We start from the raw sequence: 72,089 nt of genomic DNA on the forward strand, positions 1-72,089 counted from the left end.
GGCCGGAGACTCCACATATTTTCAGAATCACCTTCTCCTGAAACCAGTGGACAATTAGGGTATATATGGCATGGAGACACATGGCATTGAATCCTAATGCAGAAGTCTAGGGAGGCAAACAAAAGGACTTGGAGATAAAGCTTGGTATGCATAGGACCTGGGTTCTAGAAATGCCTGCAAGAGCAGGGATCAGGATTCATTTATACAACTCCTGTGTTCCTGTGAGGTCAATTATGTGACCTTAGGTTTGGTAGTTGTTAGGAAGAGCTGGGTAACTTTGGGGCACTGACAAGGGATTAAAGGAATATAAAAGGTATTCTATGGCCTGGACTAGCAACCCAGGCATGTGGATAACCACCACAGTTTTATTTACAGAAATTGTGGTCTAACAGGGGATCAAATAGATTTTTAAATCCCTGGATCCTGGTTCTGCTCCTGATTTGAACAATATTGTGCAAGTTGCTTCACTATTCTGTTTTCACCTTGCCCTTACTTTGCCTTATTTAGCTAAAAAATGTCTGGGTAAAGTATGTTTGGATACCACCTGCTATAGCAGCATCATGAACTTCATCAGCACCACCACACACCTTGGTAATAATGATAATTGAATGTGTTTTCTAAAGATCACACTGATTAGTACATTAGAGACAAATGGGAGGGAGACTTACCAGGATGCTAGGAGAGAAACACCTCTAGTAGCATGTGCAAGAAAAACTGGGATTACCAGGTTGGCACAGAGCATTTATGCTTTCCCCACTGAAGGACATTATCATCTTCACATTATGTGCAGAGATTGGATGGGAACAAAACACTATCAAGTGTATCTCCAAAAGGAGACTTCCTACGTGCGACTGTGGTTTGGGACACACTTTCCCAAGTACTTGGCTTCTTTCCTTTCTTATTAACATGAGAAGGAAAGCATGTGGAAGCTGAGCTCTGCATGGGAAACTAGTGTATAGCTTTGGGGCCTGGAAGAATGAAGTTATGTGCTGGAACTGATCTCATACATGGAAGACCTCTGGAGGGAAGGCAGAAACCAGGGAAAACTAAGAACATGCTCAGCACTGCCTCTCCCTGAGGACTGGTGTCTGCGTTTCATCACGAAGTGACCATTTTTTAGCAAATTGCATGCTCTAGTTGTGGATGAGAGGCCAGTAGTGAATATTGTTTTACCTTGAGTACAGGAATGTCTTTGACACAGTCTCCCATAGTATCCCCATAGTCAAACTGGTGAGATTTGGTTTGAATAGGTAGACTATGAAGTAAGTGGAAAACAGGAGGAACCTCCGGGCTCAGAGGGTTGTGCCTGGTGACTAGTGGTCCCTAGGGATCAACACTGGGGACAATACTTTTTAACATCAAGTGTTGTCTGTGTTAATAAACTAGACTATGGGACAGAGTGCACCTCAGCAAGTGCATGGATGGTACCGAATTTGGATGCTAGAGGACAGGGCTGTTATTCAAAGGGACATTGACAGGCTGGAAAAATGCATTGCGAGGAACCTGATGGGGGTTCAAGAAAGACAAATTCAAAGTCCTGCAGCTGGTACAGGATAATCCCACATGAGAGAAGCTGTTTAAGAATCTATATTTCAGTCAATGCCATTTGTCCTGACCACAGCCAGGGAATTCGTTCACCCAGTGGGCAGCAGCTAGATAGAAAGCAACTTTGCAAAAAGAGCCTGGGGATACTAATGGAAGACAAATCTAACATGAGCCAGCAATGTACCTTTGTGTCAAAGGCAGCCAACGACGTACTGAGCTGTATTAGCAAGAGTGGAGCCAGCTAGTTAGGGGTGATTTTTCTCCTCTGTTTGGCATTGGCGAGACTATATTTGGAATACTGTGTCAGTTTTGGGACCCCAGCACAGGAGGGACACTGACATACTGCAGCAAGTCCAACAGAGGCCACATTAATTAAGAGGAGAGCCAGAGCACTTGACACCCAAGAAAGGGTGAGAGAGCTGGGTTTCTTCACCATAACAGAAGAAGGTTAGGGGGAGATACTACTATCTTCAATTATATAATAGGAATCTATAGAGGAAACTGAGCTAGACTTCCCTGAGGTACACAGTGATCAGTCTGAGAGGCAATGGACACAAGTTGCAACACGAGAAATTCCAGCTAGATATCAGGGGAGAAAAATTCAGAAGGGGGGAGTTAAACACTGGAATAGGTTCCCCAGGAAATGGAGGAATCTCCATTCTCAGAGATATTCAAAACTTGAGTCGATACAAAGCCCTGAGTAACCTAATTGAAGTTGACCCTGCTTCGAGTGGAGGGGGCTGGACTGGATGACCTCCAGAGGTCCCTTTTGACCTCAGCTGGTCTATGACTTTTTCCAAAAAACACAGTCTTCATCATCCTGCCTTCAGGCCAGAAGCATACCTGTGTTTTGAGACTAGACTTCCTATAGTACTATCTTCCTCCTAATGGTCCACCAGGAAAGCCACCTCCTGAGAATATGGGAAACCTGGCTTAAGTTTCTTTCCCTGCTTTGTGGACCGGGAGGCTCACTCATCCATGAAGCTTTTATCAGACTCAGGAAGGACAGGTATACCTTTGGTTTGCTTACGGAGTTTTTTCTGCCACAAACTGCAAAAATAAAAAATCAGTGCTGCAGATGAATGCTGACACCTGACGCGGTCAGAACGCATTCTGAGGACTCCTCAGTACTGCAGGCAAGTCTACATGTGGGCCAGCATCCTCAGATGGGGCCAGGCAGTATGAAAGGAGCTGGGCTTATTCCCACCATCAGATGACCACTGAATTTGCCTTTTTGTTTTGAATATGTGGCACAGCAGCCAGGATCCCACCAGTATATCTGTCTGTTCTCAGTCAGCATGGGCCTAGCAGGAGATTTGAGAAACCTTTTCAAAGAATGCCATTTTTCTTGACCACAGCCTGTGGGTTTCTTTCACTAACGTTGCTGGGCAAATAGCATGTCTCTCAGAACAGTAACGCAGCCAGAATGGACACTGAACTAGAGCTGTTATCTCAGAACTGGCAACATACATATTACACATTAGTATCACAAACAGTTGATGTAAGCCAAAGTAGAACCAGGCCCTTAGATATTGAGCTAAATTAACAGAATCACATTACTATTTTGGCAGCAGATGAATCCAAAGGAGTTCCATGTCTTATCACAAGCCTTCCCCACTTCTCTCCCACTTTGCAAGAGGCTAGGCTGTGGGACAGGGTACATACTCCACCCCTGTCTCCTACACAATTGCTACCTCAGCCGTCTTGTACCAGTTGTCAGGAAAAAGATGTGGGTTTTTTTTTAAATCAGTGAAAGCTTGGCTGAGAAAGAATTTAAATTATTTCAGTTTGGATTGGTAGGATCCTAACCCTGTGTGGAAACAGGCATCTTGAATATAACAAACAATTTAGAATTAAATTGCACACTTGGTTCCATATGATTGACTTCCCTGGGATTGTGCTGACAGAAATAAAAACAGAACTTAACTCCTCAGATTTCAATTAAGTAGGTAAGTCATTGTCTATGCCTCCCTCCTGGTTACTTTGAGAAAAAAGTCCATTATTAACTTACAAGATTGTCAGACTTGGAATTCTACAGTTGTCAAATTCTGTAATGTAATATACACCCAGAAAAGATATTGTCAAACCTAAACGTAGACGTGATGTGAATGAGAGGACCGAGAGAGCTCAATGCACCAAGCATAAGCCCCTTTGCTGTTGCCTCAATAACCTACCTCATGGTATTGTTCACAGTTTTATCAGCTTTTACAGTTTTATTCTGTTCCACACAAGTGCTTTAGGCAGGAGTGTGTGATACAGGCTAGTCACTCCCAGCAGCTGACCACAAGAAGCCAGGCCACAGTCATTTGCAAAGGTATGTTGCTGTGAGTGTCTCGGACTGCATGTTACCAAGGCTCTTTTGGCCTATTTACTTCATGTTGTGGTGCATATTTAAATTTAAATGGCAGCTAAAAGCCCAGTGTACTGACCTAATCATCATTCAAGTATTTTTTCCATTGCCTTTCCTCTTCTGTTTCTGCTGCTGTAATAAATTAGCTTGCTCTGTAAAGGATTTAGGGTGTTACTTTTTTTTCCCCAACACCCTCAATACATGTGAGAAGCACCAAAGGGCAGGGAAAGAACACACTACTCAGCAGAAAGGTGCTTTTGTGCTCTTCACTAATAATATAGTAAATAAAGAAGCAGAATAGCACCTATGCTGTATCAGCAATACATTTTACCATCAAACCAAACACTTTAGCCTTCGAAGGAAAAGAAAATATTTTTTTAATCTACTATAGACCAAGCATAAATTTTATAAATTTTCTGTGAAGATCCTTATAGCCCTCACTTTCAGAAAGCATTCATTCCAAGATTCTGAAATGTTGTTCTGAACATGTTTTCACAGTATTTAAGGATATGAGAGGAACTATGACAACTGCTGACATAAAGCTTAATAGAATAATGGCAATACTCTATTACATTTAATCACTAAGGGCACCTGCTACTTAGTACTGATTGAAGCAACTTATCTTAATTTCTAGATCAAGTGTCTTCTGTTAGTGCCTTAATGAAACAGTGTGACATACAAGAAAAATTACTTTGCTTTGCATATTGCCATTTAAAATGATTCAGGGGGGAAAATCAACCCAAACAAACATTTCAGTATATTCCCTGTTTTGTAAACATCTCATTTTCCATGAAAAACCTTTTACAACAAAAGTGTCTCTTGGGCAACTTTAGTCTATGCACAATATGAGCTCATTCCTAAAAAAAAAAAAAAAAGGCTCAGTAAAGGCTAAGCAGGAAGAACACTCTTATTTTATCTTTGGAATGTCCTATTTCAGTGCTGTTCAAGTCATCTCTTGTTGACTTAAGCAGAGTAAGCGTAAGCTCCCCCGCTACTCCTAAGTATGAATATTCTTACTGCCATGCTGCACCAAGTTAAAAATACCTGGTTTAAACAGGGTCACAAACTACATATAGTCAAGGCTTTAAAAACAACGATCTAGCTTGCCAAAAGCAGGGGCGTATTAGTAAGGATATTAGTAAGCATTACTTCAAAAGTACAGGGCAGATGATAGGGGCTGTTGAAGAACCAGGGGAAGGAGGGACGGAGGCACTGGCAGCGAGGAGGGAGGGAGAGCGGCAGTGCAGCAGTGCCAGGAGACCGCTGAAAAGCAAAATCAGAATTATCACGGGCAGCGAATTCAGCTACCAAACCCAACTGGAAGGTCTGCTTGCACAGCCCTACTTACAGGTAAGCCCCACAGAGAGTGCAGTAGCTGAACAACTTTCAAAACCAGGGTATGTATTGCACAGTTTTTTCCATTTCTCTCTTCCTATGTGGCTTCTCTCCCTTCTGAGACAACCCCTGCAAGAGATAGCAGTTGCGTTTTGCCCTCCGCTTCTTTGATTCTAGTCCCATTTCCTACTCTGGTGTCTCCCCTGAGGGCCGTTATTATCCTGCTCTTCCCAACCCCACCCTATTTGTGCCCTTTCCTCTCAAGGCTTAATTTCCCTGACTTTGATCCTTTAATTGGCTATTTCCCACTTTCAGCCATTACGCTGCTTCCCTGTGTGCTGGCCACCATCCCGTGCTTAATCTACATTTTGAAAAAAGGGTAAAAGCGTGGACCAGAAATGGCACCCAGGAGCATGCAAGTGTGCTATAAAGGGACTGAATAAGCCAGAAAAGCAGGAGCACGTATCCATTAATGAGGAGCATTTGCAGTCGCTATTACCTGAGGCGTTCTTATGAGCAGCAAACTTCGTTATCTTAGTCCAGTAGTTCTGCAGCTTTGCAAGATCTTGTAGCACCCAAGACTGTGCCATCCACTGCAATACAGAATGATGAGATCTCCTACAAGAAAGATTTTGTGCATAAAGATTTTAGCCACTGGCAGTGTCACAAACCAAAAAAAAAAACCCAACTCAAATACTTCAGTGTACTGTAGGATAAGGAGCTAAGATCAAAATTAAACCCTTATAAACTAATCACAGATGTGCAACAGCTAGTAAGGAAAACATTTTCTAGTATGTGGACATCTTTGAAATTTCTCATCTTTTGGCGAGGGAGATGCATACAACCTGGAAGAAACTTCCTGAAATGCTGTAAATCCAGCTTTAAGTTCCTCTTCTACCTCTTCCAGGTGACTGTTAGACAGTGCTGGTGTCTTTCTCACTTTCCTGATGTGAGCTGCCATTTTAATAAAACTCGGCACACTCATAAAATATCTCCCCAGAAAACCCCAATATACCAAAAATTCTGAGCCACTTCTCAAAAAAATTCTTAGGACTTGGAATAATTTGCTACATGATTCTGGCATCTTCAATCCATTAAGCTGGTAGGGGGGGAAAGAGATTAAAATGAGAGAGAACTATAGTTCATAAGGTAGCAGCAGGGGAGTAAAAAGGGAAGCTGAGATGAGAAAGGAAAGGGAAAGAAGAAGAAAGAAGCATGGGATGCAGAGCAGCACGGATTGCTAATTCTCTTCCTAGGACAGGCCAACAGCTAGACATTTTTTTTTCCGAGAAGGATCAGCCCACCTCACAGCTGCTCAGAACATGAGCTGGGGGATGGGAGGGCAAGCAGGAAAAATAGCCGTTCACTGCCAAGCAGAAATTGCACTGGAAATAGGCGCCTGGGAACACGCAAGATGGGATTTGCAGGCACAGCTATGCAAGGTGGAGAAAGAAGCCATATTCTGTAGGGCAGGAAAGGCCACTGAAGAGAGCTCAGGTGTCCAGTGTGATCTCCTTTCTTCAGAGTTAATTCCCACAGTTTGGAGGAAAAAACAAAAAAATTGCAATAAAATTAACTGCTATTTTTATAGCAGCATCTCCTCCATCGGTGCCTATCCTCCCAGTTCGAGCCTCCCTGACCATCAGCTGCATGCTGTCCCTTCTCTGCACTTGGGTAGTGACCCACGACGACACCCGCAGCCTACTTGCTGCCAGAAAGCACTTTCCCAGGGCACTTTCTCCCATTGCAACAGATCTTCTGGACATTAGATTTCATGGATCTGCTAACCACGTGGATTTCTAATTGGGGCCATGTAAAAACACACACTATTCATCATTCAAGACTTGCTTGCTGTCATGATATCACAGTCTGGGACTGATATTTCGGGTAATGGAATCAGCCAGAAACAGCAATAACTTGGTTTTCCTCACATTTTGTATATACAGGAAGAACTTACATTATAAACACTGACTGAAGTTCAAAAAGAGAACTATTCGAGTTACTTTAAGAGATATTTCTAAGTGAAAACATGGGGTTTCAAAACTTTAAGAAGAAAAGAAATACTTGTAGGAAATTTAGTAATTACAAATATTTTCAAAAAGCAGGTACAATTCCCAGCTCCCTTTTTTCCCTTTCTAGTAAGAAAAAGTGGAAGCGAGAACAAAAAATCAAAACAAATTTTCAAAAGTGAAAATTCATGTTTAACTTTGAAATTGAATTCTGATTCAAAACCAAAACTATCATAATATTTTAGACAACCATGTGAATGTTTTGTTTACAAAACAACATTTTAATGAAAAAACAGTATGAACAAAACATGCAAAAAGTAAGAACTTTGTAGACAAGCTATGAGTTTTTCAGATAGTGACACTATTACTTATTTTCAATTTCAAAGTCCAGCAGCAAAGATGAAGCAAGCAATTTTCCTCTGAGAAACATGTAACACTGAAGTGCACAAGGTGAGAACTGTTTAAAGACACAGAGATGGACACCAGCTTTGTGATAGTGTTAGAAGACAACTGGTGGCATTCTGTAAAAAGGTTTTAAGTTCTGTTTATCTGAACTGACAGCAGTTAGAAATACATTTCATCCTTATCTATCAAGTGTAAAGCTGATCTAACTGGATAGGAGACCATTTTTATGTAGTGCTGCTGCCCATAGTTATACTTACACAAGTAAATGCTAATGGTCTTCCAGACACTACAGACTTTGTTGCCTGAACAACACGTAGGCATTTGTACTATTGCAAACTGCATGTGGAATGTTTTTCAATCCAGAATGGCAGCAGTTTACATTTTCTCGCACATCTTCAGAAGAAAGGAGTCCACGGGGTCAGGACAACAAAGAATTAAACACAGCATGTCTGAGGCAGGAAGAGTGCAATTATTATGAGTTACAACACTGTCAGGATTAACATGTCTTTCTAACAAAAAGTGCAAAGGAATCTCAAGCCATTAAACTGTCTAGCTCCTAGCTATTATATTTGATCCATAAACAGTACCTTCATCAGTACAGTGCCCTCTAGCACTGTAATAAAGTATTAACCACTGGTTAATACTTACCTTCCAAACTGGTACTTAGAAGCCTCTTTAAGTCCTCCCCTATCCAAATACCTATCAAGAAAGAACATTCAATCTGAAAGGGCTGCAGCCCCATTTAGAATCGATGCTTTACTGTCTTGAAATTGTCAACTCTTCCTCATCCCCAGGGGAAGCAAAATTATCACTCATATTTTACTGGTTTCTAAACGAAAGGTTTTATTAGGCTTCCCCTTGAGTTTTCGACAACTCCTTATGACAATGCAGGTTACTCTCTGAAACAGAAATGGCAGTAGTTGAGAAGTGGGATCAGACTTTAAGAAAACATCTTTTTGAAATGTGGCTAGGAGCAAAGGAACTGGATAAGAAAAGTAGTAGAGCAATTTACACCATGTTGTAGGATTAGCCACTGCTGACAGTAATAGGTGAATATGTAGACCATATTAGAGTACAGTTACATTTCAGTCAGGAGCTGCTGGGCTACCCTCCATGTCCAAATGCAGTTTGACTGAATTAACTAGACTCTGATGAGCATTGACTGAGTGGAGCTAATTTATAGGGGCAGGATGGATCTGAGCTGCTTTGATCCCAGATCACTAGACTTGAAGATGACAAAGCCTGGTGTGATTGTCCTGCAGACGGGGACCAGAACATGGCATGGTAGAATTATTTTAATGATACAAGCTCTCTCTTAAGATATGCGGAATAGTGGCCCACTCTTACGTGGTCCCAACGGCTAAGAGGGAGATTATCAGAAAACAAGTTAGAATATAGCTGTGTACCTACTGCAGGCATTGGGCAAAGTTCAGTGGGTGCCATCTTTTCAAGAGGAACAGGGAAAAAGCAAGGAAATCCCAAAGGCCTTTGATGTGCAAGCCTATATTACAAGGTCAGGGCAAGGAGGCACCAAGTAGGGAACATAAATGTTCATGCTCTGCTGACTTCTACTGCTGCCCAGGGGAACAGCTCAGGGTCTGTAGCAGTGCAGATACAGTAAGACAAGTGGGTTTGGTAAACCAGGAGGTATCTCAAGCGCCTGGATGTCTTGTTATGGCTCTGTGGGCAATGTGACACAAGTGCAATACTTGCTACATAATAAATTTTCTTCTTCAGTGATGCACTTCTAACTGCTTCCTGAGTTGCTAGTCCTACAGCTTCCAAGCTCATGTTCCTGGTATTTAGACCTTCTTGTAGACAGAAGCATGGATCTTCTAGTTGCACTCACCCAGAACAACTCACCCAGTTTCTGCTGCACAGAGGTACTACAGAGACAGAGGAAATCCTGTGCCTTTCCCCAAGTAGTTATTTTAGCAAGATTTATTAGGGCGTGCCTTTGAGATCCCATCAGTACTTTTCCCCAGTCCTGTTTTGACTGTAAAGGACAATCCCCCAATGACCAAAGGGGAATGGATGAGAGTGTGTACAGAAACAGGAGGCCCTTTCCCCCCCTTTATTTCTAATATCTATGATACAGATGTCATACGCAGCAGACTCCATCTATGCCTAAAAGCAACACGGCACTCAAGGGAAATTGCACTAATTAAGTATACAGGCTGATTGCTGTCTCATTTAGTTCCTGTCTGTTCTGCCCTGGAAGAAGACACAAAGAGGGGATTATGGAGACTTCGAGAAGCATGGATGAGGTTTTCCCACAGTTTAGGATACTTACACGTTGGGAAGTCTGTGGTCAGTTTGGTTGGTGTACTCTTCCTTCCTTACTGGTTTCATCTTAGAAGTCAGGACCTGTTACTGTAAGCAAAGTCCATTCAGCCAGTGTGGTGGGAACTCTGCAGTCAAGAGAATCTCTGAGCAATGAGCTGTCAGTCATCCCCAGCCAGCAAGCTGCTCCATTTGCTGACTGGAAAAGGACCCACAGATTGCCCCAGTGGTGCCAGCATCCAAATCTGGGGGATTAGGTGGAATGCGGATTGCGGCAAGGGCTTTGGAAGCAAGAAAGGGAATCACAGCCAGAAAATCCCTCCTCACACAGCCTCCCTGTATCTCCTCCAGTGGCCTGTAAGAGGCTTTTATTCTGGCCTCCGTTTTCAGTCTCTTTGGTCAGATGATAAAGGAGCAGCTGGAAAACACTTTCCTAAAGGCTGTGGTAAAATAAGCTTAGCCCAGCACACATGGAAGATGACTAGAGTAATTCCTATTGCTTGCTGGAAGTGTGGTAAAGGCTTCTCTCAGATGAGCTGCAAGATCTCTGAAACATTGTCAGTGCCATTGATTAGGCTGGAAATAAAAACTATAAAGATGTCCTATTTGAAAACACTCTGTGTGGTGCAGAACCCCGTGATACATGTCCAAAGCGATGTGAGACACTCGCTCACATTGTATGGTTTGGATCTGTATAAATGCACTCTATAGTTCATCAGTCCGCTGAGGCTGGGACTGTGGTTAACTACCTTTCCATAAACCTAATATATTTAAACAACCCCACAAAAGGCACAGATGACCTCTCAAAATATATTAGCACATGGAACTATTTTGGAATAAATCATGTGCTACTAGTGCTAGCTAGTGGACTTTGAAGTTGTGATATTACATGTGAAAACCCTATCTTGTCTTTTAAAAGTCTCCTCACATCCATTATGTAGGCTTTTCCTTCCCCTTGAACCTTGAACAGCTAAACTGATAGTACCAAAAGATCTTGGCTTTATAGAAAGGAGGTGATTAGTATTCCAAATCAAGCATCTAACCTCTCTGACGCATTCAAAAAAACGCATTGTGGCATGTGACATTGTAAAGGTTTTATTAGTACGAGCTAGGGATGCCCTGCATACCTCACTCGTAGCTTTGCCAGATGCAGGGTGTCAGGTCAGCAGGAGAGGGCTGCTCTGCAAGGGGCTGAGGGTGACAGCAGGGCAGGCAGGGCAGTGCTCTCACCCTCAAGAGTGTACGTGAGCAAGGAGGCAGAGCAGGTCCGGTGGTCTAACCAGGGTCAACCTCGCTCCAGCAGTTGCCAGACAAGTCCACAAAGGCAAGTCAGGTCTGAAGTCAAGCTACAAAGTCAAGCCACAGGGTCAGGAACCGTGGGGTACAGGCACAGGCATATCTGCAACGTAGCTCGAGTAAGGACAAAGGGTCTGAGATTAAAAGTGGCTCCCAAGCACTCTCCCAGGTCTCTCCAGGGGGGAGACCCCTGACAAGGCTCCCCACAGATCTCACACAGCTTGTTTCACAGCAGCCTAACCCCAGGTTACAGCTGCACATATCAGAGCTGGCCATGGGCACAGGCAGCCAAAGCCCTTGCCAGGGAGGTGGGGAAAGGTTGCAGGGATTATTGGTGTACTCTGGCTCTGGCATAGAGGAGGCCCCTAGATCTTCTGGATCACCCCAAAGCTATCATGCATGTATTATCATTGATACCACATTCTCTCTTTCTTGTCCAGCTCTCCCTAATCTCAGGAGGTAGTAAATCTCAAATCAGTGGGTGCTACACCTCCATCAAGCAGTGCCCAGTGATCGAGGATAAGCTATTTTATCACGGTCTGGAAAACAATACACAGATCACTATTTACTGGCTCAACAGAAGAACTGAATGAAATGTCCAGAGCAAACAGAAAAAAATTTGTAGCACGTTATGGAGACACGCTCCGAAACAGAGGCACCCACATCCACACCCATTCACACAACACATCACAGGTTATTATAGAATTATATTTGTTTCTGAAAAAGAGAAAGAAAAGATGTCTGAAGTTTCCTTCTCACTGCATGTTTAGAACTCTGATTCAATTTCCTCCCACTCTCCATTTGGTTTGACTTGACTAAGTATACCTTTCTCCTACATCAACCATTTAAGTAGCATAACAGCCTCTGCCCAGCCTACCATGGCACCTAATGGCACCTAATATGTCATCCATGGCACCTAATAGCTACTAAGAAGGCTCCTGTAGCATACCTGAAATTGGATAAGGCTGCCTTGGAAACCTAAGGGACAGCCTCCTGTTCCCAACAGCACAAAAAACAAGAGATATTGGATACACAGAGACTGGATATATGTGCAGTAGGTCCTGGAAACTGAACCTGGGAAGAATTGTAACTGAAACACAGGCTATATGCTGAAGAGTGTCTTCCTTGCTGCAGGAAGAAAATAAGACACAGCCCTTACAGAGTAAATCCAGTCCGCTACAAGCAAAACCACCTGGCTGAATCCTTGTCATTGCTCAGCCAAAACTTCAGGACATGCATCAGCACTGGTATCCAGACCCAGAATATTTGCCACTCCCATTCTGCCATACAAGCAACATTACTCAGGTGATGGTACAGACACTCAGAAGAAGATGAAGCTAACTGGCAACACCAATTAACGCTGTGTTTTGTCACAGCCCCTTTAGAGACTCAGATTCAGATACCCAACAAACTCAAAGTCAAGTGAGGCTTGAAGATTAGTATCTGCCTGTCTGTTATCTAGAAGCTGTTGTTGATGTGTTTCACGTTCAAAACAATAAAAACTGAAACACTCAGCAGTCCGGCCAGATAGCAGATTTTTCACCCTAGACTGAAAAAAAGACCCTTAAGGGAGTCACCAAAAGAACCCCTGGTCAGAAATGGGAAACATTAGCAGTTTGGTCAGTGGAAAAAGCCCACCTAATGCCTGCTCTAACAGTGTTTGGCTCTAGCTTGCTGCTTCTGCTTTAGAAGTGTTGAGATAATCCTGAAACTATGCAAAAAAAAAACCAAACCCAAAAAACCCCAAGCATCATCAAGAAAGAGAAGTGGGAAGCAGAGCACTGCTAAGAATTTAATCTTTTTGGTGAATAATAGCTCTGTGCAGGCTCTGATTCCATGGCTGGTGAAGTAACACATTATGGCAAGAGGAAAAGGGACTAGAAAAACAAGAGAAGGAAAACAAATAGTCCTATCTCACTCAACACCACCAGAGACTATAAAAGAAGGGAAGAGGGTTCTCCTAAGCTTGGTACATCCCTCTACAGTGGGAAGGTCACAGGACAGCTTTTGAAAGTTGCTGACCTGAAGGCCTTCCTGCTCTTTGAGGGCCACTCTTTCCACATCATGTTATTCCAGAAAACAGAGACCATGTCTCCTAGTTGACTTCAGCCACCAAGTCAAGGTCAAGGTAGTAGGAAAGCAGTTAACGTTTACTAGAAAAATATGCTTAGTATTTTCAGAAGCTTCCTTGACTTGGGAGGGGAAAGGTTAAATTAGTAGGTTCACTGATGAAGAAAAACTACTGTCAAACATAGCCTAAAGGATTATTTTACTGTTAATCAGTGGATTTTATTGTAATTTGAATTAAAAACACACTGCTGGATTTCAAAGCACACAGGCTTTATCACTGAGTGGGGCTATCTGTAGTAGGGACCACAGGAACTAGAAAACAAGACTTCGAATGTAAGGCTTACTCTAATTATTTCGGCTTACAGAAAGGAAATTTTAGAGGTGACATAATTGCTGAATATAGGGATTTGCACATAGAAAAACATTTAATAGGAGGAGGAGGCAAGCAGGCAGGCTTTTCAGTCTTTCTAACAAAGATGTAATGTGAGCCAATAGTTGGAAGTTCCACAAGACAAATTCTGTCTTATTTAAATAAGATGTAATTTCTGGGCGGCTAGAACTACAACAGCATAGCTGTGAAGGTCACCGTCTTTTGGAGTCTTTATGACAAGACTGTATATCTTTTAAAAAACACACTTACCATCTAGCTTCAGGGGAAAAATTGCAACGGGTATGTTCAAGCTGGCTACTTCCCTCGCGAAGTCAAGATAGCTCTGTGGTGTGTTCATCCTTCAGGATGGGCAGCGAAGATTGAAACGGGTCTGGTCGCAGAGCAGCCTAGAAGAGCAGTGTTGGTAGGAGTCTCGGAGAGTGGTCCAGGCATCGTGTAAGCAGCCCGGGTCCAGTGCCCCCCAACTACCCTTGCACACGTGAGCCAGCAGACAAACAGCTTCGTGCTACAAAGGTCTAGAGGGACATTCTGATCAGTTAAGAATAACTTGCCCACCGCAGGGATCACGTATCTTCCTCTGAAGCATTTGGCAGTGGCTACGGATAGCATACTAAAAGAGACAGCCTACTGGGCAGGCACAGTCTGGCATTTGCTCTGTCCTTGGCACAGGCTGATCAGCACACAGGGTGTCTGCCCTTGGAGGTCTCCTATGCATGCATCGACCAGAGCTGACCCTACGTAATTTACGAGCTCTTCTGAGATCACAGCCTCATGTATTATGGCTCCAGGCTCTATTGAAATGAACTTCATTAAAATAAATTCCAGCTGCTTGGAAGGAGTTAGAGAAATGACAAAAAGAAGGCAAACTCCTCCATTCCCGAACTCACTGAGAGCAGAAAAAAGAAACAGTTACAGGAGACCAAGCAAAATTCAGCTGGCTGAATTGAAGGGGCATGAGAAAAAGACTTGGTCAAAGAACAAGCAATTTCGATAAAATGGGACGGTTACAAATGCTGAGGCAGCACTCACAGCTAGGCAACGTACAGGGCAAACGGGCTTAAAGCACAGAGGTAGAGGGACAAAGGGTCAGGAGGGCACTTGATAAAGCTTCTGACTGAAGGTGGGATGCGTTTTAATAAATCAGATTCATTTGCAAGGGGTCTTGAGTGCTTGTCCCTTTCCTGTTTTGTCTGTTCCCTGGCCTTTGGTCTGCTGTATTTCCTTCCCCAGGATGCCTGTGGGCTGCTAATGGAGAATATTAGGGAGCAGCACCAGGATGTACCTCATTCTGCATGTTGTTGCCAGCAGCCTACATGTTGATTATTGTCCCTGTTTGGTAGATGCTCTTTTTATCCTTGCTCGGCTCCTGGGGAATTTTGAAAGCATGACATTTCTAATGAAGTCTGGCATCCTTGTCCAGCCACAGCTAATCATAATTGTGGTCTGCTGAGGATCTCAGAAGGAAAGCTTGACTTTTCTGCTCTTTCATGGGCCAGCAGCTAAGAGAATAGATGTAGACCCTACCAGAGCAGCAGAATTGCTCTTCTTGGTCACAAGGTTGCCAGGAAAAGTGCCGTTTCCAGAACTCAGATGCTCAGAAAGCTACTGTAACGCACAGTAGGGAAGGAGCTGAGCAAATGTGATCAGTTGTTGATTTAGGTGGGAACTAACCATGTGTTTATGAAGTCCTGGTGAACTAGTTACATTTATAGAACCTACAAAAGCTGTAACATTCATCCCCTTTTCACCATCACATGCTGACCCTGTGCTCACCTTAGTGATGGGGAGAGCAGTGGCACGGCAGAGCCACCCACCAGTCCCACCTTACCCAGTATCACTGAAACTGCCCCTTGGATTTCCACTATGAGTGCCTAAGCTTTCAGGAGTTAAGGAACTGAGACATTAGCAGTGCTTATGGGACCTTGTCCCCACCCCTATCCTTCTGCTTCCCACTAAGAAATTCTCATGGCTTTCTAACAGATTTCTCCAGTTTTAAGCAACATGGCCAACAGCCTGGTTTCAGCAAGGAATTCTGGAGTCTCCTCACAATCGTTACTTGATAGTGCTTGAAATAACCTTTCCTGCCCGGTGTCAGGCATCACAGACAACATGATTGATATTTACCTAAGGTTCCTAGATCCAAGCCAAGTATAATACAAAATAAAACAGAAAAAATAAAATTAGTAGTCTGTGATCTGTCAGTTTCAGCGAATTGGAACCAGCACATACTAGTAGAGTCAGCAAAGCAAAAACATTTGCCAGATAATCCCGTAAATAGGGAAGATCTGCAGATCTTCAACAGTTTCACGGCATGCATTGCCACTGTGGGGAGGATGTGACACCTCAGTAAAAGCAGGTTCTACTAAATGAGATGAGAACATTCCAGTTCAGCAGTCATTTCACTTAATGTCAGCTCTATAGCAGGGGTTGAATGTGAATGCTGTAGCTGAAAGCCATTAGACTTTTCCCTCATGCTAGCATCAACCACTTTTGGCAAGGCCTGTTAAATGGAATAAATTGCAGAGCGAGCCAGAAATAGGGCCTGGGGAACAGATTCTTCAGATCACAAATGTTAAACCATGGAGATGGATTGGTGACAAAGAGGGTGGAGCAGAGAGAGAAGTTTCCACATACCATTTTCTCTCCCCCATCACCACCACAGATGTGGTCTACACCCCAACATATGTTTGCAATGAGCGTAGCCCAAGACACGTTCCAGATCTTACTCAAGAGTTGAAACTTGAAAGAATCAGCTAAGTTTGAGATTAACCAAAGGGCAGGGTAACCGTGCGTGCTAAGTGTAACGGAGTTGCCAGCGTTCAGATTCCACAGGCAACGGATAGAGAGATACGAATGGACCTGTAGCCGTGCCTCTAATCTATAATCTGAGTCTCTCTTCAGCAGCTGCTGAAGGGCTCAGCTCCCAGTTTAGATCAGGTTTTCAACTGTGACGAGGCTATCAATTTAGGCACCTCAGGGATGTTCCCAAAGTTAGAGAAATGAAGCTTACTTTGGGGAACTCTTGGCTTTTGAAAGAAGGTTCTTAAATTTTATGAATTTTATGGCTCCTTCCTTTCTTGCCCCTACCTCCACCTCTCTCCCCACTACCACTAAAGTCAGACCCCAAGGAAGCCACTTTGGTTTACCAATTCTCACAGAAACTCCCTGAGCGTAAAAGAAAATGCCTCCTCATTTAGCTAAATCCAAAGTATGCCAGGATAAATGGTTGCTGAAGAGCGAATACCACATCAGGCTAGGTCAGATCAGAAGTAACGAAGCTAAATGTTATTAGCAAAAAAGAAATTAAATACAGCAAGAGGCTTACTGTGGGCCACAGAGCGTTCATACTGTATCTCATACAATTCTTCTAATAGTTGAACTTATATGTATATGTTTAATGGAGAGATTTTTGAAAAGTAATTGTTTAAGTTTGATAGACTTGAAGACTTATAATTTCTTTAAAATTCCTGAAAAGATATTACAGAAAAGCAGAAATACAAATATATGTACTAACACATTAATCTGGTAATTTAAGTTAATTTAGGGAGCACCTATTACAAGAATGAGATAGTTTATATAAATATGTTGTTTTATTTATCACAAATGTTTGTCTACTAGATTTAAAAGACAGCTAAATATTTACTAGGACCTGGGATATAGGCTGAGGAATTTTATAGTGCTGTAAATGAAGAGGGAGCAGAAAGACAGGAGAAACACAATTCAAATTTATATACCCAGCACTGAGACTCAAACTAAATACAGAGCAACAGAACAATGCTCCCAGACAGCCACAGCTTTGGCACATGGGGGCCTGGTAGGTAACACTTCTGATATCACTGTGGAAATGCTGGTTGGGAAATGACCCACCAATTTTTGGCTTAAGTAGAATTTTTTCCCAATGGAGTAAGTGCATTAACTAAATAAAAATGTGTGGAATGGGCTGAATGTTGCAGATCCATATCTTAACTTAGTTTGTGCCTATGTTCAAATGATGAATTAGTTTTGGCAACTGAATTTAGAAATTTATAGCCTTAGTACTGTAAATCTATTTATTGCTGGTTTTATTTTTCAATGGAGGAAAAGCTAGCAGTCAGGAAGTAAGCTTATAAATCTTAACATTAGAGAGAGGAAAGTGTAAGGTGTTTTACATACACACAGGGGCTAGACAAGAAATTGGGTTTTTTAGAGACAAATGGCAACGTGTGACAGATTTCTTTTGAAGATTTTCGGTTACTGAAAAATAGAAAAAATCTGCAGGGCACATTCCCTTCACTCTTTTAATTCCAGATTTCATTAATTTTCACAAAAAAGTTGTAGGCATTTCAACAAGAAACAAAAACATTGTTCCTTTTAAACAAAAAAGTAATTGCAGATTATTGCCAGAAAAAAAAAAAAAAGGTGGCAAAAGAAAGCAACCCTGTTTATCTCTTTGGAAGATGATATAACCATTGAGTTTTTCTGGGATGAGAAGGCTTTGGGAATCACCTCACCTTTAGATGAGGTATCTGACCCAAACAGTTGTTTGCTGCTCTCCACTATGGATCACACGTGGGAAATGGCTGTTTCCCCATGGGGACTGTGCAAGTAGAACAGTATGTGCCACGAGGCTGCTGAATGGGTGATGGGAGCAGCACCTGTAAATGATAAAAAAGCCTGGCATCAGTTGAAAGTAGACTGAAGAGCTCCAACCTGCATGGGAAAGCACAAGAATTGTCAGCAGATATTAACTGTTCTCATAAAACTTTCCATTGGCTATTTGCAGTGATTCCTCCTATCCCTGGGTGAGACGAACGAAATTGCCTAATTAAGTCCACGTCTTTGGATTTCCCAATTAAACCAGCTTCTCATCGTCTCTTGCTGAAAGGCACCCTGCATTCCCTGATTGAAGCTGGTGGCAGCATTTAACGTAGTATGTGGAGAGTTTATGGCTAAAGTTTGAAGCTCTAAGAATCGATCCCATGCCCTTGAATTTGGGATGGAGCCGGTAAGCAGCAGGCTCTAGAAGGAACGTGGACACTTTAGTTTGAAATGAGCCATTGAGGAAGTTCATAATACTCTCTGGTAATAGCAGGTGACGACAAGAAGCTCTCAAGGGTAATAGGGGCTGGCAGTAGCTTCAGAAGAGGCTTGCCTCTTCCCTTGGCAAGGACAAGGGAAAATCCCTCCTCCTCCTCTTTCCCTTAAACCAAAACAATCCCCCTTAGAGTATTTTGGAAAGGAGTATTAGTACACTAAGATGACAAGGCGGTCTGCCACATGGGTCTGAGAAACCGGTTCCAAGAAAGAAATCCTCATACACGCAGATCGCAGGAACTTGAGCACCTTTTCGTATCAAAGCAACTTCCTCAAAGGCCTTCAAAATTCATTCTCTTTTCCAAGGCCTAATAAAGTCTGAGACCTTCAAGGGGTGAGAAAAGATAGATTCCTGTCAAAGCACCCCACTCCCTGGATTTTTAAGAGATCAGAACATTTCAAGCTGCTAGTTCTGCACTAAATATGGGATAAAATGGGATGTTTTATCCCATACAACAACATTGCCTTCACACTCCTTTTTCTTCAAGTCCCTAGTTTGAGAAGGGTTAGGGCAGGGGGAGGTGAGGAAGGGACAAAAAATTCTGAAGAGAGAAAAACTGCTAAAAGACAATGCAATGACATTTTAAAAACCAGAAAACTGATTTATCCCCAAATATCATTGTGTCATTGGAATGTAGCAAGATCAAATATATCTGCGAGTTATTACCTAGCATGACTCTTGCTTTCCAAGGAGTAGAATCAGTGCTTTGCTAAGTTTTGTGACTCATAAAAGAACAGTTTCGGGTCCCAACTGCAGGAGAATGGTGACAGCAAGATCAGCAGCTGATGACTCCGCAGCATCCCATCTAAGCTGTTTCCACACAAAGATCAGATCAGCTTGTGGCGGAGGAGAAACCTTAGATCACGACAAGCTTTGCTCTGGTGAGTATTTCATGGGAATCATGTAGGAGCAGGCAGGAAGGGCTTTTTAGTGGTTAAACATAAGATGAGAAATGTGTGGGATTCTAGGACGAGGTGCTAAGAGTGCAGTACTCAATTGAGATCTTGGTCCTTCTGGAATTGAATACTATGAAGTTTATTGAAAGAGAATTTTCCAGACTTTCAAACTCATGTCGACACAAAGAGTATACTGAAGGTCTCATGAGGACTCTAGATTGCTTGCTGTCTCTTCTCTCAAGGGTAGCTACTGGTCCAGGTCTTTGTTTGAACACTGCATATACTACAGAGCTCACTGATAAGTCCATCCCTAATGATCATTCTTTCCAGATCTTAGTTTTAAACCTAGTCCAGCAACCACTTCTCACATTAAGCCTCATGCATTTGCCAAAACCTTCACCAGCCTTTCTCTTAATACTACAAACGCCGAATAGATCACCAAAACCCCTTATAGTCTCCAGCTCTCCTGATTGCTGCCCAACCCTAGCTTCACTTCAAGCTGTCCTGACTGGGACTTCAACATTCATTGGCCCTTCTTGGAACCAGCCCTTATTCTTGTCCTGTAGGCAAGGCAGAACAGAACAATCTTAATGAATAAATAAATTAATTAAAAAATTAATAAAATAAATCTTAATCCCAGCCCAAATCCTGGCCTTGGCTCTGGTGGCAAGACACCAAGCAGTTCTGTTTAGGGTCCCATCACCTGTGCCAAACTTCAAAACAGCTTTATAACTGGGCTCTTACTAAAAGATAGAGCTTGGAATAAAATTACTCAACACTAAATTGCATTCACAGACAAATCTCAAAGCATAGACATCAGTAACATCCTAGGAGCTACCACTGCTTTGAGACCATTGGGCTTTAGCAGACCACAGCTTAGACCAGCATTAGGAGGTAGCAATAAACAACTTTTACTGCAATAGCAGAAGGCTTGCAGACATAATGAGGCTGTTGTGGCAAACACCCAGTGGCTCCCGCTGAGCTTGCAGGGAGGCCTATTTCAGTGCTGAGTGAACTCCAGGGTTCAGATTGGATTTATACTTCTTTTTCCAAAATATAAGCATCAAAGAGTTTCAGTCTGTCTCCTACATGTAGGTTTCCAAAAGTAAGCTGTGACTGCATGCCAGAAGGCTCCTCCAAGCCACGAGTACTTTCAGGGACACGGTGCCTCAGCAGCCTTCGATTAAAGTTAGGATTATGGATAGGAAATTACTGGGAGATCCTTTTGTTGATGGATCCCAGAAATTTGCACAAGTGGGCAAGAACTGTCACACCTAGGGCTCCTGGGCTTGTGCTTTATTTGTGTCTGAGCCTGTAACATCAAACTACCTACCTTGAATGCTGGAGGCATAGCTAGGGTTAGGCTTTGCTTTTGGAAAAGAAGTATGGGCCATGACCAGTTCTTATTGTGCCCTCAAGGCCTGCAGAAGTAGAACAAGAAAACAGCAGTATTCGACAGTGTTATTTAGAAGACACAGGACCTCAGCAGTTATGATGTAGTGTCAGGGTTTGCAAGAAAAATGAGGAGAACGTGAGTTGGTTTTACACACTAAAAGACTTCTGTGAATAAAGAACTACGATCAGTAGGATCTTACAGCTTGCAGTTACTTCATGGACACCATGCTGCGACAAAGCCTAGGCCTAGGAAGGAATCAGACTGAGCTTTTGTCTCCCCTGACCAAGTAACAAAGTACTGGTAGTGGGTTGACCAGAGCTGCTGGTTATTCTGGGCACAGTCCTGAAGCGTTGCTGTACCATGGGTGCTGAGGCCACCGTCAAAGGCTGTTCCAGGACCTTGTACCCAGCTGGCACCAGAATGTTTTATATTTACTGTCTAAACCCAAGCCAATCAATAGCTTGACCTTCTCAACCCATTTCACCCCAAATTAAAACATTGTATCTTTTTCCATTGTCACAGTTTTTTAGAATTCAGCAGTAAGAGGTGTTCTTAAGTCTATCCCATCCCAAAGCTAATCCTAAGTTTAGCCATATATTAATAAGAATTTCCAGTGCCAGTATTCCTAAACTAGAACCTCCTCGCACAGCTACTTATCCTTCATTCTTAACTCATGTCTTTTCATTCCAATGAACAAGATGTTACTGAAGCCAAAGGATCCTACCAACACCAGTCTTCATGCATTCCTGAGGAATGGGCAAACTCCAGTTTCGGTGTTTCTTGCCCCAACTCTCACTGTACTTGTAACTCTATGGGCAAAAAAGAAAAAAAGGGGAAAAATGGGGGGGGGGGGAGGAAAAAAAAAAGGCTGTTAGACTTTGCATCCGCACTTTTCATTCATTACTGTTCACTGTGCTCTTCAAACACTCCCTGCCTAAGTTCTGGATAACCCTAAACCCGACAGAGCATGCCAGGCTGCTGCCCTCAGCATGTCTCACAGCAGCAGTGTTATCTGGGCAGGCTTAGACTCAATGACACAAACAAGGGGGCTTATAAGAAAGATGGGGACAGACTTTTTAGTAGGGCCTGTTGTGATAGGACAAGGTGTAATAGCTTTAAACTAAAAGAGGGTAGATTCAGACTAGATACAAGGAAGAAATTTTTTACAATGAGAGTGGTGAAACACTGGAACAGGTTTCCCAGGGAGGTGGTGGATGCCCCATCCCTGGAAACATTCAAGGTCAGGTCAGACGGGGTCTGAGCAACCTGGTCTGGTTGAAGATGTCCCTGCTCGTTGCAGGGGGGTTGGACTAGATCACCTTTAAAGGTCCCTTTCCACCCAAACTATTCTATGATTCTTCTATCGCTCCCTAACATCACTCCCTAACCAGATTATCAAGACATTCGCTGCTTCTGTCACCAGTTAGTCCATTATAAACAGGTGATCTTCACAGTTTTAACAAGCTTTTATTTGTCCTTGTGTGGATCCTAACCGTAATCTTTTATTTCCAGCGAGGCAGGCTTTCACTTTACTGATGGAATCTGACAACAGCAGCCATAAAGCACTACAAACCTTCCAGGATCCTGAAACTTGCCATACTCTCAACCCTTCTGGTCCTGGGCTCTTACCCTTATGTGAAACATCTCTGCATATTATAAACCAATTACATCCTCAACTGTAGTCCTCTCCCTGCAAACAACGGTTAGCTAGTTTCAACGCTGAATTCTAGCATGACCACACACACAGGAGGACCGGCAGGTAGGACAGAGCTGGGATTACGTTTACATGGTGCAGAACTGTTGGCAGTACTTACAAGTACTACAAGTACTTACAAGTTCTTACAAGGTCCTGATGGCACTAACAGGAGTGCGTGAACAGAAGTTCTCTTAGTTTGGGAGAATAAAGGGTTGAGGGGGAAGCAGTTATGCTAGAGATTTCACCATTAAGGCAGGAGCTAGCAGACTACCCTTTCCTACCAAGCTGATTTCAGGGTAGAGACAAAGAGGCTGCTTCCTCCTCTACTTCTGCTTTGCCCTCCTCTTTGCTTTTGCAGCATAGGAGTCCTCAGCATGGCTTGTGATGAATTCAAGAGAAAAGAAGATCTCATTACCATTTTGCTGCCTATTAAAGAGTGAGACGATCTAGCTGTGGTGAAAAATAAATAGCTGTATGCAATTATGAGAATCGCCAGACATCTCATTTTGTCAGGGAAGACTATTGCCTAATAGGAAGACAATGTAACCCTGCTGTTGCCTTGCTCAGATGAAAGACGGCCTTGAGCTAATTAGCTTCCACTACAGCTAGGCATGAAATTACCAACTTTATGATAGCCATCTGATCAGCAATGTGCTCTCTGCATCTTCTCACATAAAAGCTGGTGTAACCAGCTTCTTCGCTACTCCAACAAAGTGCAAGCTCCTCACTAATGACCACTGGGATACCGAGGTTCCCAAATCCCAGACACACCTCTGCTCTGAAGCCTTGGTCCCTGTTAGGACATCTTCCTACTTCTGCTCACAGCTCACCAATGTGGGGTGATTCTTTCCACCCAAAAGCCTGCAACCCACAGCATTGTGCAGCCAAACTTTCTCATGAAGTTTTCATACTTTACCAGCCAAAGCAGGAGTTGTTAGGGACTTCGGGAAGACCCAGCAAGCGTGAGAAAGAACATTCAACCCGAGGTGTTACAGGAGGCAGAAGATTGTTTTCATAACATCTGTGGTGAGATTGTATAAAGCAATAGACAGACTACCAATACTTGGAAGTACTCAAAAGGCAACTCTGGCAACCTAGTAGGTTGTTTTATAAACAATTGCTTTCAAACTGATCCTGAAATTAATGGGAAAGGCAGCAGAGTTGCTTAAGGATAAAGGTGCTGTGGTTTCTGTATTCCCTGCTGACTACTCGCACAGCAGCAGCCCTACACCAGAGTGTAGTCACGTCCTCTCCTCTCACACTGCCGGTGAGAACTGACGTGGCAAACCTCGACAGCTAAAATACAGCCGCCTGCCGCCCTGCCTGTCTTGTAGCCCCAGTTTCCCGAGAGCAACTCTTCCAGAAAAATCCACCTCCTACGTCCCCTCTGGGGCTGACTGCGGCTCGTCCCGCTGCCCTTGCCGGCCAGCCCGCAGTTTGACATTTCTTCAGCAAACCAACCTACCCGGCCATGCCATCTGGCTCCTCAGGGCAGCGGCTGCCCCATGGGGGTCCATTCCTGAGGGTCCTCTGGGAACATCTCCCTCACAGCCGGGTCCACGGCACGTTGCAGGAGAAGGAAGCGAGGCTTCGGAGCTGCTACGCTCGTCCTTCGCTGCCCGGAGGAGGCAAGTGGCTCCTGGACGCGCTGGCTCCATCGCTGGATGATTCCTGCTTGGCTTACAGCGGGAGATGGTTGCCTTATGCACTGCCCCGGGGCATAAACTAGGTTTCTGGTAAGAATTGCAAATTACAGCTAAGCCCCTTTCTAAATAGTTAGAAAGATTTGCTAGGGCAAATGGCTGCGGCTAGCCCTGTGCCAAGGGCTTGCCCCCCCCCTTCCAGAACCTTCCCAAGGCTTCCACAGGCTCACACAGACCTGGCACTGGTGTGTTTCCACTTAAAAACAAAACCAAAAAAAACCCAAACAACAAAAACCCAAACCCTATGAAGCTATATCGATCGATGAAATACTGATATCAGCATGTCAGACATACAAGTTGCTGGGACGTTGCTTTCCAGAATCACTGAAGTACAATTGCGTTGCTGGCTTACAATACAGTCGTACTGTTTACTAATCTTACACACTGCTTGGAGAGGTTACTTCTAGGGGAGTTAAAAAACAAACAAACAAAAAAAAAACCAACCCAAAACAAAACCAGCAGCAGGCCATGATTTTTGTGCATTTAAATTTCCACCATAATATTGAAGCATCACCTCTTTTAGGTTTGATTTCACCGCAGAGTTCCCTTTCCTCTTCCCCTCCCCAGCCAAACAAACATCCAGTTAAACGTTTGCAGTGGGAACAACGCGTGGCACTGCGATAAACAGTGCCACAGGCAGCTGGGATTCCCTGAGGTGGGATTTCACTTCAGGCTGGGACTTCCCAGCTATTTCCAAGGTTTTAAAACCTTAACCCTGCTTTCTTCCAAACTCCACGCAACAGCCACACAGCATATGGTTTTAAAAATGACTTCTCCAAGCAGAAGTTGCATCTGCCTCTATTCAATAGCCTTCGATGGACTTTTTTCCCCCATGATCTTGTCCAATCCTTCTTTGAACATACACAACGTTAGCAGTGGCAGCAGCATTTCACAGCGTCTCCACCAGTCTCTTCTCCCCAGCCTCACAGCACGCAGAGGCACATTAGCTTTCCACTGGGCAGCAAGGAGAAATGGGTGACGGACCTGCTAACATGCAGGCACTGAAGATGAAAGTCCTGCAAAACTGGACTCTGTTCCCGGGTGACTGCGTCGAGTGTATTAGTTTTGAGGAAAAGGGCACCCACTGATTTCTCCAGGCAGCTTCTCTCATACTGCATGTGGAACCCACCTCACTGCTGCTCTGCCCTGCTCAAGCAAGCCTGGCTGAGTTCTGCAGCTCTGAAGAATTGCCCGCAGGGGTCTAGAGGAGCTGCTCCAAAATACGAACTGTTCAGGTATCGGTCTCTTTTCGCAAGTAACAGGACAAGAGGAAACAGCCTCAAGTTGCGCCAGGGGAGGTTTAGATTGGATGTTAGGAAAAATTTCTTCACTGAAAGGGTTATCAAGCAGTGGAACAGGCTGCCCAGGGAAGTGGTCGAGTCACCATCACTAGAAGTATTTAAAAGATGCATAGATGTGGCATTTCAGGATATCTAACCAGACTTCTGCAAAGCATTTTACAGTGTCCCGTATGACATCCTTGTCTCTAAATTGGACAGACATGGATTTCATGGATGGACCGCTCAGTGGATAAGGAATTGGCTGGATGGTCACACTCAAAGAGCTGCAGTCAATGGGTTGATGTCCAAGTGGAGAGCAGTGATGAGTGGCGTTCCTCGGGGGTCGGTACTGGGACCGGTGCTGTTTAACACCTTTGTCAGTGACATGGACAGCGGGATTGAGTGCTCTCTCAGCAAGTCTGCCAACAACACCAAGCTGTGTGGTGCGGTCGACACGCTGGAGGGAAGGGATGCCATCCAGAGGGATCTTGACAGGCTTGAGAGGTGGGCCCGTGCAAACCTCATGAAGTTCAACAAGACCAAGTGCAAGGTCCTGCACATGGGTCGGGGCAAACCCAAGCACAAATACAGGCTGGGTGGAGAATGGATTGAAAGCAGACCTGAGGAGAAGGACTTGGGGCCACTGGTTGTACAAGAAGCTCAACATGGCCCAGCAATGGGCGCTTACAGCCCAGAAAGCCAACTGTATCCTGGGCTGCATCAAAAGAAGCGTGACCAGCAGGTCGAGGGAGGTGATTCTCCCCCTCTATTCTGCTCTTGTGAGACCCCACCTGGAATACTGTGTTCAGCTCTGGGGCCCCAAACCTAAGAAGGACACGGACCTGTTGAAGTGAGTCCGGAGGAGGGCCAGGAAGATGATCAGGGGGCTGGAGCCCCTCTCCTATGAAGACAGGCTGAGAGAGTTGGGGTTGTTCAGGCTGGAGGAGAGAAGGCTCCAGGGAGACCTTATAGCAGCCTTCCAGTACCTAAAAGGGGTCTACAAAAAAGCTTTTTACAAGGGCATGTAGTGATAGGATAAGGGGTAATGGCTTTAAACTGAAAGAGGGTAGATTTAGATTAGATGTAAGGAAGAAGTTCTTCACTGTGGGGGTGGTGAGGCACTGGAACAGGTTGCCCAGAGAAGTTGTGGATGCCCCATCCCTGGAAGTGTTCAAGGCCAGGTTGGACGGGGCTTTGAGCAACCTGGTCTAGTGGAAGGTGTCCCTGCCCATGGCAGGGGGGTTAGAACTAGATAATCTTTAAGGTCCCTTCCAACCCAAACCGTTTTATGATTCTATGATGACATGATTCAGTGGGGACTTGGCAGTGTTAAGTTTACGGTTGGACTCCGTGATCTTAAAGGTCTTCTCCAACCTAAAGGATTCTACTATTCCAATGGTTTGTCAAAGTGGACCTGGTTTGCACATTTGTTACAGACACCTTTGCTTGAAGGGGAAGTAGCAGGCAGCCCCTAGTCTAATTCCACCCAGCCTAGAAGCAACAGTGTTATCTTGGATAGTTTATTCTTTTTGGTTGGTTTGGGACCCCCCCCTTTTTTTTTCTTCAAGCCCCAGATCTTATGAAATGCAGATTTAAAGGCAAAAAAATTACTTTTTTTTTTCCTCAGATGCAGCCAACACTCTTGACTACTCACATGAAAAAAAAAAAAAAAAGTACCCAGCTCCCCAGTCTATCCTACCTTAGAAGACCAACACACCCTGTCTCTAGGTCACACATTTAGAAAATGGATTTATAATCCTATTTTGTCCAATTCCAGGTCTTTTACATAATGTTTACTATGAGGCAACCAATAAGAAAGCAGAAGAAACCCCTCCATCAGAAGTTATCCAATTATTTTCAGTCCTGTTTAAACAGAAGAAAAAGCCCATAAACAAAACACACTTTGTTTTATAGGAACCTACACCCTCTGGGGAAAAACTTTTGCCAAAAGAATTCCCAACCAGTGCTAACCAGAGTTAATTACAACATGGTATTAAAAGGACAACTTATTTTCAAATACTTAAGAGCATCATGAAACAACTTCTGCCAAAATTAAAGGTCTGCTCTCTGCTGGGTTATTGTTCCAGGCTGTCTGCAGACATCACTGCATGAGTTATACTATTCTGACATCATTTTGCAAGTTCAGTGCCCAAAGCACATGCCTGTACTATAACATGGTCTTGACAGGACCTCACATTTCCACCCTAGTAAATCCTAAATAGTTTCCAGAAGCACTATGTAGAAAATACCCAGGAAGCATGCTGGGTAAGCAATTCAGATGATTCACATGCTCTGGGATTCTTGCTGTCTCTGAAGAACTTCCATATGTCCAGTCTGTAACTCTAAGCAGGGCAAAAAGATGAAAAATTTAGTCTGATGTACATTCCTCTGATCTCCAGCACTGTCACAACTGTTGTTTTGGAGTTAGTTACCTGATGCCAGGGCAGCCAGATCTGGAAAGAATTGCAGGCCGAGAACTTCTCCAAGCAATGTCCCCAGAAGAAGAGACAACATGGAGAAGGCTTAAGGTTACGAACAGCAGGTAATGCTGGCAAGAGTCACACGATGGACAAGGTCTGCCACTACGGTGACATAATGAGAATCTGGGGTCATGCGGGAGGTCTAGATCTGAAACAGGTCTGGAGCAGCAGCATGATGGCCTCACCTAGGTGTAAGCCAATAGTTCCCAACCTGGTGAACGCTCACAGAACAAAGAGCAATATCAAGATAACCCCTGAGCTGCTACCATTGCTCAAAGCACCATTGTGAAGGAATGGGAGTTACTAACATCTGGACCCTATAGGAGGGAATGGAATTGCTCTCTAGTTTCTTAGAGATGGGGCCTGTTGTGGTTACAAAAGCAGATTTCTGTATTTTCTGTGTAACTCTGGATTGTCGCAGACAGACAAGTCACCTCATGATGCCATTCGTTAGTGAAAGAAGTATAGGAAAGAAGACACCAGAGAGAAATTTAAATTCAAGTATGTGCAAATGCCATCCTTGGGGACTAAAGCAGGATTTTCCCTCTCAGATTCCACACCTCTTAGAGCATCCACATATTACTTGGAGCTTTATCTTTCCCTTAAACCCCTATTTTAAATGGGGCTAATGTTTTTGCCTAGAAAACAGAGCATACCTTTTCTCCAGACACAGAGCATCCAATATTCCCCTAATTCCTCCCCACAAAAGCCAAACAGCACACACAGCCCCCAGCCAATTATATTATTAGGAGCTTAGAAGGGAAAAACCAGAAAATTCATACCTATGAGAAGTAAGAATGTATGGCTAGGGTTACACAATCTGCTTAGGAGAAGGCAGTTCCCCATGTTTGGCAGAAGAGATTCTTGCCACAAGGCAAGAAATTGCATGCGCTCTGCAAGCACATGCCTGCTAGAAACTGTTTGTAATGGCTAAAGCACACTTAGTAGCTTTACTAGCAACATTTTACTAATAGCTTTGGTTCACTAATAGCATAGTTTCTGTTAAGAACCTTTTGCCATCCTACAAGTATTTGAAGACTTCCATGTTATTAGATTTTACACTGACACATTTTTAGTATCAACCTGGCTTAAGATTCAGAAATCCTGGCTGCTAACTGAGGTTTATTCTTTCTAATAAAAGGCCAAGGCTAGAGCCAAGAGTCTCAGAGGCTAATGGGTTAGAGCCAGACCATGAATAATTGAGGGTACGTTCTCCATTTATGGCATTGAGTGGCAGCAACTGGCTGTGAAAATGCATTTGTGGGAATCCCAGGGTCCTCGGGCTTTTCAGCAATGAGCCCCTGTGGCTGCTGTTTCTCACCTTACCCAACCAAGTCGGAGTCTGACACCACCACTTGCAGTCTGTCCTTCAGCAGCCAGAAATCAGACCTTTTCTGAAGTCTACCGAATTCAGCCTCAATTCCTGAGAAAAGCCAGCAGGGACCAGTCACACCACCACACATGGGAGAGTTACAGAGGAAAGAACAACTGCCACATGTTACATTCGAGTACGTGCCATGCAAAAACCATCACAGAAAACAAGATGCTTTGCAACCTATAGGCTTACCCATACCCACTCTAACTAATGCAATTCCTCTTCCCTTTCCAGAACAAAAAAAACACCTCATGGGAAGAATTATAGGAGCTTCTGAGTTCCTCATGATCACACAGAATGAGGAACGTCACCAGTTCATTACTAGGGGCCTTGCTTAAGGCCACAGGGAGGTCACAACTGTACTCTTGCAATATTAATTATTGGCTTGGAACAGCGATATAGCAGCTTATTGGTTACGCCCAAAATGCTTCCATGTGCTGAGCTATTGCAGTGGCTGGAGCTGCGAGTTTTGGTAGACAAACACTGCAGCTCCCAAGAAGTCTGCTATTCTGATTTCTAGTTCCAGAAGCAAACCTTTACCTCTGGAGACGAGCTGGGAGCCTGGCCCAAGGAGCAGCAGCAGGTTTCTTGCTCTCTGAAGGTCTGACAACTTTCTTCTTGGAATCCTTTTTTAAGCCAGGTTTATAAGCATCAAATGCCCCCTCCTCCCCCCCCGGCCCCAACCAACCACACAAAGGAACTGAGGATAGAGGGAAATGGGAAAAAGATGGGGACAGGGAAAGAAGCGGCAGGAGAAGCTCTTCATGATATCTTTAACTTCCAGAGCTACATAGGGCAGAAACTCAAGAAGCAAGCACAACCCATATACAGTAGTGGAAGACATGCAACAAAACATCCAACTGTGTGCTGCTCCAAGAAATGGAAGGGAAAATCATCCCTAAAAATGCCAAGCATGCAGCACAAATCGTTTACGAGGAGAATACATTTGTAATTACAAGTTATTTTAGCTACCCTGCTGCCAGGAGTAACTAGGAGCAGAAGGAAGTGATCAGTGTCATCATCTCGTCCCCCAGGGACCAGCCCATGCTGCCGATGCTGCAGCACCCGGGCTGACTTTTCTTGGTGGAACACCTCCCTCCAGTGGCCAAAGGCAAGTGGTTTCCACGGACCTCGGGCAGCGTTGGGGGGGGACACCCAAGTGGGGGACAAGCAGCAGTCCTCGCCTTCCCTCTTTTCTCCTTCCAGCTCCACATCAGGCTGAAGAAGAACCAGCAGCACCCTTCCCCACCTAGCAGACATCTGGTCAGGCCTGCCATGAAGTGTAGCCCTCTAAATCGAGAGGCCCTAGGAAAGCACTGCCACCCACCCAATTAAAGAAGGGTCCTCTGGGAAACCAACCAGAAAGAGGGGAGATCCCGTACGACCAAGAACCAAGCTCTCCTCAAGCACAGCCCAGGACAGCCTAAAGGAACAAATTGTACTCACAGATCGGACAGACCATTGCACGCTACTGCGGGTCCAGGATCCATTTAAGCACCTCTCACTCCACTGGTCAGGGTAACTGAAGTCTTGATTTTAGACCAGTTGCCACCAGTGTTTTCTGGTAGCACCCCAGCACCTTCTTCTCTACACACTTCACTCTGTTCCTTCAAACATGTATGAGGGCTTAGGTCATGCTTATTACTTCCTAAAGCAACAGCTCCAGACTCCGTTAGCGCACTAGCGTAGGTCCTTCTAAGGACAGCCATTCTAAATGGCCAGAAACACCACCATGGAGCAGGATCTGAAGGAATTTGGAGATCCAGCTCATATCCACTTCTCAACTGCTTACCTGAGGGAAGCAAGAAGATTCATACAGTTGCTCTATCTACTTCTCAAGAGCTTTTCAAGCAGTCAAGCCCAGTGTGTGGTGGCATAACTTACAAAAATGGCTGCCTCGGCTTTTTTCCTCCTCACAGTGGCAGGGCAGGGGCTGAGAAGTCTTTTTTTAAAGTAGCAGCCTAGAAGCAGGAGCCTACTGAAGGTGAGTAGGAAGAGGAAAAAATGATAAAGCTAAGCTAGCAAGAGCTGCACGCACTGTGGGCATAGCAGCAAGCTTATATTTTGTCAGTTAGTCCCCGAGGCTTATGACTTCATACAGTGCAGACTGTACAGACTTGGAGCGACATCTTCAAATACAGAGATCACTTAGCTTAGGAGATAGCAGGCAATTCAAAGGAACTGCCACTCAGTCAGCTAACCCTAGGACAGACATACTTCATAAAACAAGGCAAAGTTTAATCTAGAACATAGCCTAGGAAAATTGTCACCTGCATCTGCTGGGCAGCATCTTCACAGCCCACACATGAACCTCAGAACAACTGTTGACAGGCCCTTTGCTACCTTGAACAAACAAGGTGTCAGTGATTCATATGTAAAGCGGAACAGGGGGGAGAGGAAGCAAGGGGAAACCACTGCAATGCACAAGTCATAGGCAGAGATACATTTTTTTAGCAAAGTCTTTATTACAGAAATATTCACCCTCTAGACTTTTATATCTGTACATGCATTTCTTCCAGTAGGAAGATGTTGCTAAAAACAGACAAAACCAGAAAGGAAACCCAGCATGGGCTCCTTCTTACTTGCTGCTCAGCATTGGCATCTGTAACTGAACAAGAATCTTACAAATAAGAACACATTAGAGAATAGACTTTGTGCTACAAAAGCTAGCAAGCTTTACTGCTAAGAAGGGTGCCTTCTGCTATAGCAAAGGTCAGCTTGAAGGATCTGTGCAGGAGGGGGCAGGTGTCTCAAAATAGCAAAGCCTTAACAGACCTCTATAAAAACCAGTTGCCCAGTCATATTTACTCTCCCCAATCACTGCTGTGTCCAGAGGTGAGGACAGAGCAGGGACCCGCTGCCGGGGCCCTGATCCCCCACACGGGCCTTTCTTCCCAGAAGGAAAACCAAGTAGGTAGTGAAGCCATCCCCTGGAACTGCTACTAGGGTTATTTCTACCAACCCCAACCCTGACAAGAGACAGTCCCAGGACCACCTCTCTAAGGCAAATGCTCCCTCACCAAGTACCTTGTGTCAGGTCTCAGGCAAGGACCATCCACTTCTCTCTCATACAGCTTCCTGCTGTCAGGGTGACTGCACGCATGTGCAACTGCAGGAAAGCTCTTGTGCCCAAGCCACTTTTAAGACTGAGGATTTGCACCCAGCTCCCTTATTTAAGAAGCTGGGGCAGTTTTTTCCACATACATTTCCTACTTAGTTCTGCTCTACACCACTCCTTGCTGCTGGCCACTGGCTGAATAGAGCTAACAGCCCAGCCATTAAGTACAGAAACCACCCAGCCTGCGAAACTGCAAAACCAGCTACTTATCTGCTGCAGTGCTTACACTTGAGACAGAGCTCAGGATGCAGCCATGGCTCCAGACCACAGTGGAGTCAGAAGACTGGACAACTGAAATAAAAGCAACTTATCCTTGCATCCAAACTACAGAACCTGAAAGGGACACTGGTAGCAATGATGTCTCCAATATACAGCATCAGCAATCCAGTCAGATCCCTCCATATTCATAGTTAAAAACCAGAGCTAACAAATTTTATGTTCATAAAGGGGGAAGGGGAAGAATCATGTTAATCGTAACCTCTATAAAAGTTGGCAACCCAAGAATGCAACCAGCAGACTCAGCCTGGGGCTGAGTCCACGCTATGCAACAGTGTCTGAAGTGCCTCCAAGCTGACAGGAGCCAGCAAAGCAGTGCTAGGGGGAGAGGAAAAGGTAAAGAGGCAAGTGGGAGAAGCATGTAAATGTCAAATCCAGAACCCAAGGGACCCATTCCAGAAGCAGCTGAGCACCACCGCCACAATCTGCCAGGCCACACTAGGAATAGGTAGGCTTGGCTCCCTCCTGGTGGCTTCTCATCACACTCAAAGGAAAGAGCTCCACTGAAGACAAGGCATAGCTGACTCCAGAAGCAGGAGAAGCAAGTATGAGGGTAGCACTCAATTTTTCAGATGAGAGCCTAGGCTGGAAGATGCATAGTAGGAGCTGAATCAGGTTAACCACAAGGGAGGAGAAGGCCTATAAAGCACGACTAGTTACCACCACAAATCAGTGAAGCAGGTGAAGCTACAGAAGCACTGGAATCTCAACAGCAATCCTGGCTCATAGGACAAAGAGATGGGACTTCTGGGGGTAGAGACAAAGATGTGTGGGAGGAGAATGAGTGGGGAGAGGAGTTATTGTATGTTAGGCCCAGTGGGTTGTAGAATGGAGATATGAATAGTATTGTTTAACATGGAGCAGGCAGCAAAAGCATTGTCCCCTCAGGTTAATCGGTGTCTCAACTGATACGAGACAGTTAAGTTCTGCTTCTTGAAGTAGAAATAATCCAGAGGCAGGATGCAGATGGCCCAAGGGCCCTATTGCCAGAAGATCAGGCTGTATTGCAGCTCTAACAGTTCTTAGCAGAGTGGTATCAGAAATGGAATGTCACAGGAGTAATGGTCAATGGTTGGACAGTCTGGGTATGAGGCAGGAATGTTCTGTTTGCTCCTTTCTCTGTGGTGCCGTAGCTCTGGAGTCAGCCAACTCAAGACTTGGGCACTTTGGTGTAATCTTCACTGTGTATGTTCTTGCAGAGCGAAATGGACAGTATCATCCCCAGCAGCTGGAATAAGTAATGAAGAATGGGAACAAAATCAGCAACCAGACAGATAAGGTGGGAAGAAAGGGTGATACAGGGGAGCAGAATACAGTGGTCTCCTTTTAATGACACCACACAGGTGAACAGAGTTGGTCCCCAATGCAAGGAAAATGCAACAATTGGGATGATAAAAACATTTTGCTGCAAAAAGGTATGCCTTCATCTGGAATCTAGGTTATGGGCTTTTTAAGGCAACAAGTGGGATCCCACTAGTGGGATGTTGCTTGTCTCATTCTTCCTGGTTATGCAAACAGTGAATTGCCAAGCATCAGACACAGCAGCAGGAACAACAAGTAGACAGGGCTTTGTTCAATTTTTAATCCAATCAATGAAAGCAGCAGCTCAAAGCTCCAGGTAGGCACAACCAAGAGCTAGAACTGCACTGCGTATAAACCAGGTGTCTATTACTTGAAAAAATAGCCTTGCCTTTAAAAGAGACTCCATGGTAAGACAGTATAGGTTCACGTCAGGGAGTGACTTACCTCTATAACAGCAACACCAGTGCAGACCCCAAGAATGACACCAAGGTTGTCCTTCAACCACTTCTCTACACTGTCCATGCATCCCTACAGAGAAAACATGGTCACAAGGGACAGAAGCATGAATCTAAGTATCTCAAGACTGAAAATCCCTAACACATCTCCTTGTGCATGCAGGGATTATCCCAGTTACCAAGTTTCACAGTAGCTTTAGCAGAAAAGGGCAGGATCCCTGTCCCCCCTCACCCCAACTTCCATGGGTACTTCAACCAATACTGATGTGAAAAGAGTGCTCTAAATAATTCCCAGAGGAACAAGGACAAGGTGACTTCAGTGGAAGCTTCACAGGGCCCAGACATACCCACTCACCTGCTCATGAACAGGCCAGTCGGCATACGTTGCAGTACCGTTGACAGGGACATCCAGATTACAGAAATCGGTATCTATCCCAAAGTCCTTGGAGCTATTGGAGCAGGAGCAGGGATACTCAGTCATGCTTTTGTTGATAAGGATCTTATTACTTTCCCAGTCCTTTGCTCCAGCCCAGCCACAGCAAGAGATCTAACAAGCAGAGAGAAATCATCATGGTCTTACACGTTGCACTGGTAACATACTGCCCATGAAAACAAACAGACAGTAGAGGTAGAAGTACACAGGAGCTCTCCGTGTAACAACATCCATCGAGCCATACCATTTGCATGAATTACCTACATTAGAACATGACCCTGTTACCAGACGATAACCTATGCATAGGGCCATCCAGAAGACAGGGGCATTACTGCCTACCAAAGAATCACTCTTCTAGCAAGATAGGAGTTAAAGGGCCACTTCTAGCAGACTGTGAGCATAGTAGACTATAATATGCACAGGTCATCCATAAAGTTCTAGCACAACAGTCATGCTAGAATATGAATATTTTACAAGCCTTACTGCACGAGAACTAGATACTCAGATTTCAGCAGGCCGTACAGCTTGACATCAATTCTACAGAGTGTAATTTTGATTAGTTTTTGCAGATAAATACTAGCAAACCTTATCTTATTTCCAGGTGACAATGCTAAACAGAGGTAAAAGAGCAAACCAGATGTTGCTGGTGTGTCAGCTGGAGGAGGGCAGTTGTCCTGTGTGACACATTTGAGAGATTTTTTCAGTCCCTCCAGTTCATCATCAGTAGTTTGATTTGGTGAGGGAGAAGCAAGGCAGGCAAGAGATTAATGTGTTGACAAGATACCACGTGCATTCAAAGACATCTCAAAAGGATTACTACCTAGTCTTCCACTAGCAATGCCACTTCCATAGCTTTAAATGCTAAGACTTCATTCTTCTTTGAGTAGCACGCATTTTTTGATCAGACATGAAGCAGGAACTTTCCATTTTCTGGTTCCCAACGGCAAGGTACCACTGGATCCTAGCTGTGACACCCAGGGGACACCAGCAGCCACCGCACGATGGCGTCAACAAGCCACCGAGTCCCAGCGAGTCAGGACGAGTTTGCACCCGCCTGGCTGCAGCTGGGACTGGCGGGAAGATGGGATGAGAAAATTTTCCATCTGAAGAAACATTTACATTCCTATACAGCCACGTGATAAAACTGCAGTTGCTGGAGGGAAAAGCACATCAGGAAGTCCAGCAAAGACTAAGATCTTAAGCATGGATCCCAGTGCTTGCATGGTGGTACAGAGCAGAAAGGCTATCAAACTTGAGGTGGAATTTAAGGAAAATCCCCCTCCGCTCAGAAAGAAAAAGTCATGTTTCAGTCTGACATAACAGACATGAAAGCGGAGGTACAAACAGCTGAACCCCCACACCAGGACAAGCATTTCATTTCCAAACAAGTGTTGAAGATCTAGCCTCCAGAAGGAACTACCTCTGCCTCACAGCGGCTTGGAGTAACTCCAAGACTGGTCTACAGAACACCCACCCCCTTTCAAATGCTAACTCTGGTACATGAGAGGAATTAAACTTCTAACACTCAACTTCTCCACCTATACAAAACCTTCTTCTTCTGTTCCTATGTAAAAGAAGGGCTCAAGCAGGATCCTCTCTCCACAACAGTCTTAGGCTTCTCTTGAGTCCACTAGCAAGGAGATGCAACTACAGTGATAAAACATAAACGAATCATTCTCCCTCCAAGGAGGGGAAATACTGCAGGTCAGTGTTCTGCAGACCAAAGAAAAATGCTATTACTTGTACTTACTGCACATCAGTCCCATGCTGGGCATGTATTTAACCACAACAGCCAGCCAGCTCTCAAGCTTGTGCTTCGACAGTAAACAGCTATCATGACTCCAGGGTGCCTGAACACTGACCTAGCTGCTCAAGTGCCAGCCATGATGCTAAAACAGAAACCATGGGCAGTTGGATGGCTCCCAAGAACACTGACATTTGCAGAAGAGCTGTCACAATAAGCAAGCAACATGCACCAAGTAGTAAGGCAGGCAGTGCTGCTGACTTGTCTGGCAATAAGCTAGGGACTTTACTTGCTACAAAAATAGTATGCACCATGGTTTTCACACAGGCTAGCGTTCTGGAGGCCCTGCAGAGAAAGAGAAGTGTTAGGGTGCCATTTGATAGGCCAGATACACTAAGACTGGCTAGCATTGGCTGCATAGCCTAACAGCCAGCATGCGGGAATGGTTCAGGGTCTTACCTAGTAATAGCAAGCAAGACAGTTTTCTAGTCTGCAGGCACCAAACCTCTCAGGCAACTCTGTAGATCAGCCAGATCAATGTGGTATACTATTACCTCTTGCAATACCTGTTTTCCTGTCCTCAGTTTAGTTTTAAAGGCCATTGACTGCACTGACAAACAGCATCATCTGCCTCTTGCTGCCCCTCGTGACTCACCTGTGTTTGCACATAGTCCCATGCATCTTGTAAGTTCCTCTCATCATCATTCGAAGGGTCATAATTTTCAATCAGACTTCCAACTATGCGGGACAACTCTTCTTTCAGCTGGCAAGGAAAAAAGGCAGGAGAGTTAGATTAGTCAATTCCTTGTAGCCTTTTCTTTGGGGCTTAGGGTACACATAGGCAGCTTTGGTCACTCAAAAAAAGCTAACTGCAAAAAGTAACAAGTATAGATAAGGTGATATATACAGCCTCACTCTTGAAGGCAAGGCAAGACAGCAGCTTTGCTGTGCAATGCAACAGGCAAAGCACCAGTACTTCCTAGCAAGTCCTTGCCCAGGCACAGAGAAGGACTACAAACCTGATGATCAATAAGGAAACAGAACTGGGTATGGTTATCCTGGTAAGACACAGGCTGAACAACTGCAGCCTGCCCCAGACGAGAGAGAGGTGAAAGGTAAATACAAGCTGAAGGACAACATTGCCTTAAGTACTCACAGATAACTACTTCTAACCTTACCCTGCCAGCAAGACTCTGGTCCAGAATCTCAGTCACTGCAGTTCATCTCCACCGCTCAGGGAAGGTATGAGTCACCCTGCTCCTGTACGCAGCTGGGTTTCTGACATACAGCTGGTGAAAACTTCCCTTTTTCACAAGGCACTGATCTGCCTCTCCCCAAACTCCTACAACTGCTGCTTCTATATTAAGACAGGAAGTACTACAACTATCTAAACTGCTCAGTAACAGTCTTATCACAAAGCTCAGGTGTATCAAATCATCCCTTCACCCCCATTCCTTATCGAGAGATATTTACACCACCACCTTTCAGTTTGACGAGAGGTGCAAGCTACCAGCCAGCAGATGCCTTCACCTTCTTCCTCCCACCTCCTGAAGCTCTTCTCAGCCAGCCCGTACATGAGGACAGCTGTTACTGCTAAGGACAGACCCAGATCACAGGAGGTTGGAGAGAAGCATCATTAGACTGCCTGAGGGCAGGATGGGATAGAGTTACATCAGCCTGAGCACTAGGATGCTCCCACCCCATGTCTTACCTTTTTGTCTGTGGTGCTACAGCATATTTCAGAGCAGTGGAAACCGTTTTTTCCTTTCCTTCTACTGTTAAGCATTGCAAATGACCATGGCAAACACAGGGATACCCAGCAAGAGGAAGCAGTACCTACTGTTAGAGAGAAGCTTCTCTACATCAGCAACTCTTCTTCCTAGGAAAACTGCAGCTCAGCTCACTGGGATCAGCTACAGCAGACAGATGGGAGTTGCACGATCTTTCTTCTCATGAGGTCTAGCTCTTCCCTTTTTAATTACTTTGCTTCCCCTTTTCCTTCCCTTCAAATCAAGGCAACCTGACCTGGTTCTCACTAATGAGATTGGCCTCGGCTGCTGCCATAAGCCTTATCAGTTACTAAACCTCCGAGTTCCCACCCTTGCCCCTCCTGCACACTGCTGCTCCACAAGCAGGAGGAGGCACAGAGAGCTGGGTTTGTTGTCCTACCCCAGGGCCCATCTAGCCCCTTAGCTATTAGGTCAGATGGGAATCTAGTGTCACTTCTGCAAGAATCCCAGGCAGTGCCTCCGTTCTCCATCCCAGGACCCCACCACAAGCAGAGACAAGGCCTGAATTAGATGTCCCCAATCACAGCTGCATAGCGAAGCTGTATCTCTGCTCTTCTTCTACTCTTACGCAAGAACAGGCAAGAATTCTTACAAGCAGCTCTGGTTTCAAAAGATAAGGCATTTAAGTTAAAGAAAAACTCAGGCATTCTTAAGTGTTTCAGAAAGTAATTGGAGAAAGGGGAAATATTACATAAACAATAGCACAACTTTAGAGACCGCACACACAGGCAGCTCGTTCACAGGTTTAACCAGCAGAGCAGCCCAAAGGGGAAAAAAAAACCACAGGCACCTGCAGCTGATCACCCTTCCACACTTCGCAGAGGAAAATGGAAAAAGCAACAAGCTAGAAAGGCGTACTGAACATGTAGGCAGGCTTTCAACATCCTCGCCATCTTCACCCATTTAAGGCCTGTCAGGACTCACTGCTGTGTGGAGCATGATTGCTCCAAGAAACAGCTACCCTTGCTTTCTGGGCTCCTGCTGCTTCCCAGCTCTAGCTAGCTGGGTGTCAGAAGGCACAATTCCACCACCCCACAGCAGGGAAGCCACAGACCACTGCCAGAAAGCAGCAGGGCTGTCAGTCTCCCCTTCACACAGGCTTAGCGAGGAGGGAGCTGGGGGAAAGCTGAACACCAGAGGCAAGAGCACAGGTCTTTGGTTCCAGTCTTGTTCACAGAATGAATCACGCAGGCTTCTTCCACTGTCAGTCATCTATTCCTGTCGCTCTGCCTGAGACTCAAGCTAGATCCATACCCCAGAATTTATTAGCATCTAGCCTGCACAGGAAAACAGGCTCAAAACAACAGGAGGGGGCTCTCACCCCAACAGTCACTTCAGATTCCGAAACTAACCCATAGTCCATAGCCCCAGGCAAGTTGCTGCATGCCACCACACAGGCCTGTTTGCTGCAAACAATAGCTAGGAAGTAGGGCAATTCCCAAAAGACCACAGCTCTCCATCCCTCATGGCATTTAGTGCCGAGCAGCAAAGAACTGTGTGAACTAGGCTGAGAGAGACCGTGCCCAGACTCTCCCATGTTTAGGGCCTTGTGACCCACTAGACATAGCTGACCATCAACATTCAGCTCACAAAGCAGAATGCCATTTGCAACGTTTGTGACATTACTATTTTGTCGTCCCTAAAAACACCTGGCCCCAGTGCGCAGTTTCAGTCATTAACAGATGGAGGGAAATGGGTGTTACATCAACATCCTCCCAGCAGTACTGGGCAATTCCAGTCTGAAGGGGCATTCCTCTAGCAATACCCATGGGGGAGGCAAATCAGCAGCCTTCCTGTCAGAGACTCAGCCTTTTACAGTTACACTAACTCTATTTCAGCATACTTTATATGTCAGGGGTTGGGAAGGATTTTGACACTGAAAAGGAACAGATATTCCAACAAAAAACCCCATCAAGTGAATCTGTTCAGTAGCTACCAATCAAGAAAAGGACAAGTAGAGAGGAGTACAATAATCCTGTCTACTCTCCTGCAGTGCATAAATAAATACTTTAGTTACAAGAAGTGGAGGAACAAGTATCACGAGTATCCAAGATCCTTTCCTCCATTCTTGTTATTCCTTGTTTTATATCTAACCAAGTTCCTGAAGTCAGAAATAAACACAAAGAACACAATAGACATCCAGGGACTGCATCTTGAGCAGTTTTCAGTTTGCTTTGCTGTGCTCTGAGCTGCCCTGAGATGACGTACATCAAGTGAAGCAGAGCGACATTCATAGCATCACTGAAGCGCAGCCACAAACTAGTGTGTGGGAGGTTTCAGCCAAGACCTTCCTGAAACAGTTCTTCTTGGTGCTCCAGGCAGGTACTTCAGAGGATCCTGAAATAGAAGGGCTCTAGAAGAGCTTTTCTGTAAGTTCTGTTCACTGAGGACTGAACAGGAGCATCTGTTCAAAGCCCAGCTTTCCCCACCCTTCTGCTGGATCCGTACAAGTGATGATCTCGGCCACACCAGCTCCAAGGGCTGTGCAGAATAAGCCCCAGCACTTTTATTCTCTCCCTGGTCTGACTGAGGTTCAAATGAAGAGCTACAGCTCAAAAGCTGGAGTTTTCTAGAGCAGAGTGACAGCTGGAGGAGAAATACCAACGGAGGTACGGAATTTCATGTACGAAAAGTCACATTTCCCCATCGCAGGGGAATGCCCATCCCCACACCTCCTCCTCTGCATTAGTCAGAGCTGTTTGTTTAGAATCAGCAGATTGTTTAAAGTCGTAACTTTACGCACCAGCTAGCCAACATTTCGGTTTCTCCTTCAGCTCCAGCCAGCCCAGAGAGCAAGCTACATTCATACCACATTTGGCAAGGAACCCAGCCAACAGCTGCTCAGTTATCACAGCCACTTGTACAAAGTTCATATCAGCTACGCTGGGGGCCGGCACCTTCCTCCCACCCCCAAACTTCACCACCAGGCCCCATCCGTAACTTCCTCAACCACCTACTTTCAGTAACCACCTAGCAGGAGGGTTGCCTTAGGAGAAGCAAGCACAGCCACGCACTGATATAGATATACAGTTATGTGGCAAAGGACAGGGTTACCCAAAACTGGTACCAGAAACCTGAATACCAGGACAGAAGCCAGCAGGGAACCCACAGTTACAACCTGCTCCCACTGCATGAATGTGGCTCCCAGTTTAGCTGTCAAACAGCTGGAGGCCTGATCAGGCACTGCCCTGGCCAGGGAACCTACAGCCAGGATAGGCCATTGCAATGCACTTAAGTAGTTCAATATTCCCCTTACACTACTAAGCCTATTAGAGCTCTAGAAGCATACACTGTGAAACTGCATTCCTGACAAAGAGATCCACTTCAAAATGTTAAACCACTTGGCTTTAAGCTCAAACTGTAGTACAGGAACTGTCAGATACTTGAGTTTGCTCTTGAAGAAAGAGGACAGCTCTTCCAAGGAGAGTTTTACATACAGATGCAGAAGGACCGAAAGGACAGAATAAGATGACACAAGGAGGGAGGCCATTCAGAAAAGCAATCACTCAGGCTGGTAACCCCTCAAAGCACCAGTGATGACAACATGGTAGTAATCACTGCAACTACATGCCCAAATAGCAGTCTGCAGCAGGATCAAGAGGAGGTGTGGTCAAAACCCTTTCAGGAATTTATTTTTTACTGTTCCCACTACCCAAAAATAAAGCCTGCATACCAAACAGAGAGCTTCATAATCCTTGAGAAAGCAGCACTACTGAGGCTGGCAGATACAGAAGCAGCAAACTGTACAGCAAAGCTGCTGAGTGGGGTAGAGGAAAGGAGAATCCAGTTATGCCTGCTAACGGTATAGCCCAGTTTGGAAGAAAGAATTTCCATTTGTCTCCTGTTCCCCCAAACCCAGACCAAGGAAAACATGCACAGTAAGAAACACTTACCTTTTCTTTCTGGAAGTAGATGACCAGTCCAGCAGCGACCTGAGTTATAAGGATTACCATCAGGCAGGTGAAGTACTGGAAACAAAAGAGAATAGGTGACTACTATCAGCCTTTAGAAAGGTCTGCACATAACAGCACAAGTCTTAGTAAGATTTCATAGACAATAGAAGTCACAACATTGAGCCAACACCTTTGCCTGCAGATGAGCTCTGCTATCAGCAATGCTCTCCCCAGTAAAAGGCTTAAGTACAAGCATCTACATCAGACCAGTGCACTTCAATACTTCTCCCATCAGGCCAACAGGAAGACTTCAGGAGGGAGAGGGTTTAAAACTTAAAATTCACTAGCAAGCTGCTTTTAAGGAAAGTTTGACATCTGAGGTTACTTTTAAACAGTGGCAGCTACTACCATTACATTAGGAGGTGTTCCTAATGCCAGGACACACAGTGTGGCCATACTTGGTTTCCTATACATATGTGCTCTGAATAAGCAGGAGTCAAGTAGCAGGCTGAGGTGTATGAAGCTAGTGTCATCTCATCCATCACAGACAGAAAATTTCCTATAAATGAACCGTTTGAAGAGAGGTCCTTACATACAGGACGTTCCTAGTCAAGTCTCTCACAACTCTCGCACTTTCCACAGAAGCTGAACTTTGCAGCACAGCAGGACACCGTCACTCTTCCTCTTCTCTCTCCCCCTGCCCTTGACAGTTGTCCTCGCACAATGCCAACTGGGAAGTTGGGGTGGGGGGGACAAGGTACAGGGTCACCTGGGACACCTCTCCTCGGTTGCAAGTCCTCAACCCACAGTGTGTTTGCAGATAGCGTCAGCAACATCCCTTCTCATTTTGCAGAGTTTTTAGCTAATCACCAGTAATGTCTGAGGAACTGCTATTGCAGCCTGTTGACTGCTGGAGAATTTAATGGGTGCAAATTAAGAATTGGATCCAAGTTGACCTAGCAGAAGTACCATCCCCAGGAGACCTGAACCCCAGCTACAATCCAACAGATATTTTGCAGGAATTGGTGTTAAAGGTTGGATCTAAAACATAGCATGAATTCTCTCACCAGACCCAAGAGACATCGGATTTCATTGACTGCTCCAAGACAACCCAGGAAACCCATCAGCATGGTGAGAGCCCCAACACCGATGAGGACGTATGCACCAGTCTTCAGGGAGGGAGATGACATCTCTGTAGGGGCCAGGAGAGGGAACAAAATTAGCTACTGACAAAAACTACATCTGCCGTCACCATTTAGAGAACTGCCTCCATATCTACTTAAAATAGTCTGTTCTCTTCTACAAAGGGACTGCACAGAGGCGTGTTGAACATGGGGACAGAAGGCTTCTTCTGGGTGTCTTGTGATAAAGGAAGACTTTCAAAGCCAACCTGCAGGTCTCCGTTATCTCAGAGCCTGGAAGACTCAAGGTCAGTCCAAACAAATTAACCTTGTTTGGAGAAAGTTAGCTGCTTACTAGATTTTTAATTCCCTCATGAATGCACTCTGAGTGAGAGTAAGACAAAGTATGTCCTACTCCACAACTACTGCCTTTGCTTCAATTCCCTTCGCTATCTTCAAGGAAACTTTTTTTCAAGTCCCAAAACCTCTTTTTGGTTTGGCTTTTCACTATCATACACTATTCCTTTTCACTTTAATGCACTATTCCTTGTTCCAGCCATTCTGTTTTTACTTATCCACTTGCAGTCAACAGTGGGACACACAAACTCTGTGGAGTGAGACACGACGCAAGAGCTACAGCTAGTATTGAGCATAGACGATGTGACAGGTTACTTGACAAGTCAGTGTTGAATGGCTTGTGGCCAGGCACTCGCTGCAGGCTGTTGCAGCACCTGTGTATGACCCACTGCAAATAGATGCTATTCCAGGTTCAAAATAGGTATCGTGCCCAAATTAGCTACTTTTACATACCCTCCTAGCTATCCCCTGCTATTGTGTCTGGAATGACAGTGCTCTTAAACACTCAACAGTTTTTCAACCAAGTTTAGGTAGTATCATTTCAGATATGCTGGTGCTGTCAGTCCTCTCCCTTCAATATTTAGTACTGCAAGCAACAGAAGGAACTAGCTCTTACATTTGGGTTGGTCACAGGACTGTTTCTTGCAGAATAGGATTGGAGGAAGCAAGCATTACAGCACAAAAGCTGAAGAGATACTCTGTCTAGAAATAGTAACCAGAAACCTCATTTATCATTAAGAGATATTCTTAAACCCACAAGCTGCACAGTGTAGGGGAATTCTGGATGTCCAGTGACTAATGAAAATAATGTTCCCAGAGCTCAGCACTTAGTTTCCCGGACATCCCAGGAGGCAAGCTTCCTCTGAGCTCCTCGTGAGAGGAGAGTAACTGAATCCAGACTAATACTCTTCCCCCTAACACATATTTCCTCCCACTTCTGATACCTGGTACAAGTCACCAGCTTCCAAACTTTTTCCCTAGAACATGCCAAACAGAGGGGAAAAAAAACCAGTTATCAAAAAATGAACCAGAGCTGTTTGCCACACAGGTCACTTCAGACAATTCAGCCTTGATTCATTTCCAGGCCAGACTCTCCCTGGCTGGACATATGCCACAGAAACCACGATCCTGCTCCTCCTTCCTCACCAGTCCTGGGAGTCTTGCTGTGCAGGTTAGGTACTGATATTGCAAAGCATTAATTGAAGTAGCAGCTTTAGAGAAGTGGCCTTCATAAGACTACACTATTCCCTCTCCCAAAGTCTGCCCAGCCATCATACAAGTGTTCAAGTGCCTGGGTTGCAGCACCTCCACAGTGCTAGAAAGCAGTTGCTTAGTCGACTTCTCATTAGAAGAAAGAAAAAGGTATTTCCAACTCAAAAGCCCTTCAGAGAAGTGACAGTGGCAGGGGGACAGGAGCTGGTGCTTGCACTTCTCATCTGCAGCACTTCTCATCTGCAATACATCTTGTCTTGCAAGAGAAGGCTCTGCTGGCAAGACGACTCCTGCTCTGTTTGCTGTCACTCCGTGTTTTCCTCTGCGCTGGGCGGGTGGCCAAGCAAGTACAACAGGCTCCTTTGGCAGCAGCTGGAGTGCCCTGCTGTGCAGAGCTCCTTCCCTGATGCCTGGGTTACTAAAGCAGAGGGAAAGAGGGGCAAGGCATGGGAAAGGAAGCAAGGGGGGAGGGAGAAAGAGCTGATGCTGGAAATCTCCAGGAAGGAAGCTAAATCCTTAAATGCCCTGTTAGCGGAGATTCTGGGTAAAATGGGAAGAAGCAGTGTCAAGCTCCGGGACTTCATACCTCCAGAAGTGGCACCTACACCCATCAGACTGGCAGAACAGCTGCTGGCCCACTGGTATTAAACATGCCTCAGACCATCAGGGGTGCTGCAAATAGCCAGACCCTGATAAGGTCCTTTTTGGCTGCCTGTGCTAAAAGGGCGTTTCTGCTCATGCCCCCACTTTATTAACCAACACCCCTTGTTGTGCTTCTTGCCCTTCTAGTACTGCAGGAGGAAGCCAGATGCCACAACGTGACAAACAGAGCAAGCAGCAGTATCTGTGTGTATGGCATTAGTGGGGGGTGTTGTCTCCACCCAGCACCTTCCAAAGCCAGGCCAGAGTGTTCAGCAGGACTTGGGAGATAAAGTCCTTTGCAAGATCAGTGTAGCTGGGAGCAGGGCTATGAATGCCATTACTGTTCATTCCCTGGGGCTGCAAGCAGTGTGCAGGCAGCCCTCCTGCAGCATCTGACACTGGAGCCAGAGTCAGCAATCCTGGAGGTAGTATCAATGGGTAACCAGACCCATCAAGCAGAAAAGTTGTTTGAAGCCCCCTCTAGCAAAAAGCGCAAAGGAAGCAGAGCTTGTGAAAGATGGAGCTGAGCCACTCCTTCGGTGAGAGTCCGCTTACAGCCCTGCGAAGCCCAGGCTCTGCTAAGCCAGCTCAGTTTTTTGGTCGTTGCAGAAAGCAGACCCTCTGTTAAGACTCAAGTGGATGCTCTTGGCTGACTTAAAGGGGAAGGAAGCTAGCCCCTTGCACGTGCGGCAACACAAAACACCTCTGATGGCCAGACTAAGTCTCATGAAGTGTGTATAATCAAGTATGTTTTAGAAGTCAGAGCACTAAAGACTTCAGACCCACACCTTCCATCCCCCCTCAGATCTACATCCTCTACTGCTTAGGAACAAATATACTGACTACTTTCAATGTACGTGAAGCATCAATAAAACCAGGTACTTTCTTTCTTTGGCATTTAAAACAGTCAAATTGAAATAGATCCTCACGGAAAGCAGTGGGATCATAGGGGACTCACATAGCAAAACTACACTAAGGCATCGGGGGCCTTCAGACACAATGGTAATAAGGAAGATGTTGTGGAAACACAGAGCATGCAGTGAAAACAGGATGAAATACTAGTCCCTATGTTTAAGTTGAAGTATTTGGATTGTTGGGTGAAGAGGCAATGGTCTCCCTCAGTCTGACCCTGGTGTTGCAATCCACAAGACTAGGAGGAATGCTGTGTCTCCAGGGTTGCTCCCTTTCACCCTGTCCCTGATAGAGTCCCATCTTGCTATACACCATGTTACTGCTCAGGTCACAGATCACGCATAAAAGTACTGCCGTCCCTAGACTACACCATGGCCAAGCACAGCCCCGGACTACAGTCAGTTCAGAAGGAGAAAGAAGATGAAGAAAAATGTTCTTACGTAGAACTGCAATGAAACTGGTTTTGTCGGCCAGAATCCATATTCCAAAACCCAGGATCACAGCGCCCAGAATCTGAAAGAGTAAGAACAAAACACATATAGCTTGCTTATTAGCTTACACAAATAAGACGAGGCAGTCACTGTTCTCCATATTTCCAGAGTAAAAGCAACCATTCTTTTGCTGCTCCCACCCATCTCTCCCATGCTACTCCTCCCAAAGTAAACAGGATTAGCACGACTCCAGGAAGAGCACCTCAGCCAACTGCACAGGACCCCCAGGTTCTGCTCGGCAGTCCTTCACATGGTATTTTAGTAGTACACAATATTGTACAGGACCGCTGTTCAAAACAGTCTGAGGAAGAGATGCCCTGCTGCTAGAAACCTTGCTGACAGCAGCAAAAGGTAAGTGCACTGTTTCTGTCAAGAACTGAGGAAGGACAAACACATCTAAGCATATGATTGTAAAGATTTTTTTGAATAGAGAAATCCCTGACCCTATGGGACCAGGCTGGGAGCCAGCTGACAAAGGATTAGATATCTAGCAGCTGGAACCTTCCCAGGAAGGAAATCTTCAGCTCTGTTATAACCTTATGGCTTCAACCCACAAATGCAAAAAACCAGCAGCATTCATTTTACATGCAGGTTCCCCTGAGTGAAGTGCTTTGCCCCTTCCAAAGCCAAGCTTAGGCATTTTGGCTTGGCCACTACTTTATGCCAGAACACCCCAGCCCCTCAAACCAACACATCTTACCACCAACGGAGAGTCAAGCATTATGAAACATCAGCCAGTCTCTGCCTCACTCGCCACACAGTCTTATCTAGGGCAAGGATTAGCAGAGCAATATGTCTCTGTGAGGACTCAGCTGAATCCATACTTCGAACCGCAAAGGCAAGGAACATACAGTTTTCCCATCTCATTTTGAAGAGGGGGGTGAGGGGAAGAATGCTTCCAGGTATCACCATGTTTTATGCTACACTGTGAGGCATTTGCATGTAGATGACCCCAGCTACCAAATTAGGATGGCAGCACCATTATACCCATAATAAAGTAACTACGCTGAGAAGCCTGTAAGTCTGCGGGTTTGGCAAGAAGTTGAAATTTATGCTGTTCAGCCAACTAAAAGTAGCAAAGGCTGGAAACCACTTGTGCAAAGATCTAAAACAGACTTTGAAGAAACAAGGGAAGGACAAGGAGTACAAGTGAGATGCTTCCAGAGGACATGAACTGCAAGCAGCAGTTCTTACACTAGCAGGATTTCAAGATAGGATGAAGTGAAATACTAAATAAACCAAAAGGGCTGAAGAGAGATTGCAATTCTGTGCTTCATTAGAGAATGTTCTGATATTTGGGAGACAAGCCAAACCCCCACCTGAAGGAAGCTGGTAGAGAGCGTTGTATGGACAGGCATTGGCTCCACAATTTGAAAGTTTACACTATGCTTCATCTCCTCAGACAAAGAAGCTTTTCTGAGCAAAGATAAAGCAACAGTCTGAAATAAGCTGCTTGCAAGCTTTCCTGGCTTGGCAGAGGGCACAACATGTAGTTAGCTCTGGGGACAGAATTAGAAAGTCACCAAGCAAGTTCCCACCTATGAAGATGGATCAAGAAGACCGACTCAGCTGCAGAAAGCATGTAGCTGTTGTATCTCACAAAAAAAAAAAGAAAGAAAAAGATAAAAAGACAAGATGGCAGTAACAAGAATTCCCCCTTGCCTTATGTCCCAACATGCTGCACCTCAGCACTCAAATCTGCTGATCAAAATAGAAAGGCCCCTTGAACACGCAACAGCTGTAGAGGCTAAAAAATTCCTCTCAAACTTGGTATTGCCAAGAACTGCTGAATTTACAGTTCAAGGCAGTGTCACATTTAAACTATAGTCTTAATAAAATATTTGTCTTAACAAAGATGAAAACCGGGCTGTATGTGACATCTCTTTTGGCTCGCTGACCCTGAAATGTCACCTAAGTTTTGCTGTCGCTGACAAAACACAGAACGGCTGCTGAGCTGAGTGCCTGGGAAGTTATTTGTTATGAGGTGCTCAGACTATCCAAGGCCTGTTTTCACTCTGATCTTTGCTCTAGTTCACAACTCATGCGTTTGCCAGGAGCTGCTGTGGAAAACACTAAAGGGGAAGGCAGGGAAAAAATAAACCACAAGGAGAAAACACTGTCCTATTAACAACAGTATATTTACCTCCTAGCAGGACAGTATCTCTGCTCAGCATCTTCAGGAGTTTCCTTAGCATAGCGAGGCTGCTTCTGTCACTGGCTTGGTTTCAGACCCAGCTGTCCTCCCCCAGCGCTACCTGCCTTCACACTCAGATTGCAGGAGGTAACACTGAGCCTGGCACAGGGGCCAATAAAGGCTCCTAAACTCCAGGCTTTGTTTCAGGTAGTAGCTTTGTGCTCCATTTACAGCAGGGTTAGAAGTAGGACAGACAGTTACATATTCTAAATAAATAGTTTCCAGAGACTGTTGAACTTGTCTCAAAGAACTGTTTTCTCTTTAAAGAGAAGCATCTGCTGTGGCCTGTGTCTGCTACCCAAGAAGGTAGCAATGTGTTTAGTTTTCATTAGAGAAACTAAGCTTATACTCCAAGCTTACTTTTTTGTATCTTTTGTAGCACATAGGCTAGCAGTCCAAATAACCTTCTTCCCTTTAACCAAAGCAGGTCAAACCTTTCCCTGAAGTAAGGCTCCAAGACTGCAAAATACCAAGTCCCTGAACTACTTCAGCTATAGCAAAGGACCTTCTCACAGACCTCGAGCTGTAGAGAAGTGCTATTTCAATGACTAACTTCTACAAGAGTCACTAGCATGTCTCTAAAGGCTTAATTCATCAGCTCTAAACAAGGCTTGAGAACACACTTCAGACAGCGAGGGCTGGCCTGCACAGGGTGCAATCACAGAGGCTCAGCTCAAGGTCCAGAGCAGATACAGAGCTCCATCACCAGCATCAACGTTCCCATTTGTGCAAGCGCTCTCCTCAACAAAACTCGGCAGCTCTGGGAGACCAGCATGAGGTATGCAAAACCTGTCCGTGCCAGGAGCTCACAGCAACACAACAGAAGCAGTTTCTCTGCTAGATTAATACTCATCTACCACATTGTATGAGCTCAAGAATTCAGATCTTGAACAACCATAACGGAAAAAGCTTCTCATGTGAACTACTTCCTATGACAGTAGGAAGGGAGTTACTCAAGGGAGTAATGGATACCACCTCCCTCAACATCTGGCATGTGCAAAAAGCCTGCCGTCGGTCAAGACAGAAGCATGCTCAAAATCTTCGCTCTAGAGAAGTATCAGGCTCCCCACCAGAACACAGCAGCTTCAGAGACCTCAATTCCACAGAGCAGCCTGAGGGGAAGACAGCGCCTGTGCTGCACAGCGGGCTTACCAAAGAGCTCCTTAAAGCAGCTTCTCCCTTTAGTCAGCACAAACCTCCTCACATCCCACCTTAAAATTCTTACTCTTCAGGCCCAGCTCAGTGCATCAGATCAGCTTTCCCCAAGAGGAAGAGGGGCTGGCTGCTACACCAGAGGAGTTGGTTTGGAGCAGAGTGTGCACAGGACAAAGAACAGCTGCTTCCCATCACTTGCAACCCAGACAGGAGCGCTCAAGCCTCCCCAAGACCCGCAGAAGGATTCAGCGCCTGCCATCCTCCCAGTCTTGCAAAACATAGGAAAATGTTTTTCAGCGCAGACGTGGGTCAGCCAGACAAAGCAGTTCAACTCTGCCTCCTGACAGCGTGGCTATCCGTGCAGGCTGCCCACGACCATGCCTGGCTCAGCAGAGAGGGGAGAGGAGGGCAATATGGAATAGAGGTGCCACAATGACCACTGATAGCATCCAGCAAAAACAGCGTCAGTGTTGGAAGGCACCGTAGTATTTCAGGCTGTTGTCTTTCTCCCTTCCTCCCATGGTAGGCTGACTTTCTTGAAGAGAACTTTCTCTATACAGAGGTTAGCTAATGAACTTGGACCTAGGCTCAGGGATAAAGGAAGACTGACAGCGCCCAGGTACTGGGCTTCAGCAAGACTCAAAAACTGCCTTAACAAATGCAGCTCTGCTTCTCAGGGTAGACTGGTTAAGTTACATGCTGCTTAAAAAGTTATCATGTCTTCAAAAGAGGATATAGCCTGGATGCTAATGTCTTCAGAGGAGTCCTGCACTAGTAGGAGGACAGGCCTGGACTCAGCTGGTTTTTTCCTACCCTTAAAGTGGACCAAATCATACTCTGAAAGATCTAGTGGCACTTGAAAAACCTCTCCTCTCCCCTCTCTCCCAAGAGTCTTCCCCACAGCTGCTTTCAGCACCCCTGACTTTCGGCCCTTAGACTAGAGCTAACTACCCTTAGGATGCAAGCAAACCGCAGAGAGAAGACAGCCAGCAGAGTAAGCCAAGGGAAACCAGATCCAGATGTGCCTCAAGTTCAAGCCCATGTGCCAGCAGCACAGCACAGCCATGGAGGAAGCAAGAGTGAAGCTGCGTGCAGGGACAGAGACCAGAAAGCAGTGCTCACCTTATCATGCTCCATTTCCCTCCCTGCCCTCACAGCCTGGCCCTTCCTTCCCCTTACATGCTGCACAAAGGGTAACGATATCAGACAGGCTATTTTCTTGCTGATATGTGGAAAGCTGAAACCTTATGCTTCCCGGCTATACCATCCCTGCGGGAGGGCAGCACCAACAGTACCATCACCATCCAGATGATACACAATATCTAAACTTCACAAACCGATGCATGCAAGGATGTGTGTGGCCCTCCCAGACCCACTCTGATCCAAAAGGAGCTCACCTTTTCCTAAGCCTCACACTTGAAAATAACTGCATCTAGTGGTCTGCCTCATTTCCCCAGGCAAGCCTGCCCCAGTCTCCCCCACCTCCCAACTCCATTTCAAATAGGGAACTTGGACTAATTCATCTTGTTAAAAATCAAAACCAGCCGTTGGGACTCAAACAAAATTAGAGTTGTTCTTTGAAGCCTGCCTGGCCTATTTAGAAGGGCACTGCCATTACTTGGCAGGTTTTGTAGCTTTGCTGCTGAGGGGCAGCTCAGCTGCTGCTCCAGAAGTGGCAGAGAAAGTAGTTACAACTACTCTCCTTCCAGAACGGACCCGTAACTCCTGTTTTCCCCTCCCACTGCAGGGAGGGAGCTGTGTGCATTGGAGACAGTAGGTGGGTACTGGGAGCAGAGCTGCTTGACGTACCCGGGAGCCCCACAGCAGCTCTGATGTCCCTCAGCTTCAGGGATTCCCTCCTTCCTTCCAAAACTCTGGCCATTTTCTTTAATAAACACACTGGGCCAACATCCAGAAAAAAACACTTTTCCAGCTGATTTTAGTCCAAGCCTTCCTTTCTACTCTGCAGATGCCCACGATACTTACAAGGAACAGGAGATTGAAGAGGAAGAGGAAGTACTTGGTGACTTTTAGGCAGCCAGACCCCATCTTTTTTCACTTTCAGGACCTGAGAGGAAAGCAGACAGACAACCATTTATGTTAGTGACGTGTCCTTCAGGCAGTTTCAGAGCAACACCCTTACCCTGTGCAGAACTCTGGATCGTCTGGTGGGTCTCAGAGCAGATGCACAGAAAGCACGTGCTCTGTAAACTACTGGAGCTGCCTTTTCAGGGCAGCAAAACAGGACACCGCCATCACTACAAACAGCCATTGCTGCCAAGATCTCCTGGAGAGTGACAAAGGGCTATCAGCAGTTACAGAAGGGATTTCATCACAAATACGCTGCTAATTCCATCACTATTTATACAGACTTTGCATTAATAGCATCAACCAAAACACCAACTCTAGTTATCACTCCCAGCAGAAAAAAAGGCATGCACTTATCGGAAGAAGGAGCTCACGAGGCCAGCTCCCTCCCCCGAAGATCTCATCTCCTCGTGATCCCTAAGCAGCTGAGGGAGCACTGAAGAGCAAGGCCAAAGGGTCAGTTTAAAAGGCAGCATTAAATCAAGCTTCCTGTGCACAACTTGGCACCTGATGCTTTGACAACACATGAAGACCAGCGAGTCTGCTCCATGGTTACATACTACCAATTCTGCTGCAAGATCAAGATGGGCAAGATTTCAATAAGTCCCAGTTTCCAAAGCCAGTCTCAGAAGTTCAAGGCAGTGTGGGAGCCCTGATAGGACAGGATGCTGGTTTTAGTTTGTTAGTACCAGCCACAAAAGCTACACACATCCATGGGGTGGCTAGCAAGCAATACAGAGAAGGCAAGAGACAAACTCCAGGGCAGGTCTTCACACAGAGAGAAGGTACTTTACTGTATCTAAGGTTAACTCTGCTCAATTACCATGGCTGAAGCTTATGTAAAGCATGAGAAGAGATGACAAGGTTGCTCTTCACACTACAAATTAGGCAGCTTATCAGCAATGGATCCTCATCAAGTCTTTGCACTATGGGACCCAGGGAGTAAATAGATCTGTATTACTGCAAGCTACTTCAATTCTCACTTGTCTGACAGCAAAGAGCTCAGAAGCTAGAAAAAATCCCACAGACTATCCTGCTACCGGAATAAGCCTCCTCCTGGGGAAGCAGCACAGCTGAGTAACACATAAGGACCGGTGGGGGAACATCTCAGAGGTCAGCTTTCCTACTTCTTCTTCCTCCCCCATGCTCAGTTATGCTTCCTGCGTAGGCAACAGGGGGCTTTTAAGTTCCTTAAAATTTGCTCTAGCAAGCTCCTTGCTAAAACCAGACCATGCTGCTTTAAGAAGCAACAGCTAGAGGAAGAGCAATACGAGGCTGGGGTCACCAGCCTGGCCTGGGAAGAGCCAGCCCCAACAGACAGCAAGGTCAGCAGGATTCCCTGCTGCGAGCCTGGGTGTACTGAGGGTCACTGGAGCCCAGTATGTTCTTTTGTTTCAATCAAAGGCTTTTGCTTAATCCTGTTAAATATTTAGGTTAACTCTGGAGCTAAACTGGTATGTGGGCCTTGTTATAACTGGCTAGTCTTCCCACCAAGCAATGGTCACCCTCCAGCTACCAGGAGAGAGCATGAGTTTGAACTCTGAGGCTGAAGACACCACTACTGCTCTAACTTCAAGGAATGACATAGCTAGAGGTTGTGCTAAGCTCATCACTGCACAGCACCTAGCAACATGCTATTGAGATGGGAAAGCAGCACAGAAATACAGTATCAGCCAGCTGTGCTACAGGTTGATCTTAAAAATCCCATCTATATAGCAGTCATTGCACCTAAAGAGCTCTTACCGCACAGCGAGGTTAGCATCATCTCAGTCATTTTTTATTCAGTTAACTCCTCAGGTCAGAGTCCATAAAGCCAGTGGCATCCAAAAGTAGGTCCTTCAAATTAGCTGGGGAAAGCTCCTGTAATAGTTTCTGGTTCATACTTACATCAAATATCAAACACATATTCCCATTCCCATTTCCAGCCCCCCCCCCCAGGTGCAGCCATTGGCTATGAGCTGGTTCTGTTCCAGCACAGATGCACTATACAACAGCTGCATCACTACCAACCTATGAAAAGTGAGTGAAGCCTCTCTGTTAGCAGACTTTTACCCTTGGTTAATGACAGCAAGTTTATTCAACAAGCCTTGCCCACATTAGAGCTTCTCTCCTACAACAAATCATATGACAGCTTGCTGTCACAGAACAGCTGTAACCCAAAGACTACCGTGCCCTTCAAGGGTATCTCAGAAAAGGAGCAAGTGTTTGAGCAGGGAGAGCACAAACGTTGCTTCCTTCAGACTCTGTGCTTCCCTCCTTTCCTCTGCAGGAGAAACATTCTCTCAGGCCATTAATCCTGGCAGGCACCAACACCTAAGACTGCACTTGGAGAGGATAACTAAGACATAAGTTTTCCCATCCAGCTGGCTTGCTTACTGGCTTCACCATGAACACATCTCCTCTTAATAGCATGACAAACTGGAGCCTGGCAGTCTAACCAGAACATTGAGGCAGCCAGGTCCCTAGGTGATGATGAATGTCTGTTGTGGGGGATACAAGTGTTTTTCTACTCTTCAACCTAGCCAAGAGCTAAGCTAGGTAATAACTTCCTGCACAAGGCACTGGACTTCTTACCTTAAGATGTCCAGTCCCAGGTGCAATCCTCCTTATTTTCAAACTGGAGGGGCAACTCCCAGTACTTGGCGATTTGCTTCCTAGCACTAAGTAGCCATGTGCTGCCCATTTCCAACTCTGTCCACACTACTTTGATTAGTCAGGAAAACAGAGATTTGCAGAGCTGTTAGGATCTTTGCAATAGTTATCTAAGATAATTAAGTAGTCAAACAAGTTGAGAAGAGCTGGAGTGGAAGGTGACATGCCTGAGGTGACAAGAGTAAAAGATTGCTTCCAGGCCTCTTCTACTCTTAGCTATTTGTTAAAGGCATACCACCTTCAATGTTTATTAAAAAACCAAAAACCCAGCTGTGCATTACAGCATTATGCACCGTTCTCCTCTTGCCACAGGGAGATATACCTCTTCCATAGCTCCTAGTCATAAAGTAATTCCAAGTACAGTTTTCAAGCCAAAAGAGAACCAGGTTTTTAGAGTTTTGCTTTGAGCTTTTAAGATACTTTAGGGCTCCACATACTGAAACATTACAGATTTTCCAATTCCTCTGCTATCCTTAAGAAATTAAACTTGCTTTTGTTCACTACATTAATGAAACTCCTCAAAACCCTATGTCCTGAAATTGCACAAACAGTCACAAAAGCAGCAACACTGCCATACAGCAGAAGCAGCAGCTCAACAAAATTTGAGATGGGCCAGGTTTGGAAGCAGACAAGCTTGGTGTTATCACAACCGGGCATATCCATGGGCCACTTGGCAGTGAAGGGCTGGCTTAAGTACTGAGTCTTGCTAGCCAGTGCTGACTGTGTCGGCGAGAGCTGACCATTCGCCTTTTGAAGTTGGTCAACTTTTGAGCCTTAACATCCTGCTGCAATGTGTGCAAAGGTTTAAAACATTAAGTTTATAACTTTTAAGTTCCATTGACTGCCTGCAATTGTTTGTTTCCTCCTTTTCCTCTCCACCCCAGCTGCTTTGACCATTTGAATTTTCCTCCCCAAGCAGCCACATCCACTCTTTTCAACAATCCTGCCCATATGCTTCCAAATTTTCCATCATTCTCCAGATTAATGCCAGCTCTGCAGAGGATTTCATAAGAGATGGTACTGTCAACTTGCAGAGAGGCGTTTCTCCCAGCCCCTCATTTCCCATCCTGTAAATATATGTGAGATTATTTATGCACATCTATCAGTTTGCTGCTTTGAGGCACTACTGCCATAAAAACTTGGTTGCCAACACGGCCTGGTCAGCTTCTGTGTAGTTGATCCTGGGACTTTCTTAGCCCAGCTTCAGCCCCAGGACCTGAAGGGATTACTAACTCCAGGAAGGCATCAATTGATCCAGGACCCTGGGGTTCCCCACGGGGGAGGAACGGGACAAGTTGGCACAGGCTAAACCAGCATCACGGGATGGCTTCCTGCCCCCTCCGCCACCTCCAGCTCTCAGACCTGTTGTTCTCCCAGCAACAGCGATGACAGCAAGACCGGAATGTGGAGCACAAAATCCAGGACAAGCGTGTCTGAGGAGAGGCAGACAGAGGCCTGCTTTGTTAACGACAGCAGAGGAGTCCCATCACGGCTCAGAGATTAACTTATTTTTGTCGCAGGAGCCTGTGATACTCCCAGCCCCCGTCCCGCAGAAGGTGACCGCAGCAAAGGACAGGCGATATGGGGAGAACCAAACACCTCTGCCTCCCATCCCACCATCGGCCGGTGAGACGGAGAGGGAACACTTACACGCAGATGTTATAGCCTCTCTGCCCCTAGACTGATGTGGTTAAGTGCATTTTTAATTGCAATTCTGCTCTCTCAAATTAGATCCTGTATTGCCTCCACGTAGCAAGCACTGCACGTTTGGTGCCCGCTGAAGTTTATGATATTTGGCTGAGGTTAGCGCTGTACATGCCTGTGCCACGCAGCTCTGCCGGTAAGAGCTCAGCCTTCCTCTGCAGCACCGTTCTTGCAGTGCAGGTTTCTTCCCGATGAGCTCTGGCAGCCGAAGCACCTCAGCTGCCAAGTCACTGTACGGCACAAATAAGGGGCTCATTTACAAGCGTGATGAAAGAGGAGGAGACAAGCAGGAACAACCTCAACGTGAACCGGAGTAGATCAGTTGTGGAAATCACCGTCTCGGTACATTTACAGGCAAGTGCAAAGCTCCTGCAAGCCCTCGAGGAGAGCATGCTTGCGCCCAAGAGCAATGAGCTCTGAAGGTCAGCCCCAATACTCCAAGTCAAGTAGAAGGGGGTTCACATTTGAATGCATCTACAGAGCCTGGAAGATGCTGCTCCCACTCCCCCAAACCCTCCTCATTAAGAAAAGGAAATGATCGGTTACGATGAAGAAGCTGCAGGTTGTTTCTATGTACTTTGTTCAGTTCCTCCCCACTACCACCCCTCAGGCTCTAAGCCCAGGGAATGTAAAACAAAGGCAGACCCTGTAGGATATGCTGCTACTAGCTTTTACCAGGCTAGGATGAGGTCAAACCAGCACCAGAATTAGTTTTCCAGTTGCTATTCCTTCCCCTTGCCCCCACAAACACCTTGAATGCCCTGTACGGCTGGCATGCCAGCTCATTTCTGCCATCCCTCCTGCCTGCCGAAAGGGAAACTTCCAACTTGACAGATGCAGAGATGCAGCAGCCAGCGCTGTGAAGTAAGGTTCTGCAGCATACCCTGAGGCCCCTAATCCTTTACATCTTGCACCTGATGTGGCAGGTGGGATCTTTGGAAGAAAGTTCAACTAGCCCACTGAAGCAAACCTCCAAAATAGCCTCAGCTGACAACGAGCACTGCAAGTGCCTCCTGACGCAGCAGGCAAGGACCACTTTCCCCATGCCCTACCCAAGCCTTACACATTGCAACAGGTTGTTTCCTTCAAGATCTATTACCAGGTTGGACTTCGAAAAAATCTCTACAGCTCTCCCTGATCTGGTTTCACCTCCCTGCCTTCTTTTCACACCACAAGAGTCACCGAGGTTAGCTGGGCTCATTTGTAGACAGATTGACCGAGAAGCCCTGGAGAAGGAGGAGCTCCCACTGATGTACTCGGGTCACAGAACTGGCGTCCTCTCACCACAGCAACCAGCACCTGTCCCTAGGAGAGAATCAGCAAGCCACTGGTTCCATAAAGAAGTTTATCTGCACGCTAATTTGCATGAGGTTAAGGCCATTTTGAAGGCTAGGGCAGTTACTTTGTGCAGTATTATCCCAAGCCAGAAACCAGAACCAGATCAGCTGTATACCACACCAGAGACCCACAGAAACCAGCTGAGGATGAGAAGTTGCTCACTAAACGGTCACTTCCCCTTCCAGCTCCAAGCCAGACACCGGCATGCGGGAGAGGCTGCGGAAGGGGCAGCCCAGAAAGCCACGATCTTTAATAGCAGGGGAGGAAACAGATCGTCTTTTGCAGGATTTTAAGCCCTTGCACCACAAAGCCCAGCTGCCAGGAATGCTTCTCTATTCACACACATGAAGAACAAGCACTCGGCAATCAAAAGGTCTCCTGATCATCAGTGATGAGACAGGACAGCTTCACACAACAGTACTGGTTAATGAACAATGACAGAGTTAACTAAGTCTCCTGTTAACCAGGTACAGCACTGCCCTCAGGGCAGAGACTGCAAGTTACAGCCACATTAACATACAAAGAATGTCCTAAGAAGAGTGCCCTCATCTTGTTGACGTTAATATTCAGAGGCCTTGGACTTTCAGTACACCTGGGAAGTACATCTTGTCTCTGGCAAGCAAATAACCACAGAACCAGTGAAAGATTCAGGTCTGAATTCATTGAACTTTTCCTTAAGCTCCACTGAGATAATACCAGCTGTGTAATGACCTTGAAAACATAAACAAGATCATGTTTGTCATGGAGATTTTCCAAACAGCAACTCTTCAACAGTTACAATGGAGGGATTTGAGGGAGAAGCTAGATCCTAAAAATTAAGGCTGCTAATTAGGGTTACCCCCTCAAACAGGCCACACTTGTGGATGCAGAGATTGTCGGAACTAGATGATCTTTAAGGTCCCTGCCAACCCAAACCATTCCATGATTCTATACGTGTGTGTATATGTCACTGATTTAGCTATGGTTTCTTTTAGAAGGAAAGTGTCGGGGCAAGGTAGAAAACTATTTCTGCATAATACAAGCTTTGGAAACAGAAGGGAAGAAAAGAAGGCATGCAGAACAGACTATCTCTTATTCCATCTACTCTAGAGACAGTTGCTTCTTAGCTTAAGTAGAAGCAATTGCCTTCAAGCTAGAGGATATGGTTTGAGGGCTAAGCACAAAGTCAGCCATAGCAGCATAGCTACATCAGCCTGCAAACCACAGCACGATACTTAATTGTCAATAAATTTTGCTCTACCACGTAGAAGTAGACACATGTGCAGTGACACCCTAACATGAGCGTCTGCAAGACATTTGCAAGCCAGAGGCTCAAGCATGCGTGCAGTCCTTCTACCTGTGCTGTTGCTGGAGTAAGGGGAGCAAACTAAAGCAAGGCAACAGCTGGCTGCAAGTACTACAGAAATACCACTGGAAAGACTAGATTTCTTAGGAAACCAGATGAGTTTGAGGAAACTCATCAACTCACACTGCAAGGGCAGATTTGTTCCTGTTGCACGTGGTAAGACATTAAAAGTTTTTCCGTTTGACTTGGCGTAGTTAGTATACTGTTGTGAGAATAATCTGACAAGCAACAGTGTCATCCCTAGATTTAGAAAGCACCCATAGGACTGTCTACGATGGCAGAGGTTTTTCAGCATGTTTTACAACAGCAAGCGCACGTTGTGCATTTTGTAAAAAGGAAATGCGTATTTTATAAATGTACTTCTGACTCTCGAGGGGAAGTTACTAGATACTTATAAACCACTATTACACTGTTAAAAAGAAACCAAGTCGCAGTTCAGTATCAAAGAGCAGCGCAGGTTTTAGAAGCGCCTATTATCATCTCTATATTTGCAAGGGGTACAATCAGATTTTAAGAACATCTGGCCTTCACACTTCAGTTTGAAAGCCAACATTAAAGTAGGTCTTCAGTTCCCACAACTGGCAAATTGAGAAAGTTTTTTGCTATTTTCAGTCTACACACTCATGCTTGCACAGCATGACAGTATTTGCAGGACAGTATTTCTCCCATATAAGCAAAATTTTCCATTCAGCAAGACCAGGGATACAACTCTGGCAAAAAAACTGGAAAAAAAACCTAACCCAAAAAACCCACAACCTGTCCCAGAAGTTATTTGGTTCTCCTCTCCCCCTTAAAAAAACCAAACAAGCCAACAAAAAAAACCCCACTTACCAGAAATAGCAGACAGAAGAAAAAGCCAGAAGTACAGTTTAGTGGACTTTTTCTCTTTTTTATCACCACGTACTAGAATGTTACTTGTACAACAAACACTGCAGGTAGGGTCCAGAAAGAGGTCTCCACACTGACTAAAACCAGCACAAGGTACAGTAAAAATGCATAGTTTTCACAAAACTGGTTGGGCAACTCTGCCACTTGACTACATTGGCTCTGCACTTGGAGCTGTTAGGCTGTAAACTTAACCTCTGAAAGAGAGGTCCCCACCAGCTCCACCACCCACGAGCAGCATCTGTCAAAGGCAGCCCCCCACCCCGGCTTGCCCCACACCTCCCCACAGAGGAGGAAAGCCTGTGAGCAGGACCTGCACCCCAAACTGCAGCAAAGTGGCCGGCACAGATGAGCAGCACCCTGCCTGTGCTTGGATAAGCTTCTCCCCAGCGTGGCTCCGCAGCAGGCAAAGGATGCTGTTGCCATCAGATTCATCAGCCTGGAAATCCCTGGTGCAAGTACATGCATAGGACGGGCTCCCGAGCCGAGCCTCCCTTCTCATGCCAACAATGCCTTGGAGGTCAACAGATCTCCGAGGACAAGTTGCACAATATCCCTCCCAACACTACTTGGCTTGGAGATACCTTCCCAAGAACCAGCAGCCTTCCCTCCCTGCCAAAGCACCTAAAGGCTAACACAGTCCAGGCAGGAAGAAAGCCTTAATAAAAGCTTTTTATCTACCTTATGAGACAGCACCAGAGATTGCCAAACAGAGGTAGGAGCCAGGTAATATAACTGATTTTTATCTTTTCCACCACCTCCTCCCATAAGATGCAAGAGGTCAAGGTCGAGGACTTTCTACTGTAAAGTCCCCTTTCAAAACAAACTGGTTTTCAGTTTACTTCCATTTTCTCAGATGCTAGGGCAGATAACTAGTAGGTGTTTAGATTTCACACACCCATGCCAAACATGTTTCTGAGAAGTCACAGCATCTGCCTGAACTGGGAAATGAGGTTTCCTATTCTTTTTGGTTCTTCCCAGAAATTAGCAAGGATGTACTGAAGGTGCAGAGGGAGTAGTTTTAATTCAAGGGCAGGAAATGTTCCTTAGCTTAGCAACTTGAACAGCAATTAAACAAACACCCTCTCCCTCCACCTCCCCTCTGCCTGTTGAGCCTTGGGACTACACCACTCTTCTCCACAGACAAGTGGATGGGGCTGAGCAGAGCCCAGGCACTGGCACCCAGCGTGGGAAGGCAGCTGAGCCCAACGAGGCTTATTCACTGCTACTCCCAGCAATAGCAGGCTCTCCAGTAGGTCACTCCATAGCTGAAGCCAGACACTGCTAGAAGCCAAGCACTAGAGATTGCCTACCCAGAAGAGCGTAGGAGGACGAGCACTCCCTCCTGATTCTCAGGCTATGCCTCTGGAGGAACTTGGACACCCTGCCAAGCTAGCCAAGCCCTCACAAGAGCACTGAAGTCCCATGCTGCTGGGGGACTAGCCCACTGGAGAATGGAAGTGTCTTCTGGCAACAGGATTCTCCCCAAGACCTCTCCCCCTAAGGTCCATCTGCAGAATCTTAAGTGGCAGAAAGGAAGAAAAAAAAAAAAACCCAACAAAAAAAGTCCACCACAAAGCAAACAGAGACCTTTGGTTTGTTATTCTGAATGACTGTAAAGCTTTAGAATTAAGTCAGCCTTCTCAAACAACAGAAGAGACAGGCTATTAGTCTTTTTAATCATATCACATGCTTTGCATCAGATCCTTTGCTGACAGCAAGGCACTGATTTCAAGCAGCAAAGGTTTTAACCCTTTAGCCCCACAGATCAAGCAGAGCTGGAAGACTACTGCAGACCCAGCATGACCAGAAAGTCACAGAAGTCCCACTGGCACAAAAAAGTGCCTCAGCCCACAAAGGGATGCATCTTTTGGCCTTCTCGTGTTTTAAACCCAGCCAGCAACTAAGCACCACGCAGCTGCTCGCTGACTTCCCCGCTATCCAGCAGGATGGGGGAGAGAATTAGGAAAAAAGTAAAACTTGTGGGTTGAGATAAGAACAGTTTAATAGAACAGAAAAGAAGAAACTAATAATGATAGTGATAACACTAATAAAATGACAATAGTAATAATAAAAGTATTAGCATATACAAGTAATGCACAATGCAACTGCTCACCACCCACTGATCAATGCCCAGTTAGTCCCTGAGCGGTGATCCCCTCGACCCCACTCCCCCCCAGTTTATATACTGGGCATGACGCCACATGGTATGGAATACCTCTTTGGCCAGTTTGGGCCAGCTGTCCTGGCTGTGTCCCCTCCCAACTTCTTGTGCCTCTCCAGCCTTCTTGCTAGCTGGGCATGAGAAGCTGAAAAATCCTTGCCTTAGTATAAAGACGACTTAGCAACAACTGAAAACTTCAGTGTGTTATCAACATTATTCTCATACTGAATCCAAAACATAAGGCTATACCAGCTACTACAAAGAAAATTAACTCTATCACAGCAGAAACCAGGACAGGCCCATTCACAGAAATAGTCCCTTTTCTATTTATGATCTCAGGAATCTTCTTTTTGCCAAATACACCATTTGCTAACTGCAGCACCCTCACCACTTACCAGCTGTCTGTATGCCTGTGGCTACCGAACCACTCCTCTTCCCCTGCTAGTATGTTGGCACTGTTACATATGATTCTAGAGCAGGAGACCACAGATCAGCAGCTGTAATAACCATCTCTCTTCAACAACATCTGCCCTACCATAACCATGGACCCTCCACTCTACAATCTGAAGGACCCTGTTGCAGGGCTGCCAGTACCCAGAGTCAGAAGTAGAGGATTCCTGCAAGATTCACACACAAAGTATCTCAGTCTCTCCCAGACAGGCATATCAGGGAGGACAAGGAAAGCAACTCAGCAAACCCATTTGCTACAAGGAGACAGGGACGCCTAAGCCAGGCATCTCCAAACTCAACGGACTCAATGGTACGGAGCCATTCGCCCAACAGCAGTGCCGCAGCCACGAAAGGTTACTGCCAGACCCAGCCTCTCCACTGACTGCCCTCTACTCTAGGAGCAGCTTTACTTCCCATCAGACCATCCCAGGTCTACACAAGACCCTGCACCCCACTGGAGACTGGCCCGCTCGCTGGCGAGATGAGCACAGTCACAGACAGCCTGAGGACTAACATTTCACAATATCCTGAGTTTCACACCACGGATACCACTTGACTCTACCAGTGGGCATGAATGAAAAGAGAAAGGCAGAACTATAAAAAGCTTCAGAGGAAGGGACTCTGTCTCAAGCAGCCCCTTTTTCCAAAGTGATGATTTAGAGAGGGCAGGGAGGGAAAGAAAAGCCCTAAAGTACAAGAGTTTAGAGCACAGATGCTTTGAGTCATTCCCTTCTACTCAAAAATATCCACCTGCAACCACATTTTCCCCCCTCCAATATCAATGTGAATAATACAAATAGTTTCACATTTGTAACTGGCAGCACCTGGCCACAACAGCCAAACCCCTCACTGGTCTGTTCCCTCTGAGCATGCAGCTCAGAAGCAATTCCATGCTTTACTCTGGAAGAATCGGTCCCGGCAGGGGCTGCTGTACAGTCTCCGAGATGTACGGCAGCATTGCCTAGCACTTTTTCCTTCCACCTTCACAGAGCAGTCTCCTCACTCCAAGTTCTTCCTACAGGAGGAAGAAAGTGCAAAAGAAAGCTGCAATTGTACAGCAGTAAAGGGCAGCACTGTGAGGAGGAAGAATAACACAGCACAAGCTGTTACAGAAGCTGCAGTGAAGCGGCTTCGTTCCCAGCCTTTCCTAAGAAGTGAAATGCCACAATAAGAAATCTCAGCAGACAAAGCTGGAAAACAAAGGGGGGCTCCAGAAAACACTCAGCTAGCTAGAAGAGATGCTCAAAAACTTTTGGTTTCCCTTCTGTAAAGATGGTCCTGAAGGCCAAGGCAGATTGCAATACACGCAGGTGTTCTGCTACCCTGCTGACTGCCACATTACCAGGCAGGTAATCCCAACAGACTTAATTGGAGCAACTTAATTGGAGCAATGTGAGAACATTACTCAATTATAGACCTGCCACCTGCAGTTAAGATCACCCCTCCACCAAACACCATCCAAAAAAGGAAAATAATTAATCCATCCTTCCAAGCACCACATGCGTAGGTTATGGACAGGGCTGCTTCAAGCCAAGAGGAACAGACATATGGGCTAAGTTCCCCAGGAATTTGGCAGTTAAAATAGACAGCAAGACTTCGAAAAGCTGGGTCTGTTTTGGGAAAAGGAGGAGCCTCCTTGGAGTCTGCAGACCTATGCACAGTGGTCTGGAAAACGGGTTCAGCTGAACCTGAACCAAGGGAGGCTGGGTGGCCTTTTCTACTTTCTTGAAAGGGTCTCCTTTTCTAAATTTAGAGCACAAATATTTCAGAAGACTATTTGATGGAGCAATGCTAGAAGAATGAGATGGAAAAAGAGCAGTTCAGAGGTATTTATTTTAAAAGGAAAGAACTTTTATCCAGAATAACTGATTTACAAATATCAGATAAGCCTCAATGCAGAGAGAAATGCTCTTGTTTCAGGAGGGGGGGGGCTATTTCATCTTTAATCAGTAAATCACGACCAAGGCTAAGATTACTTTTTAACATGGCTGCAGACACTTTTTTTTTTCCTTACTTGCCTCTGTCCCACCACATTGTGGTCTTTCCCCTACAGCCTGCTCCCCAGAGAACGTTTCTACTCCACATCAGTTCTACAATTTTTAAATCAAGCCAAACTTATTAATGACATCAAACTACAGCAAGGGGTCTCATGCATGCTACCTGTGCAGGTTATGGCTGTGACGCAAGGCTCCCTCTGCCCCCCGGATACCTGCCCACCCCTCGCTGGTGCAGCAGCTTGAAACCCAGCCCAGCAAAGTCCCATAGCCTGCTCCTCCTCTGACAGGAGGCTGCCAGAAGGAGAGTCACCCACCGCAAGACACGGGGGCTCTCCACCGAGACCCTGGGCACAGGAGTAACCATCAGAGAGCACAGCAGTAACACAGCCGCTGACCTGGCTCAGCTTGCACACCGCTGTACAGGCTGTTCCTCCTGACAGCAAACACCCTGTGGCAAAGGCCGTCTCTCTTCTGGGCAAACAAAGAGCAAACTGTTTAGGTTCCCATGGGACAGCATGGGGTGCACGGCCGTCTACTTAAATACACACCAGTAGGTCTCGCTGATAGCTGGCAGCTGGGCTAGGAAGAGGTTTCCCACCTGCCTGAAGCTACACAAAAGCAGGAACTTACTGTTTTACTATAGGATCAAGTCTAAACCACCGCCACGACAGCCTCCAAAGCTGCAACACGATGGATTGGGAATGAATGCAGAAACACCCAGGCTCTGCGACCACCGGCAGGATTGCAGCATCAAATCAAAGGAGCCTTTGAGGTCTTGAACTCGGGCATTAAAGCAGCTGGCTGTTCCTCAAAATAGCCCTCCCTTGAAATAGCCTCTTCTGCCAAGGTAGCAGCCAGCTTGCTGCCGCTTTTGGCATTAACAAATTCCCACGCAGTTTCGGCAACAGCATCTTGGTCACCTCTGTTTTGTTCCAGGAAGCCGCGAGTCACAACCGCTCCCCCAGGGAGCGGGGAGAGGGGAAACTCTGACCTGTCGGGTCCCCTCACGTCAGCCAGGAGAGGCAACAGCAGCTGTGGGCATCACCTCCCACCCCTTGGGAGCAGGCACAACCACCCCTATTTTAGCTGCGCTCAGACAAGGTGTTATCACCCTTGGAAGACCTGGTGGGAGGGACCTGCTGAGCCCTGTGCACGGAGAACAGCCACCTCCTGTGGAAAGTCCCACAGAAGGGCTGGGGCTCACTTGTGAGGTTGACCTACCCCGCAGAGCTCCACTCCCCCTCACCGCCAACCTCCGGGGACCTCCATTGTGCCTGCAGCCTCCCAGCCCACTCCACTCCTGTGGGGCATCCCCAGGGAGGTGCAGCAGAAGGGCTGTGCCTTCACCTTGTTTCACATGGCTCACCAGGGCTTCTCCACACAGCTCTGGTCTAGCACTGTCCTGCAAAGCAGCTGCCGAGCAAAAGTCTTCTCTAATTAAAAGAGCTTTCTTTGGGAATAGGCAGATTTACCGCACAACTCAGAGGGCTCTTTAGTTATTCCATGTGCAGTGTCTCTGCAAACCTGCATTAGAAAGGCATCTGAATGCAAAGAAGAGCCCAGCAGCTTCTCAGACTGTTGGGAAAGTACATCCAGGCAGCTGGGTTTTGTCAGGTTGGGGTTGTTCCCCCCCCCCACTAGAAGGGACTTCAGAGATGAGCATAATTAGGACTGCTGCCTGCCTTTTAAGCCCCAGTTTCTTCAAGCATGCAGCATAGATGCTGGAAAATAGCTCCGATCTCCGCTCAGTCAGGGCAAAACTCAAGGCAACAGCAGAGGGGGAAACAGCCTTGCTAAACTGCAGGTGAGCAGTCTCCTGAATCCAAGTCCAGCACAGTATTCTGGATCCACGCTTCTGTATGAACAGGGAACCTAGCTCCATGATCACAAGACAAGGAAGAATGGGAGCGAGGGGACAGGAGACAGAGTTTACTTGTAAAGCACACTGGGAAGTTGAGGACCTTCCAGCAAAGCCACTCAAGACTGACTCATCACCAGCAGCTTCAATCCAAGCTGACACACACAGCAGACACATGACTGGCCCCACAGCAGTCAAGAGGATGCTTTGATTGCACCACACCACCAGCACGATTATAACTGCAGTACTAGAGATGGTGTCCTATCACCACACGAGCCAGAACACCACTCTTTTATGCAAAGGGTACTCTACAAATTACTTGATTATAAGCAGAAAGGAGAGGAGCAGAGCAGTCTGCATGGTGCCTTTTGAAAGCAGACATGTTAGCTCTGGGGACCAAAGTCCAAAAAAACACTTGATAATGACACCACTGAATACAGAACCTCTCCAATTTCTGTTCACACATATTCCAAGTAATGTTAAGTAATTTCGAAAGCAGGCGTGTTAGCTCTGGGGACCAAAGTCCAAAAAAACACTTGATAATGACACCACTGAATACGGAACCTCTCCAATTTCTGTCCACACGTATTCCAAGTAATGTTAAGTAAGCCGTTTGCAGGACCAAGGAGAAATCGGAAGAAAAACAGGTAGGAAGGGAATAAGACATTCCCAACACAGATATTTTTGTCTCTAAGACTAGAGCACCTAGAAAATGAAATGCCATGAAAGGTACAGAAACTTCCCTGGAAAGGTCTAACTAGAGCACTGAACCGTTTTGTGCAATAGCAGAGCTCCTCTAGCTAATTTAGACTTCACGATTGATTCCCAACCAAACAGCTAATCATCCATCACAGGAGACATGCAAGCTCCAGGCGTTTAGGATTTGCATATTATATTACGAGATGACGGCAGCAGCCCTCGCAGTCCTAGCCAAGTGCCAAGACGTTACCTCCACACCTGCCTCACGTGCCGCTCCTGAAGCCCTGCACCAATACAGCACAGCTTGTGATCCCACAGCACCCCAGTGCAGAAAACATCTAGAGGCAACTCACTCGAACCTGTGCCAGTCCTGTAGCAAAATCAGGGTCCTGGAGTGGGTTGCTTTTAAAACTAGACAGACCATTTGCTGTATGAAGCCTCTCCTGCAGAGGCAGGAGCTGAGGACATCGAGCTCCCCTGTGGCTCCTCGACCCCATCCTGGCAAGGGCACAGAAACCTCACGGACCGCAGAGGCAGCGGCCAAAGGAAGGTGCTGGTGGAGGACACTGCCACTTCCAGTGACCATAACCCCTTCTCCAGGGCAACTCTGGGAAACAGCCTCCTTTGTTCCCAACAGGCAAAACTACTGTACAGCAAGTTTGGGCCCTGCTATGCAAATCCATGTAAGCTAGCTCCTCTCCCGCAATTCCCAAACTGCCTACATGACAACGGATGGGGCGCAGCAGCAGAAGGGACCAAGGGCAGTATCCAGCTGCAGCTGTGGGAAGCTCAGCTTGGCTCAAGGTGCATGGCTGCAGCTCTGACAGCTCATCTCTTCCTTTGCTTGCGTACGAGAGACCTCCGACTGAAGCAGCATTATTTTTGCCTACAAGGAGAACTCTCCATTATATAACTTCAAATCTCCGGGCTGCTGGATATCCTAACGTATATAGCTTGTCCCAGATCAGCATTTCTCCAGTACACATGGCCATAGGATTATCATCATACTGGAAGAGATCAGTGATCTGCTTACAGCCCAGCGACAATTTTGCAGTAAAGGGTAAAGCGCTTTCATGATGCACCTGTTTGCTCAAGGCTGCGCTGCAAAGAAACTAAAACAGCAGCCCAGCAGCATCCTTAACAAATGCCACCAGTCCTTTGCCCATGTCCAAGGCTCCTAGTGGCACAGAAGAGCTGGCCCTTCCCAGCTCCTGAGCTGTTTAAAGACAGACAGGCCACTTACCTCAGCAGCAAGTTTCAGAAATAAAGTACATGCACCAGACTTTGATTTGACTTGCTTTTAATGGTGGTGTCCCAGTTCTGAAGCTCCATCAAGGAGATAAAAGAACTAGAGCAGTCAGCCAGACAGCCCATGCGTGTGCCTCTTCCCACAGGAGGAAGCCTGCCTTCAGCTTCGTCTCCTTCCCTTTCTCCCCTGTATTTGCTTTGGATGAGCCCCAAACCACCCAGCTTCCCTGGCCCTGCTGTGTCCAAGAGGACGCACGCTTGGGTACTGAGCCAGCAGTCTCCAATCCCCGTCCCCATCCCTTTTTCTGCTGTCATCTACCAGGCAGTCCCTTTCACAGAGCTGCCCACAGTAACGCCTCATCTTTCTTCCAGAAAATTAGCTCGCTCTGAATCTGTCAGCGCACGCAAGCAATGATTTAAGCAATCTCCAGCACGCAGTTCCTTGTGCTTCACTTATCACCCTGTCTAGGTTCAAGTCAGCCATTAACTGCTTCAGTGTTTCTGAGCCCTGTTAGCCCAGAGAGAGAGCTTTCAGCAAATAGCCTCTGCCACAGCCGACCGACCGTCAAGGAACTGCTGGCACTGGCTGTGCCTTCCATATTATTCCTTTTACCATGCCAAGAGAGAGCCTGTAATTTGTAGCTTTTCCTCCATTTCATTCCCTCTTTAAGAATACAGATGAGCCAGGAAGAGATGGAGGTGGTTAGGTAACGACTGCAGCTCATTACACAGCTCCTAAAGGGAAGGTGGCTCACACAGCCATCCCTTCACACACATGTCATTAATCATTTGCCCGTGGAAAGCTCTGATCCCACATTCTTCCAACAGAAGTGTCAGTGCAAGAGCAGAGTTTATTTCTCAGCCCGTCAAAGCTGACAACGCGGGGCAGGGGGCAAGGCTGCTGGGCCCAGCTCACCCTTTGCTGTACGTAAGGACTCCAGATCCCAGGATGTCATGATCCACGTTCAGAGACAAATGAAGGCAGGGGAGGAGAAAGGGATGCAGACGTGGTGCTCCTAATTTAGAGAGGTGAAGTTAAGGCACTCTAGGGTGAGGGCCAGAGTTCCTGGCAGTCAGAAGTTAATTTTGACACACACAAGTTTTTCCAAAGAGGAAACTGAGGAAGAAGTGCAAGAACTGAGGCTCCCATCACCCCTTCTTGCACAGGCCCACTGGAAGCATTGCTACCTCCTCTGGCCTTCCAAGCCACTCAACCATAGCCCAAGCCCTGCTAGACCCACGCCAGCATCTCCCACTCACCAGCAAGCAGAAACAGAAAGGAAACCAGGAAGAAAGTGGCTGCCACTCCGCTGGCACCATTGAAGCGGAGCAATAATCACCGCTTCAGATAGCATGGGGCACGGTCCACATCCCCAGCATCACCCTGGCTTTCCTGTAACAGATCCTGTGCCATCGGTGCCCAAGGTCCCTGCGGCAGCACCTTCTGCCTCTGCTGCATGCTTCCCACCGCAATGGAGCCAGCGGGCACCAAGAACCACAGCCACGGTTTGAGTTGGGAAGCGCCTTGGGCCCCGTGTTTACCAGAGGTCTGCAAAACTCCCCCCTGCATCTCCAGTTTAAACATCTACTGGATGAATATCTGCAGTCCTGGATGGTCCCCTGCTGCCTTACAGCTGTGACACAAGGACCCAGAGATACAGGAGAGGGATAAAACCTTTCCTCAGCTACAGCGAAATCAGGAATTTCATATGAACCCCCCCTGCACTTCATGGAGTTTTGAAGCAGAGAGCGGCTTGGGTAGCAGGGGCAGGAAATCTCTGTGGAGCTGCGGGAAGACCTTGTTAGAGCATCTCCTGCACCAGCTTACAGTTGTAGGTCACACTACACCTGCCTGTCCCCCGAGAACTAAAATAGAGACAATAACAGGAATGAGGAGAGTCCAGATGAGCCGCATCATTAAAGCTGCTAAATCCTCTTAAGGGAGGAGCTTCCATGCAGCAGGACAGAGATCGCCCGCAGGGAGAGCTTTCTCCAGGCACTGAGCTTGCGTCTTGCTCTATTTCTGTCGCATGCAGGTAAGAAGCTGAGCGGATGCTGCAAGACTTCACCCAGCCACCCCTGCCCAGTGGCACAGGGACCAGGATGTCATCCCAGTGGTCCCCAGAGCCCTCAGCAAGGACGGAGAAGACCTGGCCAAGGGGGGTTCAGGCCCAGAGGGGCTCCACCACATGAAGTTATTTTGGAAGCAAGATCCTTCTATGAAAGAGGTGTTAAATGAAAGGACTTTAAGAGTGAGGAGAGACTACTCACTTCCCTGAGCGACTCCAAATCCACACATTGGCTTGCAGAGCCTTTGGCAAAGGTCCATTTCACCCATGTGGCAGCCTAACATGAGCAAGCGCCCATGGATTTTTTTCTTTTTTTTTCTTTATTTTTCATTAAAGAAACACAACCATAGGTGTGGGAGTTCTTGCTCCAGCCAAAGGAGCGGAAACAAAGGTGAATGTTAAAAACAACCCCACTGTAGCAACTGCAAAGAGGTCCTGGGATGGGACACTGGCAGGACTGCCACCACCCACGCAGTCACACTGCAGAGTGGGCACACCACCAGTGCCCTCCTCCCCCATTAACACTTTTTTCCCTGCTTAGTGCTCATGAAGTACTTAGTAAGATCTGAGTAATTTGTCATTTTTACAGCTTGTTTGTCATACGCTTATCTTGACAACAGCATGCAGCAGCACGCTATTGAGACTGCTCCTCTCACTAGATACCTCCCTCTAGATTTTCAGAGCAGTGTTTCTACACTTGGACCTGGTGGCCCACCAAAAGGATCCTAGCCACATGCTTCTGCTCGACTGTTCTCACGCAGCGAGCAAGCTTCATAGCAGCAGGCTCACACCTTGATCTTTGAAGATTTTTCTTAAGCCCAAGGTGCCTGAGAAAGCTAAAAAGAAAAAAAAGTCTTCTGTGGAGAGGAAGTATCACCGATGGCAGATTTCAAGATGGCACCCTCCAGCTGTA

The 72,089-nt window shown here is 46.0% G+C and overlaps 1 protein-coding gene across 1 annotated transcript; it reads right to left on the reverse strand.

Moving 5' to 3' along the window:
* Window positions 1-32,029: 32,029 nt before the first annotated feature.
* On the reverse strand, window positions 32,030-52,750 carry CD82 (CD82 molecule). The gene is made up of 8 exons (XM_010580170.1): window positions 52,666-52,750; window positions 47,280-47,352; window positions 43,663-43,787; window positions 42,596-42,670; window positions 37,568-37,675; window positions 35,091-35,282; window positions 34,725-34,808; window positions 32,030-34,206 (listed from the first exon to the last, which is right to left on the reverse strand). Exons 1-8 carry the CDS (start codon window positions 52,726-52,728, stop codon window positions 34,129-34,131), a joined length of 798 nt encoding a protein of 265 aa, XP_010578472.1. The 5' UTR covers window positions 52,729-52,750; the 3' UTR covers window positions 32,030-34,128.
* Window positions 52,751-72,089: the final 19,339 nt, after the last annotated feature.

Source organism: Haliaeetus leucocephalus, unplaced genomic scaffold, assembly GCF_000737465.1.
Source record: "Haliaeetus leucocephalus isolate CR32 unplaced genomic scaffold, Haliaeetus_leucocephalus-4.0 Scaffold696, whole genome shotgun sequence".
Lineage (NCBI taxonomy): Eukaryota > Metazoa > Chordata > Aves > Accipitriformes > Accipitridae > Haliaeetus > Haliaeetus leucocephalus.

Bases quoted from the DNA above. Each gene is read 5' to 3' on its own strand.
- CD82 (XM_010580170.1), bottom strand. From the start codon at position 52,728: ATGGGGTCTGGCTGCCTAAAAGTCACCAAGTACTTCCTCTTCCTCTTC. The intron at 43,788-47,279 runs GTAAGAACATTT...TGGCCCCTACAG, and splicing joins CAGTTTCATTGCAGTTCTAC to AGATGTCATCTCCCTCCCTG. The intron at 34,207-34,724 runs GTAAGTCACTCC...TACTTATTCCAG, and splicing joins CTGGTGTTGCTGTTATAGAG to CTGCTGGGGATGATACTGTC.